General features: G+C 37.7%; 3 long non-coding RNA genes across 7 annotated transcripts; 1 reads left to right on the top strand and 2 right to left on the bottom strand.

The window, feature by feature from the left end:
- Positions 1 to 2473: 2473 nt before the first annotated feature.
- Positions 2474 to 7189, bottom strand: LOC135298696 (uncharacterized). 3 transcript variants are annotated; one of them, XR_010360744.1, is made up of 4 exons: positions 6694 to 7189; positions 4312 to 4897; positions 3960 to 4027; positions 2474 to 3237 (listed from the first exon to the last, which is right to left on the bottom strand). It is a non-coding gene; the product is annotated as an uncharacterized LOC135298696 (long non-coding RNA). The 3 variants fall into 3 exon arrangements; XR_010360743.1 differs by having other exon boundaries at positions 3960 to 4897; XR_010360745.1 differs by having other exon boundaries at positions 3960 to 4810.
- Positions 7190 to 8268: 1079 nt separating this feature from the next.
- LOC135298700 (uncharacterized) lies at positions 8269 to 46197 on the bottom strand. Of its 3 annotated transcripts, none has more exons than XR_010360750.1 (3): positions 46150 to 46197; positions 41371 to 41423; positions 8269 to 8625 (listed from the first exon to the last, which is right to left on the bottom strand). It is a non-coding gene; the product is annotated as an uncharacterized LOC135298700 (long non-coding RNA). The 3 variants fall into 3 exon arrangements; XR_010360749.1 differs by lacking the exon at positions 8269 to 8625 and adding an exon at positions 14945 to 16153 and having other exon boundaries at positions 46150 to 46195; XR_010360751.1 differs by lacking the exon at positions 8269 to 8625 and adding an exon at positions 14945 to 16153 and having other exon boundaries at positions 46053 to 46166.
- On the top strand, positions 33360 to 42285 carry LOC135298695 (uncharacterized). The gene is made up of 3 exons (XR_010360742.1): positions 33360 to 33697; positions 40577 to 40672; positions 41984 to 42285. It is a non-coding gene; the product is annotated as an uncharacterized LOC135298695 (long non-coding RNA).
- Positions 46198 to 61652: the final 15455 nt, after the last annotated feature.

Here is a 61652-nt window from a genome sequence, read left to right as displayed (position 1 = left end):
CAGACCAGTTGGGTCTGAGTGCAAATGTTTAACCTGGTGCTTTGCTGTTTCTGATTCTACTTTTTTTGACAATGTTCACTCTGTTGAACTGCAGAGATTTTCTGTGTCTAAACTAGATCACAGGGTCAGAGAATCCCAGAACAGTTTGCAATGGAAAGGACCTAAATTATTGTCTAGTTCCAACACCCCACCATGGGCAGGGAAACCTTCCACTTAGACCAGGTTGCTCAAAGCCCCATCCAGCCTGGCCTTTAACACTTCTGTGAATGGGACATCCATTACAGCTTCTCTCAGTAACCTGTTCCAGTGCCAAAATGAAGGATCTCTGAACCCCATTACATGAGTACTCCATTACGTGCTCGAACTCCATGGGATAGACATACAGTTTGGAAGTGCCTTCCCTCTAATTTTCTTTAACAGAGCAGGCTAAAAGCCTTCATTGTATTAAAACAAACAGGAGCAAATTATGAGTGGCAATATACCCAAAGCCACTATAGAACAAAGGCACTTTTGGAAACCAAGTCTTTAAGAGTATCTAAGTGGAAGACTCCTGCTGCTAGCTCTCTGAACTAATGCTTTGGAAAGGAATGACAGAGAACACAGGTAATTTTTGCAAGCTTCAAAGCTCCCTGGCTTTGTTGAGAGGTAACAAAATCACCTGAATTTCCTGCATCATTCTGGCCTCTCTGCCCCCTAGTTTGGAGCCAAACATATGGTGATTGGTTGTGGGCTACATCCTCCAAGCCGGCAGGACAGGAATGCTGTCTGCCAGGTCATCTGCCCCACTATTTCCGCTGCTTTCAAGGAGCACCTATGATATTGCCCTTGTGCTGATATTTGAGTAGGCCCAGACTTTTTTTATAGCTCCAACCAGGAAAGCCGTTAGAGCATTCCAAACAGCTATGAACCAGAGCCAACTGCAGGCCAATTAGGAGTGAAATAAGAGTCACCACATCTGCCAGGTCAAGCTGGGTGCAAATCGGCTTTGGAGCTGCTGAAATCGAAGAGGAATTTCACCATGTTGAGCTTCTCATGAGAAAACAGCTCTCTTTTCTGTGTCCTCCTCCTGACGTCTGTGTGAGTCAGCCCAAGTGGTATGTGATTTACAGTACTGAGGAAAAAATAACAAGAATCCCAAGGAGATAAAGTTGCTTATTATAGAGCCCTTGTACCGCTAAGCTGTGTTTTCTCCCCAGGGCAAAATATTAACAAGTGGTAGTGGTCAGCGTGAATAGCAATTTAAAAGTGTTATTCTCTTATCTGAATAAAGACGTTGGAAAACTGACTTCATCAAAAATCCATTCCCTTTCACGTATTTTACTACTACATTATTGATAGTGTTTCTTTTTTAGAATATCATTTGCACATAAATATAATCCTTCCCTTTCTTCTTAATTAGTCTGTGCCAGCTCAGGGACTTCTCTGAGTTCTGGATCGGATCTGTGTAAAGAGTTGGGCATGGAGCTTGTTGTTTTTTATCAGAAGAATTCAGAATGTGTACTTCGACTTGATATATGTGTGGGTTGGATTTGCTCTGCTCTCTTTGTCAGCATGTCAGTGACTTAGAGCTTACTATCTTGGACTTGTACTGGTGAAGGCTCATTTAAATACAGTTGTTGCTCTAAGCAAACATTGAGAGATCATTTGATAGGTACTGCTAAGGGGCAGTCACCAACCAGCCACATGTCATGCATTTGATGTACTATCTAGTAAGTCAGTGATGAGGTGCCCAGTAGCCCTGTAACTCCTCTGTTAATCACTCACTCTGGGTAACGTGGGCTTACTTAGCTGCACCTTTTTTCTGAGAGTTACCATTCCTCAAGGCTGAGGAAAACTGAGAATCAGTGCATCAAAGCCATAAAATCAGATTGCCTTGTTCCCCTTTTGTGTGGCCTGTTTTGCTTCCCATGTGTCCTACATTTCTGCTAATGTAAAGCTGGAAGCCAGATGCAAAATGGGATGCTATTTTTGCTGCTCCCCTGGGATAGTAATAATAGAAATAGTAATAATAATTATATAGAGTAAATGGCAAGGACTTTTGCCCTTGCTGTTGTGGGAGTAGGACTCAGCTGTGTTCCATACTGAGTATCCATGTAGGATCTTCTATTCCTTTCTCAGCTTCTGAGGACTTTTGTTTCCACTCTAATACCACGCCAGGTACTGATAGGATTTTATAAAACATATAGTTCTGTTAAAATCTTCTAAGCAGTTTTCCAAAGTGAATTTCTCTTTCCCTGAACAATTCCAGAGAAGCAAAATGAAGCCATTTGATGGATGTAACAGCCAGTAGGGTCAGGAATGACAAGACTATGTAGAGCTCAAATTTAACTCTAGATGTATGTTAAGATCTGATAACTAAGATTCTTAGAAATGCTTCTGCCCAAATTAAGGTGCAAATGAGACCATATTCCAGTGACAATAGTATGGGTTTTATTTGATAGTAAATATGAGAGAAAGAGAGAGAGAAGGAAAGAATTAGAAAATAGGTGGGGGGGACATAAAATAACAGGGACACAATAAGGAAAATGTCACCACTCCATGGATCCCAACGATGCTCCCTTGATCCTCTCCAGCTGGTCTTCTTTGTGGTGAAGGTCCCCCCAAAAAGCACACAATCTGATGGGTTAATACATGCTCAGGCCAGGTAGGAAAACCCAGGTACCTCCCTGAGTGGGGGGAGTTTGCCATTGTCCCTTAGAACAGACTCTGGGTTTGAGGCATCACCTGCAGTCCTGTGGTTCCAGGCTTCAGGAATGACTCCGGGGCACTCTGGGGGCCTTTGCAGGATTAAGGCACCCCCTCAGCTCCACTCATGGGAAAGTCCCACTGGGAATTCCACAGCCAAGTTGTGTAAGGGGGGATGGGTTCCCTGCCCCTGAGCAGAGGTTCCAACACACCCAAACTTCCTCCCCCCACTTGCTTGGAGTCAAATCTGGGCAAACCTGCTCCCAGCAAAGGGGTCTGTGGGCTACGGCCTCCCCCACCCCAAAGCAAGCCAGAGATGATTCTTAGCACGGCGGCTGGTTTGGTTCACATTCTTTTCCTTGTTGAATTGTTTGCTTCAGCTGATTGGAGAATGGGTTTACTTTTTATCTAACCTCAGCAGTTCAACTTTCAGTCCAAAGTCCCAGTCATGTATCTTCAGGGAGGCTTCTTTGGTTGTAGCTTCTTTATACAGTTTTTGTTATTATAAGCAAAACTTCATATCAATGTTTGAGACATGAACTACTTCAGTCTCTGCGAATATAAAAGACCAGAATGTCAAAAGTCTCATTGGAAGATGTAGAGACAAGTGCCTGCAAAGGTGAATTAGTCCAAATATTTTTGTCATGATAATAACAAAAATTCCATTTAATATATTTCTTCTAAACATATGTAATGCAATACACATTTTTCTGGTCAAAAATACAACCTTCATATAATTAATATAAGTACAGTCATATAAGGCTCTTTCTTTGAAGAAAAACAACCTGAGTTAAAAGCATTCTTCTTAAACATGCTATTTCTGGAGCTGACCACAATTTTATATGAGAAGTTTGGAAGTCTATGCTTCATAGAAACAGAGTGAGCTTCCATTAGTCGGATACAAGATGGCTGAAGGCACCATAACTTCAGATTTAACAGAATCTTGTTCACAAACAAACACACCTATATTAGATTCTTCTCTTTACAAAGATGGTGTTTTTCTCCTGGAAATTACAGCAATTATGTTGGTAGAGTTGAAACCAGCTTCCAAGCAACTCCTAAAAATTAGTATCAAAGCTGTTTTATCTGAAGTGACCATTTTATGGATATGAGATTCCTAAAAACGAGGGTGTAGCAGATTACCCTTCTATTATAACTGGGGGAGGGGAAGTGTGGGATGTGGGATGCGGTAGGGCAGGGTAGATTTGACCCAGAATTGTCCAGAATTTTTCAAGAAAAAGAGATCTATGATTTTTGAAGTAATTTGAACTTACATCCAGATGACTTTGGTAGGAAGTCTCCTGCAGATTTTTCTGATTTTTGTCTAAAGATGTGCTTCAGCCTAAAAAATTTGAAGGCCACATTACTTTCTTTTGTTGGTGCTGGTACACCTGTGAAGCTACCTTCAGACTGATTTTCTGTCTCCAGTAGTGGCTCATTGAACCCACCACAGCCAAATACAGATCACAGTAATAGTGGGAAAATTTTTATTTGAGAGGATGATATCAAAGGAGGTCAGTGAAGAAAATAGCCATAAAAGTAGACATAAATAAAGGGGTTTTTTTAATATGTATATTGTTTAATAGGTGGAAGGATCTGATTATGGATATAATACCATATACAAACCTTCTGCAGAGCTTCTAAAATAAGTCACTGTGGGCTACATCAAGAACAGATCTGTGAACACTACAAATGACCCAAGAAGTTAGGAAAAGGTTGCAGTGAGACACAGGCTGTATCCTGTTTCTACTTTCTTCCTCCTCTACCAATAGCAGGATTTTCCTCTAATTTGGCAGTGCTGTCCCATCCATGATATCCCATGTATAGTCACAGCCCACCTGCCTTTCTTCCTCTTTCCTTTAGTCACTATTACAAGGGGAAAATGACCACTTTATATTGTTATCCCTCCTTTTTTTGCCACAGTTTGTGGTAAGGACAGGATCAGGATAGAAGAGGAATTCTGAATTAATTTACTTATCTTTCATGAGTCTCAACAGACAATGGATGCAGTACTGTCTCCCAGTCAATATTTCTCCTATGGCACAGCAACTTGTGTAAGCAAAACTCCTTGTAAGTTGCTCTTGAGATGAGTTTTGAAGGGAAGAATGTGCAATTCTAGGCAATTCTAGAAAGAAATTATTTTCAGACAGGATTTTCTTCTGCAGACAATAAACTCTTTCTTTGCCCATGTAATTGATTCAAGGTGGCCAATCTGGACAAACACGGGAGGGGGAGGAATTAGAAGTAGTTGTTGGAGTGTGTGTAATTTAAATATTGAAAATTAAAATCTGAACATAAGCTTGAAAATACAGGTTTCACAGGCAGAATGATGATGTTCTTTGAAGAACAACATTGAAAATTATTTAGGCTTCAAGTACATGCTTCAGCATCTTCATTATGTCTATCCTTCCATTCTAGCTTCATGCAATGTTATGCTCTTCCGGAAGAAAAGAAGAATGTTACATGTGGGCCCAATTATCTTAACTACAGGGTGACTATACTCATAAATGTGGCCCATTTTCATTTAGTTAAATGAGTTATTTAAAAAACAAACAAAAAGAACCATGGTGTCTGTACCCTGCTTCACCATTTGTTCCTGTTTACTCTCATCAGTGGAGCTCAATTCACGAGATCCACCACAATCAGAGGTCAGTAATATTTGATCAGAGAAGAGAGCTTTGCAGAAATAAAAGGTACAATAGAAGACTGTGCTGGATAAAGCAATAAAATATTCATCCTGGAACTAAATTACTTAAAAAATTATTTTATTTCTTTTAAATTTTTAAAAACTAATACTAAAAATGAGGACAAATGTACTGAGAAGAATGCTTTTTTTTTTTTTTCAGATAAGGGTAACAGAAAATGATCCAACATTTTGGACCTGAGTGACCTTTATCAAAGTCAAATGCTTCCAGCTACAGTGAGTTATCAAGGCAAAAGCTGTATGCTCTGTACTGTCCTTGATAAAGGTCACGTGAGACTAAATGTCAAACCATTTTCATCTCTTTACCTTAAGTAAAAACACTATTTTATCTACTAAGCTGTCTTGATTCATTTAGTGTTTTAAGGAATTATTTGGGTCCAGCATGCCCAGGGGAGATTTTTGTTAGTTTATAACAAATGAGATGCTGAATTTGGAACAGGCAGCACCCTGGAGCACCTGTTTGGTGCATTAAAGAGTAAAGTCAGGCTGGTTGTCTGTCCCTGTTCAGGACTCACCTTGCTCTTTTAGAAGTCAGGTGAGAACAAAGAAGAAAACTTCAATAGAAAGTCAGGCACTCATGAACTACAAAGAGTAGCATGACATTAATATACAGCCATTGTTTTTTTGGGCCGTTGTCTAGAAATATTTTTCACCAGAGGCCAGTTTTCTCTTATATATGATCATCCTCCTGTGCAGGTACAATTCCTCTTGCCAGGTGTGGCCTCTTCTATCAGATGCCCTCACTACAGGCTTTTCGCACCTGAAGAACAGACTGTGCTCAATTTTCCAGACACTGTTTTATCAATAGCTAAGTTGGAGATGTCAGGGGTCAGTGAACATATTTGTAGCTCCTTCTGTGAGATAATATTTTTCTAAAGAATTTTTGGTTGTTTAAAAAGAAGTAAAGTGCATTATTTTCAGTGGCTCTGGACAGGGCAGCTCAGTACCTGAGGGGTAACTACAAGGGAGCTGGACAGGCACTTTTCACAAGGGCAGGTAATCACAGAATCACAGAATGTTCTGAGTTAGAAGGGACCCAGAAGGATCATAGAAAAGATGATATCCTGAATAGCTGGCAAGCTAGGCTATAACAGGTCATGACTGGCAGGATTTGTTTCCTTGGACTGTCACTTCTTACCTGGGAATAGTGGCTGACCCTCACCCAGAAGGTGCAGTTGTAGAGAGCATTGAGGTCCCCCTGTGTCTCATTTTCTCCAGGCTAAACACTCCCAGGTCCCTTATTCTCAGATCTGTGTGTAAGACCCTTCTCCAGCTCCACTACCCTTCCTGGACACGCTCCTCACCTCAGGCTATCAGTGATGTGTACAGCAGGGTCCATGGTGCTTGACTGTTGGCTTGAATCCCAAAGTACTGCATTATTTAAGCTGAAAGAAGGCAGGTTTATATTAAAAATTAGGAAGAAAATCTTCTCTGTGGGAGTGGTGAAGTACTGAAACAGCTTGTCCACACAAATGGTGGCTGTCTCATCCCTGGATGTGCTCGAGGCCAGGTTGGATGGGGCTCCGATCTGAGCAATCTGATCTAGCGGAAGGTGCCCCTGCTCCTGGCAGGGGGTTGGAACCCAAACAATTCCATGATTCTATGATGAAGATGAAGAGGTAATAACCTCAGAAACTTCATGGGGTGAACAGTGGATATGGAACCTTTTTAACATGAGTGCTGCAGCAATTGGAGATTTTCAGCGTAGTAGTTATGAAAAGCTGAGAAAAGATTTTGGAGTAACTCTCTGGTTATTGTGGTCCTTGGACCACAATAGGACCCTGAGAAGCACCTGAGAACAACCTGAGGCCATGGTTTCCTGCAGCAGATAAAACATTCAGCTTCTGATGAATGATAGCGCAGGAAAACTGCAACTGCAGAAAGAGCAGCAAAGGATAAGTTCTTGCCTCGTTCTTCTTTGTAAACTTCCTGTAGCATTTTGCAGCCATTGTGGCTTTGATTTGCTCTGGCCAGGCAAGCTCCTCATAACACTTATATTTGTGCCAAAGGAAGACTAGTCTTTCCTGATGGCATGTCCAATCAGCCATCCTTTCCTCCCTTTCCCTCTTTTCTCACTGATAACCTGACTAACTTTGTTCTCAACAGAGATTCTGTTCAAGCTTGATTTGGGATATAAATTTAACATAGTAATTATTTTGATCAAATTAGTATACTTAATCTGGATTTACAAAATGCCAGGGTGTCTGTTTTATGTACTTAATTTCATCCAAGCCTGTATTTATGCCCACTTTCCACTTGACTTTGGGAATGTACTTTGCAGTTATCTTATTCTGATATGTGAAGTGAGTCCTCAGTTAAAATATATAACATAACTGTGGAATAGCCACAAATAAAATCTCTAGGTGGGGGTAAACTGTTCCTGAAAGGAGCACAGCAAGGCATTAAAAGAAAAACCAGAATGAATGTTCAGTGTTGTTAGGAACTTGCTTTGAGAAATCACTTATTCTTTTAATCACGATTCGCACATTTTTCCATTTTGTTTGCAATCTCTCTCTTTCTATGGTTCTTGATTTTTGCTGAACTCAAAAATAAAAATTAGTACCTACATGACCATTCAGTTATAAAATATTTAATGCTGAAGCCAGAATTATCGAATTATTAGACTTGGTTGTGACTAGTCTAATTCAGTTCTGATTTGATCAGTGCTACAGGCTGGTTTTAGCTCCAGTCAGATTAGCATTGGACTAGTGCAAGTTGCACTTACAAATAATGTCCTGAAAGATCAGTTGTGCTAGTTGAAACCAAATCAGTGAGAAACTCCAAGTCAGAACTACAATTTAATAGGAAAATTAAAATAAATGTGATAGTACAAAACCACTGACAGAATCAGAGTACAACCTGACACCCTGTGGGTCAGAGTGTTGGCAGCAGTCCCATTAAATGGTGGCTGCAGCCCTCCTGCAGTGACAGATTTGGTTCCGTTGGAGTAGTGATCATGTGTAGTTTTCCTCTGAAGGTCCAGTGGTGGTGTAGATGGGCCTGGTCTTCCTCTGGGCATCCAGTAGAGAAGAAAGTTGTTCCTCTAGGAATCCAGTGGGTAAAGGCTGCCTGTGGTGTTCCAGTTCTCAGATTATCTCCAGGTAGGAATGCTTAGCTCCTCCCCTTGGGCATGACATCTCCCAATGGGGTGATGTAATTTTATCAGTCAGGCAGCGGCACTCAATGGCCCATTAACAGAAGATATTTCCCTGAGGGAGGATTGGTCATGGCCCCACCTGGTTTTAACAGATGGTTATAGAATAAATACTTTTGGTTACATCTCACATTGTAACCTAAGACAACAGTATATAGATTTATTCTAGAGAATAAATATAATTCCTGCTAAAAAAAAAAAAAAAAGCAAAGAAGATAGGATTGCAGTGCAGAGTGCAAGTCACTCAATTTCATCCATTCTGCTGCTAAATAAAACAAGTATAGTTAATAGTACACTCATGATTTTAAACTTAGTTTGCATTGACCTACCTTTGAAATAATGGCACATAGAATAAAGTCACATGTCTGCTAAATCTCATGACTGTACAATAAAGTGGAAGAAATAAAGTTTACAACAGAACCTGTAGTAGCATAGTCTGGTATGTTGAGACAAGACAATTATAAAGACAAGGAAATGGAGTGCTATTTAAACAATATTTATGATTTCAGAATATTTTGCTGTTTCTTTTGGTGGAGCTATTGATATGTTTACATCTAATTTGCTTATATCAACTAAAATAAGAGGTCTGGACTCATTTGTACGATCAAAGCAGATTGCACAAGCTAGATGATGGGGGGCTTTTTGATATGAAAAATATCATACTACAAGCTTCCTTTTCCCTCTTGGAACAGGATGTGACCTCCTCCTTTCACTCTCCATTAAAGACAACCTGCCTGAGCAAAGCAGTGAGCCTGGAAAGTTTCTGGGGTAGGAATCTTGTCTGGGGAGATTGTCTAACCCCGATGCCTGGGCTAGCTGAACCACTGTGAAAACACATGTTGGGCTTGGTGAATGTGAAAGGGGACTTTTGTTACATAAAACAGATCCAGAGCAGGATTTTGCATGATATCAAAGGAAGTTACTATATGACAAGTAGCTCACTCAGGAAAAAAAAAATAAAAAAGAAAAAAAAGGTTATACAAAAGACCTTTGTGTATCTCCCAGGGCACCCCTGTGTCAGGATGCTTCTACAACTAAAAGTTCTGCTGTAACCCAAGATAAAGAACATTGATTCTCCTTTAACTATGTGGTTGCAGATGATTTAAAAGTAATTAAAAATTGCCTAATATTTTACCATTTGATTGCACTAGTTCTGGCTGGTTGTCTAAAGTTCACAGGAATGTCTCAAATCCAAATGTTCAACTCAATCTCCTGGGTTGTCTGTTCCATATTTCAACAATAAAGCAACAGTTACAGAATTGCAAATAACACAATCAGATTTCACTCTATCCTTCCTACTTTGGAAATAGATCACTAATGTAGAGATATATTTTCAGTTTACTGCTTGCAGATATGATATAAAAGATATCTCTTCACTGTCATCAATAAGCATATTCACAAAAAATTACATTAAATCATAATAAGAAAGATAGTGTTTTTCCAGGTCTGCATTTTAAGGCAAAGTGGCAGAATTAGTTGCATTTCTGGCATCTATGGATGAGTTTTTTGGAAGATCTAAGTGATGAACAGATTGATTTTTTTACCAGAGACAGTAAGTTTTTGTTACTGGTAAGTAAGCATATTCAAGTAGCGTTAAAATGCTTTTGGAAATTCCACCTATCCTCCATTATAGTCTAGTGTGACTTAAATCATATATTCATTGTCTGTGTCCTATTTTCACCATGAGCTAATTTAGTTACTGTTTTTTGCACACCTATGCAAGTTTGAATGTTTTTATTTCCATAAGTATGAACAATAGCTTTAAAACTGTCTCTTATTATCTTTGTCCTATTAAAAAATACGACTTTTCGCCGAAATCACTTGGATATTTAATGAATCATTTCCCTTCCCTCACTTCTCCCTATTTAAAGAATGCCATCTATTTGCTGAATCCATTTTGGATCTAACTATTTCAATTTTTTCAGAAATGATTTTATTTTGAGCCTCAGGTCTTCACATAAATAAAATTAAATTATGAAATACTTCTAATGTTAAACACAAGATGGGACAAGCCATATTCTTACTGTCTTCAAGTATAACAGAATGGTTCATTAGAATCTATAACTTAGGTCACAAATTAATTTCTGAAGGTAATGCCTTATTCAGCAAAACTTTCACAATGTCTGACTGGTGTTTTTATGCTGCAATCCAAAGTGCACTCAGCCCCCTGGAGAGGATCCCAAATCCATCAGCAGGGTTTGGATAATGACCAAAGAATAATGTGTGGTTAGGTAGGCTGCTCTGTCAGAATGGAACAAGGCTATAGTCTCTACAGCAGGATGAATTGGCAGTCAGGTCAATAAAGAATTCTTTAATAATATTACTTTTGGCTGAGTCTCCGTGACCTCCCCTTTTTTTCCTTTTCTATAGTACTCATTTTGGCAGAGGTCAGTAAATTCTTGCTTCCCAGAAATTTTCTTAAAGTGACGCATTTGAAAAAAAAAGTTTTGAAAGAATGAGGTGCCCCAGAAGGGATTTAGATCCTTCATTTTTCTTCAGACATATTTTCAAACTCTGAGACAATTAAATATGGATGGAGGAAGAAAGTGAATAGCAGTGTCAATAACATGGAAAAGTATCTTCAGATAATATGTGATCCTGTTCTAAAGGACGCCTGATATGATTTCCATCTTAAAGGTAATTTATTTCAATGTGATTTAGTTTATTTCTCTTCATCTATTAAAAATATTTAGAAAGGAGTATTGATCAAGAAGGAAAAAATATCAGATTTTGTAATTTAAAACAACTCCAGTTGTTAAAATACCTACAGGTGTAGGTATAAAAAAAGAAAAAATTATCTTCTGATGCAGTATAATATATAGGAAAAGTGATAGTTTACAGCAAAAAAGATTGGTGAAAGTATATATCGTATGAGATTTTTAATGTGTAGAAAACTCACTTGTGTACGTAATCCAGTGAAATATAGTAGATAAAGAAATTAAGACTTCAAAAATAGTGGAATTTTTTTTCTGTTGAAAAAATGTAAAATAATCTTCTTGAAATGTTGACAGTATAATTTTTCAAGGGAACAGCACATAGGTGGACTCTACACCTGGGTTCAGATTAGGTATTTTTAAGCATTTGCTGCTCACATCAATAGCTTCTTCTAGACTTGTTAATGTCACTCACATAGGAACACCTAACATGGCCTTAAGTGCTTGGCTATTGCAAGGTAAAAACATTCATTCACATTTAAATTTTGGGAGGTCTCTCTCCTTTTTTAAACTTCACAGAATCTTTAGACTTCTAAGATTAAGGCTGTTACTCTCAGGTTTTGTGTTGCTGAAATGACTCCCGAGGTAAAGAGTCTTTTTTCCCAGCCCCATGACCGAAGAAGAAGCCAAGATGCATCAGTTCTGCTTTTCAAGGTTGTTTATTTTTTCTTATCAATAACATTCTTTTTCTGACCTGCAGAGGTCTGTCCAGTAGGTCGGTTTGTGGCACACTGACTGCCCTTGGGGCAGTGTTATCTTTTTATACTAAAAACTACGTGTAACTTATTGACAATAATTTTCCAATACCTATCACCTATGTTAGACAGTCTGTCTCTACTCTAAACCAGTCTAAAAGTGTCATCATCACAGCAGAAGATGGAGGCTAGGAAAGAGAAGGAGGAAGGACAGGGCATGCCCAAATCCCTCCATCTTGCCTCCTGAACCCCGAATTAACTATCATTCTACTTAAACTCTTGTGGCTTGTACATCTTCATACAAAGCTGGTAATTTTTTCCATGGGTTAAAATCACAGGCACAGGTGTCTTTGACTTTGATGTGCCAAGGTCTCTGAGCCCCCTGCCAGGGTCTCAAGTCCTCCAGGGCAATCAGAGGAACATCCTGGGTTCCAACATGTTACAAGCTGGTTCTCATTAATGACTAATCAAATGTCTGCTCCTGAATGTGTTACCTGCTGTTGGTATAAGGCACAGCAGTAATAGTCCTGTTGGTTTATTCAGACAGTATCTGAACTGGAAAAATGTACTAAAAAAAAATCTGACATTAAAAAAAATCATTATTAATTGGCTACTTCTAATATTGGGCTGTGGGACAGACATTGATTTTTTTAAAAAATGTACTGGTTATTTAAATGTATAGTCCATTTATGACTAGACCTGGAATACTAATGAGCTTTAAAAATGTATTGTTCTGCCATACATTTCAAATTGAGTGTCCCATTTTAAATAGTCCCTAAAGAGCCACTCATTTTAATGTGTGCAAGAAAGTAATTAAACATTCAAAGCAATAGATAAATCAGGTTTAAGGTAATTGCATCAGATTTAAATTGTTTAGAATGCCAAGAAACACAAACTGTATCCTAGAAGTGTCAATTCAACCAATCAATTTTTCTGAGTTACAGGTGCATGTGGAAATATATATCTTAAGATTACAGGCAATGCAGAAGATTTTGTTTGGGTTCACAAATATTATTTTTCTTAAGCACTCTAATAAACTGGCAAATACCTCTTTTTTTGTTGTTGTTGTTTTTACTGTGTGTCTAGTACTATCTAGTTGTTGCTTCACAGCTTAGCAATAATTGCATTCAAAGGTGTCAAAATATTGCTCTACAGAATCAAAATTTCTTGATAAACATTGCTTTGTGATTTATCTGGATGATTCTCCTAACAAAATGTGGAAATATAAATATTTTATTTTGTTTTATAGCCTTAAATTAGAATCAATAGATACTAAATCAGGGGAAAATAGGCAGTAGTAGGTGCTTGTAAATAAAAACTGTGTGATTGTCTAGTATAGCACTATGGACTGTAAAATTTAATTAGAAATTCATCTTCAGAAGCAATTATGTGTTTCTGTAATTGCAAGCTAATTTGTCCTAAGAATTGTCTTTCACATTGATATAGGGGTAATACTATCAGAACAGAGTACCACACTGTTCTTTTCTGAGATATTTTTTATTCCTAATGTTACTTGCATTAGGGTCCAGTAAATAGCAATTTTGTTCTTGTACTAATAGAATGCCATATAATAACTATCTCTCTATGATGTTACTTTCACAGGGAATTTCCTGAGGACAATTACTTATTGCTGAGTGCAGTACCCATGAATAAGAAAGATATGAGTTTTTACTTAGCATTCATTAGTAGAGTCACCACCCAAATTGTGCTAAAGCTATAATCTTTGTTAGATGGTAAGACACCTTATTGACAAAAAGCTCTTGTTTCAATGACTTCTTCAACATGCTCCATCCCTGGAAGTGTTCAAAGGCAGGTTGGAAGGTGCTTTGAGCCACCTTCTTTACTGAAAGTGTCCCTGCATGGGGATTAGAATTAGATGGTCATTGAGGTCCCTTCCAACACAAATCATTCAGTGATTCCATGATTTGTCACAAAAAACATAAGGCATTGCAGTCAGGGGAACAGCAGTATTTCTTACATGACATAGACATTCCTGATTTTTGTTAAAATGTCTTTCTCTCTATGTGACCAATATCTAACCTCTTATAGTGTGTGTTGGTTTTCAAAACCCAAATCCAGTTCTGAGTTGAGTGTTTCTGGTTAGTTCCTGTTGTATTGTTGGTACCTTTAAAATACTGCCATGTTTGATATTCCACAAGATCAGACAATAATACACTATTTAATGAGTCGCCAAAGTAGGGGTAGACTTGAAAAAGACCAAATTTGGATGTATGGGCTAGTAGATCCAAGGGGGCTCTGCTCTTGGCTTGGCTAGGGATATGCTGTCACTGAAAGCCTGGAAAGGTCATCCATCTCCTCTGAGAAAACTAAAAGTAGAAAAAAAGACTCATGATTTGAGGCCTACCTGAAGCTGTGCCTAGTAAAGATCACAGCTTTGTGTTTCTGAGTGCTGGACCAGGGGATTAGAAAGAATTTGTTTGCTTTGCAGGAATAGTGAGTGATGGATGAGGAAAAAATGAGAAGGTGTCTAATATTTGTCATTTGGGAAAAAACCAAACCCACAACCCTCCCAAGAACAGAACTTAGCTTGATTTTGTTTGGTGGGGTTTTTTTTTTTTTTTGGTTTTTTTTTGGTTTTTTTTGTGGGGTTTTTTTCCCGGTTGTTTTTTGTTTTGTTTTGTTTTGTTTTGCTTTGTTTGGGTTTATTTTTTTTTGTTTGTTTGCTTTGTTCTTTTGTTGTTCTTGTTTCAATACTCTGCTGAGAGTACTTTATTCAGAATCATGCTGTTAGAACATCAGTACTTATTTTTGTACTTAGCCTATAATTCCTTTTGCCCTAGCTACTTATTTTCTCCATGGTATTAACTATCTTTTGGCATACAAGTGCTAAGTGTTGAATACTATTTGTCTCAACCTTACTCAGAAAAAGTGGAACTTGATCTGAAGAGTGAAGAGGGTTTTGAAACTGAGTCCTTTGGACTCAATCTCTTAAGGGATTTTGAATCCCAGCAAGCCTTCCTGAAATAAAACTTCCACTAATTTCAGCAGGAGTTTTCATTTCATGTGTGCCTTATGCAATTCAAATCTGGCAAATTAACTGTGGCCATGTACTATTATCTGGAATTATAGGAAGAACTCAAATATAATATATTCTTTTACACAATTTTATCAAATGTTCAATCTTGTTAAAGAAGCAAGAGAATTATTGGACTTTTTGGTATGCAATTTAAATTCCTGGAGTGATTCCTGCATTTCTAAATCACCTTCCAAAGAGAGACAGAAATATTTTGAAGTGAGAAAGAGTGCAGCACGTAAGGCTTCAACTTGATGTGCAACTTCAGTTCTGGTTGCCCTGAGGACTTAAGGGTTAACACAATTTGAACAAATCATGTGTTATCTATATTTTTTTTACATTTGGGGCACAGAGCCTATTGTATGGTTCAAGGAAATCAATTCACAGCTTTTAGTAAAGTGTCAATGGACCTAACAGGACTATGAGTAAATTAATGCATATAAGGGGACTTCCTCTCTGTCTCACAGTTAATTGCTTACCAGGGCTTCTTGCTAGAGCTGGTATCAAGCCTTATTAATGTACCTGGTTTAAGCATTGTACATTTGCAGCAAAGTTTTTTAGAGTTTTTTAATTTTCTGGCAAGAGGCTTTCTAATTAAGGGTATGAGAAAGTGATGACCATATGGATTGCAAGTTGAAAACTCATCTGTTTTTCCTTTACCAGAACTCTAGCACAACTCTGTCAACTAGCTCTGTGGAAACACAAGTACAAACCAGGGCACTTCTCAAGTAACATTCCTCAGTTCAGCTTTTCTCCAGTTTCCCTGTGCCCAGCCTGTACTTTGACAGATAACTAACTGTGACAAGCACACTCCCGCCCTGTGGAAGTGCAGGTCTGAGAGTTTGTGAAGGATTATGCTTCACAATCTAAATGCTCAAGTCATTGAGGGAGGAAAAGTGACTTTTGTTATAATTTCAGTTTTCTTTGCATTAATTCCTATGGGCTGGCAATGCTCACGCCATGTTGTGCTGAGAAGAGTCTCTCACCACCTGCATGCTGCTCATGAGCTGCTCAACACTTCCCATCTCAGAGCACCTTCAGACTTCATTTTCACACTTCTCCCAGAGTTTGGCTTGTTCTGTGACTAAGTGTCCCTTGACAGTAAGGTAGAACTTGCATTGATTCTTCTCTGGAGGGGTTTGAGGCTATAATATAAGAGGGTGAGAGCTGCAAGACAGGCAGAAAATAAAGAAATACTGTTGGCTTTTGAGAAAAAACAAAGTGTGTAAGAGCAAAACTACAAGTAGGGACTCAAAGTGCCCTACTGTCTGTATACCTAAGTGAAATGGTGCAGGGTTTACCTCAACTTCCAGAAAAAAATCTGACATTTGACTATAAGCTGCACAAGTTTACACAGGGGTGCAGAATAATTCTGAGCAAGTGAGCTCTAGAATCACAGAGCAGAATGAAGCTGGTATCCTGTTAATGAGCAAGCTGAGAAAAGTAGGTATGTCAGCACAGCAAGATGGTTGTCTTGGCCCTGTTATGACTCCAGCTTTTCTACCTGTGACATACAATTTGCTCCTTAGGCTAGAGCTGAGTCACCATACTGATGTATTGGAAACCTTGCCTGGCTGTGACAGACTCACAGAAAAACATGTTTTGTCTTTGTCCTAGGTCAATACATTTCCATAAGCAGGTTTAGCAGGCATCTGGCATCCAGAGAAGTACTGTTCTTTGAAAGTGGTCCACTGTCCATAGACCAAGTTATGTGCCAGGGGATGTTAGTTTGATTCTAAATTATCTGTTTAATTAATAATTTAACTAATAATAGACATAAATATCAGGACCTTCTTCATCACTGAAATACTTTACAGATCAGGCCTTTTCTTATCCCTGGAGTAGAAATAATCTATTCCGTTTGCAATTCTTCTGAGATTTCTTTCTCAGGAAATTTTTGCATCAGGTTTCTTTGAGGAAGCCTTGTTGAAAGACCTAACTAAGAATGCATTTCCCTTTACAATATTTCAAATCTCTGAAAAGGCCTTTCAGACTCTGAAGAACTGTTTCAATTGTAAGTCTGTATATGCTTCTCTTCAATGAGGAATTCACATTTCAAACATATTTCTGAGAGGAAATAGGGTCTGTCTTATCCCAGGAGGTCAATGGACGGAAGTATCTATCTAGACCAAATTGCTTCTAAAGATTACTTGATGACAGAGAAGGAATTCCTTTTTATTGAAAGGCTCTGAATATCTTCACAACTGTCTCTTCAGTAACCAGTGAGAACTGATGACTCTTTGAGACATCTGACATGCTGGGAAAATGTCAGCATCTGAAATAAAATATGGTACTTAGCCCTCAGCACTATTCCTTCAGAAGCAGAATACTGTATTTCCATTTCTTTAGCATGGAAGAATTTGACATTTGCTATATGAGTCTGAAGACCCTTGCTCACTTCTATATGAATGTCTAAGGAGTGCACAAATTCAAGAATGGCCCAGCATGGAAAAGAATTCAGGACAGAAATTGTCAGGATGGATTGAGGTCTTCCTTAATGCAATACTTCCCAATGATACATATCTTATTTGCTGCTGATAATCACGGAAAAGCAAGAAACAAAGAAAAGAAAAGAAATTTCAGAAAGGAACTGCTTTTACAAAGACAGGACAATACTTCTCCAAGGCTGGACACCTCATATAATGAATGTTACCTACTTTCAAGGATATTTTCTTAATAATATTTGAAGCGGAGGAATTGGGTTTTTTAGTTTTCTTGTCAGGGACTTTTAAACTTCTTTTGTGCTCTCAGAGGCTTTGACTTTCTTAAACTTGAATGACTTTCCATTTAGTTTTACACTTTTATTTCTTTTTCTCTTATGAATCTCTTCATTTTTTGCCCCCTTTGCTTCTCAACTTTAGCTGCAATTCTGATTTCTTTCTTTCTTTTTCTTCTCTCTTCTTAATTGCTGCTTTTGTAAAGCTGAAGTGAAAAAGGGGCTTAAATATTCTTTCCACAGCAATAGCAGACAGCAACTGCAAAATCTCTGAACACTACCAAGGGCTTATGGAAAGAAGTTGTGATTTTTTTTCCCCTTTTCTTTACTTTTAACCGTTCTTTAAACAATCTGAGAGCGCATAGTTTGTTCCTGGGCAAAATGTCTTGAATTGCATTTGGTAAGTGCTGTTATAAGGCACTGATAGGACTATGTAATACAATAACACAGAAACAATTAGTGGATCTCAATGAATAGCACTGGAAAAAAAAAGCCAATTATATGAATATTATAAGTTTATTTGTAAAACTTCCATAGTTCTAAAGTGTTTTAACTAGGTATCTTATATTTACAGTGCTTAAAGTAATATGGCAATAGTAGCAGAGAGCTCAAAGGTGCTAATGTTAATATTTTAAGGTTGTCTTTGTGTTTTTTGGTTTTTTTTAATTAGAAGTAAAAAATAGGCAAATTTATATTACACTGTTCCTGTAGGATGATTAACTCTTTCTGCCTCTGAGTGCTCAGACTTCCAAGCAGGCATTCCTGTTCTTGCAGGACTGACCATTAAATTAATATTTCTTTAGGCTAGTTCAGCTTATGTTGGACTCTTATGAGAAGTAACATACTTAGCTTGAGGAGAAAGTGAAAGAAAGAAGCTTGTTTAGATAAACTTTGCTATTTCACACCAAATTTACCCTTTTTGTGCTTCCCTTCCTTACACTCCTTTACATGGTTTTACATATATTGACACATTTAGGCTGAGAAGAAATGTTCAGGCGTGTTGGGAAGAATCTGTATGTTCAAATGCATTTGTTCTGTCTTTTCCAGTACACATTTTCTCTAGCTGAGAATTGTTCCATTTCATTTGAAGTAATGATGCAAAACTCCCAACATTCCTGACATTGCATGAAGCAGTTTCATGAGGAACCCAGGGGAATGTCAGAATTCTGTGGAAGAATAATTAAAACCTTATGGAATAGTATAGCATAGCTATGCTGTCTATCCAGAGAGGACAAAAGCAGCTATTCAGAGAAAAGGAAAAAAGATGAAGCTGCACATTTTTACTCCAAATCTTCATGCCATGACCTTGATTCAGCAGTGCAATAATTCAGCAATAAATTGAGAATTATGACAGATTTTCTGGGACAGATTAAAACCTGAAAACCAAACAGATGCTACCATGTTAAAGGACGTAAAGCATATCAGGAATTAGTGGAGAGAAAATGTCATTTTAATCCATTGATGAAATTTTAACCCGCAAATTAAGTATGAAATAAGATGACTAAATTATGTGTCTTTACTGTGGAGCATGGGACATTAGTATTTGGAAGCCTGTTAAATTTTTTTATGGAAGTTTGGTCAGTGGTGGGTTATCTGAACCCCTAAAAATGAATGTATAAAATTGAATACGAGTAGAGACAAGCAGAGGAAAAAAGAAAGGCATCAGGAAGTTCAGACAAATTTGGATAATCTTTTTAAAGGCATCAGAATTGTGGAGCCTTGTCTGAATCAAATAGTTAGTCTGTCTATCTTTTTGCTTATTCCTTTACCCCTTGATTTGGGAGTTATGACTACATAGAGCTTCCATGCTGGCACATATCAGTATTTAATCTTTCGTTTCAAACAATGTAGGAATTATTTTATATCCTTTCCATTTGTTCCTTTATTAGTATCTTGAAAGCCGAGGGACTGACCTCCCAGAATTTCCTGCTCAGAAAGACTTCAGTTCTAAATGTTTAGGCAATATCTAAAATTAGTTGTTTATAAACACATTTTTAGAACCTAGCTGCATATTCAGATGGATGTAACGGATATTTAGAGTTGCCTGTGTAGCCAGATCTGGAATATAACTTGTTTATTACAGTGTTATTTATTAAGAAAGGTCTTGATGGGCCAAATAAAAAGGGAATGGTAAGTTTGACAAAGTTCTGTTTAGTCAAAGATCTAAATAAATTCCTGAAAGTTTTCTCTTGCTCTCAGTTACTTGATGCCTTTTGGTCATGTACAGATGTCACATGTGGGACTGTTACAAGATGAAAGAGCAAACTTTCTGCAGACTTCCAAGCCACTTCCACACCTTACTACAGCCCAGTTTATCCAAATAATAGGTAATAAACCAAATACTTCAAGACCTTCTGCCACCATTTTGCAGAATGGGACTTCATCCTGCAGGACTAGTGTCTGAAGCTCATCTGGGAACAGAGAAATGGGTGCAGTCTGTGTGTTGTCATTGCTTTGAAGATTAACAAATTCAGAATTAAGTTTGTTTGTTACTTAGGCCTATCTTGAATCACAGAGCTACTATGCCTTAAAATCCACCATCTAGCCTGAGCTGCAAATCTCCACATAGTTTTCAATATCACCAAGAAGGAAAGATAATGCCTTTTTATTTAAAGATATTTTAATTGAGACAGAAAAAAAGAGAAATTTAAAAAAGGTAATTGAAATTTTAAAACTGGTTCAAAGACAAACTTTCTGAACGTCAGTTTTGGGATCCTGTATTGGGCATCTTCTACCCATACAGAAAATGAACTACAAAGATTTTTTATACTACACTTTTGGTATGATGTAGTTTCTTTGTAATTATAAATACAAAGCAACTTGCTGGTGAGCCTGCCAGAAATCAGACTTGCTTTTTTCAGAGAAGAAAATATTTTGATTTTCCCTTCATGTGAAAAACGTCAGTAGAGCTACATTGTTAGAGTTCTTCCCTCCATAAAGACAAATTTGAATCTGGTTTGAACGGGGAAAAAAAATAAACAACCAGACTTTCAATTGTTGTAATCTGTATGATTTTTAATATTACAACATCATCACAACAGCTACAAGAAAAATCCAGCTACATTATGAGGAAAAATGTCAGTATAGTTTGCTTTGGTATACAGATATTAAAAGCACTATTCTGTGTCTTTTCTCCAGGAATGACTTTCTCATTCAAGACAAATCTATCTGGACATTAAGAACATTCATATTGTCATAAGGAACTGCCTTAACCTCCCTCTTCCACTCCACTTTTTGGTTGTATGTGCTGTCACTTTTCTCAGTTTTTGTGCTTTATTTCAGTGGTTGCATCTTAACAATTTTTTTCTTTCCATCTGTTTAAAGAACTGATGTGCAGTTTTATCAGACAAATTACAAAGCTGCACGATACTTAATATTATGTTTGGGTTTTTTTCCCATTTAGAAATTAGATGATCTGAAACAGCCTCACCTGCAGGATTTTATTCCTATCTTATGTGGACATCCTAATATTCAACAGACAGTTGCTACCAAGGCTTCCAGCATAAGTTATTTTATACAGCTTGGCAAAAACATAGCTGAGCATCAAAGCGATATTAACATTTCAGTTTGCCAAAAGTGGCAGATTGGATTAAAATCTGGCAAAGAAGACTCACAATAATGGCCTCTTAAAGAAAGGTGACAGACTTTTTATGCTTTGTCTCATGTGCAGTCTAAACACATGCTGGAAGACCTAGCTAAAGCTCTAAAGATGCAAATACACCTTATGGCAATATTCAGCTAACAAAAAGGCAGGGATAGAGTTGCATGCAAATCTCAAGGCATTCCTTTAGTCCAGATACAGGGGCTGAAATAACAATTAGTAAGGATTTTTGCCTCTTTCTTGGCTCACAAGTGGCTTTCATTCACATTGTGGGGTTGGGCAATGTCTTCATGCTTACTGAATAAATTCTGTGAATAATTTGCAGTGTCTTGCTTGCTCACAAGCATTTCAGCAGTCATGAGGGTTTGCTGTGTACACAGTTTCCTTTGGAGGTGCAGGTCATAGAGCATGCCTGCTCCTTTGCTGGAGCTGAGTGAAGGTTTGGGAAAAAAAAAAAGTTTTGATGATGAATTTAATAATTTTTTTTTTCCATTTGAAGACATTTGTATTTCCCTACAGAACATGGTTCTGCTGATGTTTTTTTCTGATCAGTTCTAATGCTAAATTTCTGAAAAAATAATTAGCTAAGGGAAAATGCAAACCATATGTCTGTATCTTTCTCTATAAAATGACATGCATATACAAATATCCAGGAAGTCCTGTGGATCATTGGGGTCCTATTTATAATAAATTAGACATGTTTTGGATCTCACCACTCTTGGAAGGCAGAGTATTTGTCTAATCCACTAGTCCAGACTATTAATGGAAAATATTTTTTTCCAATGTGCATGCCAAAAACCACACTTAGTGGAGCTGTAGAGAGGAAACTTGAGAGTGGGTGATGCATGCTATTTCCTATCTTGAGTCTGCCTGTCTGCTCTTGCATGTCCAATAAATCTGAACAGCAAAACCCTGGTGCTGTAATAAACTCCTCAGATTGGTCTTGCAGGGTCTCGGGATTTCCTCTGGTCTGGTCTGGTTGGGAAGATCCCGAGGTGTGTCTCTGTTAAAAGTCTCTTTTCCCCAACCTGGCAGCTGAAGAAGGAGTCGAGAAGTCTTCGGTTCACGTTCTCAAGGTTGTTTATTATTTCTTTATCTCAAACATTTTCTGTCTGGCCTGCCAAGGTCTGTTCTGCAGGTCGGTCTGAGGCACACTCCCCACCTCTTGGGCTGGTGCTGTCTTTTATACAAAAACTACCTATACTATGTTTACAATAATGTTCCAATACCCATCACCTATGTTAGACAGTGGCTTTCTACTCTAAACCAGTCTGTGAATGCCAGCATCATCCTGAACATGGATGTCAGGGAGAAGAAAGAAGAAGGACAGGGCACGTCCAAATCCCCCCTTCTTGGAACCCCTGACCCCCATGTACAGAATTCCAGACCCCCTGTACCATGCTCCACAATTTTTCCCTTCACGTTGTGATTCCTACTACTATGCTACTTAAACTTTTGTGACTTGCAATTCTTCATATAAGGTTGGTAATTTGCTCCATGAGTTGAGATCGAATTCCCAAGTGTCTTTGGCTTTCTGCCAGGGTCACTGAGCCCCTGTCAGGGCTTTGAGCCATCCAGGGCATCCAGAGGGATGTCCTGGGTTCCGAGAGCAGGGGAATGAGGTAACTTGAGCAGGACTTCTGCAGTTCAAAAATAAGTAAATGCATCTTCTTGGTAATGGGAATCAGTTTCCTGGGTCAAAGTGGGCAGTACTGGGAGCCTAGGACACAGGCATTTTAGTTCATTGCTTCCTGGGACTGATGCAATTTGTAACCTCCCCTTTTAAGCCCACTGCCAACTTCTTGCCCCATTTCAGTTTTTCAATCTCAAAATGGGTGGATTTCCTTGAGAAATGTGAATGGGGGGGGTTACACATCATTAGCCAGGCTTCAAGGTGGTTTGGCTGCCATGGCTGGTGCAATTCTCAGTGTCATTCAAGGCACATTCACTGATGAGTGAATTTGCATAATAATTTCTAATGGCTGGCTTTGATCAAAAGCCCATCAGCCTGTGGGCAAGATGCTGAGAAATATGACTGGAGCAGATGAGATTCAAGTGAGGATGTGGTGGGTATTAACAGCCATATGTGGAAAAGGTGTTAGCTATGTGACCTCTACAAGGAAAAATCCACATCCCTGGAAATCTAGGTTGGTGCTAAGGAGGACACTAAACCTTCCTTGTGCTTTCTCCCTACTGTGTTTTTTGTTCCAGTGGATTGGCATTTCCTAGTGTGGTTCCCTAGGAAACAACGCCCATGGGTGAGAGCCTTGCAGGCTGCTCACCACAGTGGTCTTGGGCTACCAAGAAAAGCCACAAACTCTCTGTGGCACAGCTGATCTTCAGTCAGTGGCACTGCCATTTCCAGAAAGAGTCTTGCACAGGCAAAGCCTAGATAACCTCGGCCTAGGAGAGAGAAGCTGAAGAGAGCATGGCTGAGAGAGCATGGCTGGCAGTGGGGACTGAGCTGCAGCTGATGGAATTTTAAAGCATTAAGGAAAAACAAATCAGATTTTCAAATATGCTTGTATTTGGCAAGGTGATAAGAGTCCTGTCTGTCATTTATTGAAATAGCAGTACTGGGGCATTTTTAAAGACATTTTTTATTGAAGTACCTAATCCTTTCAAAAGTATGTTTGTGAGCATTTTTTAGGTCATATAATAGCTAATAATGAAAATATTTGAAAGAAGAAGCACATTTTTCTTGCAGTGCTTTCCCTTTATTAAAGTGACACCACTTTCAGATCACTATGAACAAAAGAAAACATGGAAAGATGAAAGAAACTACAGCAACCAGCTTTGCTTGGGAAGAGGATAATTTTTTTCACAAGGCAAAACAAATCCCTGGATGCAATAGTTTTCCATGTGAATGAAAATCTGGTCCAGGCAAAGCTGTTTAAATTTATTAATATCTGAGAACTATGTTGATATGTTTTTAAGTAGCTTATTCCATGTAAATTGAGGGATTTTTTACTCACTCAGCAGTATCTGGGAATGAACTGATGAAAATGTTCTCACATCTGTCTGGACTTGTTGATGATGGTTTCCCAAAGTCATAGAGACACAACACCCCTTTGCAGTTCTTTCAGGCTTCTGCTTTCTTGTTCCAAGTTTAAACTGAGTTCAAACAAGAGACTGAAACATTTCCAGCTGATAGAGATGACTCTCTAACAGCTAACCCATGATGGGCTCAATGTGCCATTCCTCTTTGAGCTGCAGGAGGAAGAACTGACAATATTTTTTTCAGGTTATGTTTATTAAAAAGCAAGTACTCAGGGACCTCCACAGTGTGGGGAAGAGAATTCAGACAGGACACTGAGAGCACTAGCTTTGTGATTTATTGCATATATGAGATCCCTAAGAAAAAGGTTATGGTGAGTTATGGTAAAGGAATGGTTTTATTCTTTGTAACTGACAAATAACTCTCCTTTATCCTTTGCAAGAGAGACTAGATTCATTATTTTGTCAAGATTTTTCCTCATTAATGTAGGAATTGCTTAGGAGAAAAGTCTTTACAAAAAGTCTTTTCCATGTATCTGAAGCAATGAAGAACCATACTTTCCAGGAAAATAAATCCATGAGATGTAGACAGGAGCTTTATCTTTGTCTATTTATTACATAGCATTCAATGCAATTGCATGAGTTTAAGAAGCAACTTTTGGTTTTGCAAAAAACATTTGAATTTTTGCTCTAACATCAAGAGCCTAACCTGCTGCAGGTCCCTGATGAGGTGCAGACCTGGTAGTTGTGAAAACCATATGCTAGCTTGCAGAGAGATGCTTTGCAGTTTATTATATTTAGACATTGGCTGGTTTCAGGGACCCTAAAGTACTTTATTTCTACATAGGATTCACACCTAGCAAATATCCAGATATTTCAAGATCATAGATTGTTCTGCTGTCTATTCATTTGGCAAGACAAGGGCTGTGGTGATGCACACTCTCCACTTCCTTCATCCCATCCTCCTTACATGGCGTTTCTCCTCTCCCTTCCCCTTCCTGCCCTGTGCTCCAGGGCTGGGATGTAGGAGGAAATGGTTTTCAATGATCTTGAGTAAAATCAGACCTGGGAGCCATTCAGTCACCTATGCAAAGCCACACAGTGCTTAACAGGGTTATTTCTCAGTCTGTAACCACAGTAAACCCAATGATTTGAGTGTAGGCGTCTGTGAGACTTGGACTTGCATAATAGGCCAGGTCATGAGCTAAATGAATTTTGCAGATTAAACTGGTGTGTGCTCTTGAGTCAAATTATATGTAATGGGAGTTTGGTGGGCATTTCAGAGCTCTCAGGAGCAGCAGCTTTCCTGGAAAATGAATGCCTTTCTGTGTGCTGTTTAAAGAGACTGCTGGAGAATGAGGGTTACCATAGTAATACAGAAAAATTTTAAACAGTTAATACTTCATGCATGGCTGAATAGAGTGGGCTGAGTAGCAGAATCTGCAATCATCATCTTTAGCACAAATAGGCTCATTTTAAATGCATTTATAAAATGTTTTCTTATGTCACACTGGATACTCCGCAGAACCTCAAAGTGCTGTGCAGTGCAACACATCATTTGGAGCAGCAGCACTCAGGGACAGGCACATTTAAGTGGAGTGATGACAGCTGAGTACCACAACACAAGATGACTCAAACCTTGGGAAAGGACCAAGTGTGACAGTAAGAAAACTGCCAGGTGATGTTGTGTCCATTTGAAAGAGATAAGGACCTTGATTTTGACAGTCCCTTCTGCAGCCAGACTCCACTGTAAACTGCATATTATGGAAGGCTGAAAAAAACCTTTTGAGAAAACCTGCCACTTTCCCTAATGCACCAACGATGTCATTCTCATTTTTTGATTTTTTTCCCCTTGATTCATGCTATACCAGTCTTCTGCTTTCAGAAGCTATAAAACAGCAGGGAGATGGTTCTCCCTTCTCTGGCACACCTGTCCAGGAATTAACTCACCAGGCTAACTGTGTAGTTGATAAGTTTATGAGCTCTTATGTGTTTTAGGAATGTTGCTTCGGTGTCTGTTTCCATTATCGAGCTGCTTAAAATCAAGGAGTGTCTTTTACAGCTCACTTTTAGATTGACTACTTTGAGCAGTTCTGTACTATCTTCAAGCTTTTGCTACTCATTATCTGAATTTTCTGACAGTTTATGACTCTGTTGAACACTTCAGGTCTCAGAACAGGTCCATGACTTGTGACAGAAAAAATATTTCATCACTTCTGAAAAATGAATATTTAACTTGTTCCTTTTCTTTTAATAATGATTAATTCACAAGAAAATTCTTTTACTTTTCCTTTCACATGGAGTAACATTAATGTGGGATCTTGTCTAGAGGGTTCGAAAGACAAAACTTTCAAAAATTTCTCTCAGTACCAAATCCAGCATTGCCTCACAGGGAACCTGGACATTTTCTATACTACATTTTTCCAGCTTGGGGAAATAAAGCTGCTTAGTTGCTGAAGATAATATTCTCCCTCCATGACTAAGAACTGTCACAAGTAATCTATAGGCAGATTTCTCCTATAAGCACATCCAAAACAGTCCCAGTCCTTAGGCCCAGCTTTTCTTGGTGCCATGCTTAGCTGTGGAGACATTATTCCAGGCACAGCAGATATTGGAAGCTCAAAAGCCTCACAACAAACTCATTGTTCTAAAGTAAGTTTGTTATGAAACCATGTTGTCATCAATGCTGACAGAGGCTATTTATTTTTTTCTGAATACTGTGCAAAGTAATGAACCCAGCTATGGAATTGCAAAGTTCTGTTATACAGTCACCCAAGGGGCTTCTCCTTGTCCTTGCTGTGCATACAGAAATGTGCAGTCCAGCAAGTAACTTGTATATGACTGCATAGTGTATTTTTCCTCTAAACACTGTGCTGTCAAAACGTATCTGGCCTGTCACATAAAGGACCCATGTGTCAAGATAAGCTAAATACCTTTGAATAGGTTCGTGATGACTAAAAATTCCATCCTTTTTGAGCCTCCATCTTTTTTTTAAAAATTTATTTGATTGTTTTTGGTAGCGCATGATGTCTTACAGGCACTGCCCAGGACTTTAAGCACAGGCAGGCTCATGGTCAGCTGTATGCTTTCACTCTCTGTGGTTCTGTGGCTGTGTGGCTGTGTTCACTTTTAAGCTGACATGCTCATACACCTGGGTCTGATTGTTTTCAAGAGGAACCCAGCTATTTTTATAAACCACAGCTTTTGCAAAATCATTCGTAAGCTATGGTACTCTTTTCCATATGAATAATCACAATAGATTTGCTCTGTATTCTTTTGGGTGTCATCTCTGTTTAATGTCACCGTCTTTAAAGGATTTCTAGTTTTTCAGTTGTGATTTTCCTTTGAGATAGTTTCATGACTGACACATTACAGAAGTTGCATGTGTGAGCATCTCTGTCTTGATGATCCCCCAAATAGTGGTAACACAGAGAGTGAGGAGGAAGGAAACAAGCTGTCAGCAGACGTGAAACCTTATATCTCTCAGTTTTATCTTTGGATTGTCAGGAGAAAGGTACTACAAAATTACTACAATGGGTTATACATAGATGAAAGAGATGGATGAAAAAGGAAATACACTTCTGTCTCTGCTTCGGATCTGAACCAATAGTCTCAAGGGATTAATTAGCAATTAATGATTGCTCCTCATCTTTAGCATTCTCAATTCCTGTCAGCTGTATTTTCTTAAGTAATTAAAGAGTTCTTCCAGGCCCTCTAATTCTCAGAGATTTAGTATAATTGGTAATATTGTCTCAGATGCTTAGGCAGCCAAAGTGCTTTGACTTTTGAAAAGATAGAAATTGTTTGGGATATGCACTCACTACAGTATTACCAGACTATTTTTTTTTTTTTTTTTCTTCCCACATTCCCACCAATACACCAAGGTACATGTCAACAACAATAACAGTATTTTCCGGTCTGACTAGCTTGCCTTGGTTCTGCTCCTATTTATGCTTTCTCCCACTGGAATACCGAGAAATGTTGAAAAAGCAAGTGTTAACAATCCTATAGTCAGTTCCCACAAATGCTCCCCTCCCTGCTCTGTACCCACAAGGATAGCTTGAGGACTAACCAGAGAGCAGCTGAGCTTTGCAACATGCAGGAGATGTCCTCAGAAATTCAGTGACATACCCTGCAGAGTGCAACAGCAAGAACACAGAACCATGAAGATGGCTTTAAAAAGTGTCTGCAAACCTCTCCTGCTAAGCCAACCCAGATCCTTGGGCCCCAGGGGCAATTATTCCAATTTATGCTGTTGTGTGAGCATGTCACACATCTCTTTCGAAAATGGACCTTAAGTTTCTAAGTGATGTCAGAGTAATAGTAGCTTTATGAACTCAGCCTGCTTGCTTTTGTCCAAATCTGGAAGAATCCCTGCAGATGGATGAATGATGAAACACTATTTCAGGCAGGGAAAGCAACAATACCATTGTATTGCTTCCAATGTATGAGTTCTATTTGGAAATTGTTATAAAATAAGGTAGATAGGAACAGTTTTTTTCTTATGTAATTTCTTATAAATCTCTTATTTCTGAAAAGGTGCACAGCAAATGCTGCTACTTTCAACCATACTGTATTAGCACATTAACCGGAAATTACATGTATTTTATATATCTGTGGTTGTTGTATCCCCTGAATTAAGGGAGGTAATAGAATTTTCCCTCCTGATTTATGAATCTTCCTGTGAGAACTCAAATAGCAGAGTTCCCTTCTAATAAAAAAAATTCTCCACATTTCTAAGGAAATTGATACCAGAAAAACCTCACTAAGAATTCAAATATTCTCTCTCCCCCAATGCCCTACCACAATGGACAAAAAACAGGGAGAAAAGAGAGAAGAATGAAATAACATGAAATGCCTCTAAGTCAAAGAGGGATTGGTTAGGGACAGGTATTTCCCATTTATTTATTTGGTTATTTAATCCAGTGAGCACTACCACATACATTTGGCAGTGAAAATTCTTTCTGTGGTTGCTTCGGGGGACAATTTAGGTGCCTTTTTTCTCCTGCACAAACATAAGAGCTACATCCACTTAAAGCTTCACACAGCACAGGCTGGTAGGAGTACAGAAAGAATATGGGTTAATAACCTTTGTGTTTTGATCATCTCTAATGAAGTAATTATTAATTCACCAGAAAACAATACTTACAAGAATGTGGCACATGTTATAATACCTACAAAGGAATTTATTTTCTCAGTCAAAATATACAAATCTTGTTAAAAATGTAAGCACTTTTTTGATCTTTGAACTCCCATGTTGGGGATACTATTTCTCAGATGATATTTTAACGCTGTGGCATTTGCTGTAGAGCAAAATTGTAACTTTGGTATAGATTTCCCCTTTTGTTATTATGTGGGCGCGAAAGTAAACTTCCTGAATTTGAGGAGGGGAAGGAGATACCTCACAGCTCATTTTCTTTCTTAAAATAATGTCTCTGAGTAACTGAATATCCTCATCTGTTTTCTGTTAGGCTCTTCAAGTTACTGAGGAAGGAGCTTTGGGAGCTGGAGTGGGATGTGAAGTGCAGGAATTCGTGCAGTTTCCCTATTATTTATATAATCAAAAAGCCAGGATCACTGAAATGAGCTAAAAAGATTGTCACTCAGACCACATGCTACTTGCAAATTGGCACTGAGCCCCAAAGAAAAACTGTGGTGAAGCAAAACAGAATCATGTCTCTTTTTTAATGCTACCTGAACAAAGTATATCTTACCAATTTTCCCTTTTCTTTCTTTTCTTCTGGTTCAATTTTCCATCTAAAGAATATGACAATATATCTGAATTTCTTGTCATGCCCAGCTTACAGTTCTTGAAATTTATTTTTCATGTATTTGAAAACACATATCTGGCCACAAGTTTCCAGAATAGCGTTCTGCCTTCCCACCAATATGTAAGTTATTATACTACCCTTAGTACACTGGAGAAGCCATAGTAATAAATATATAATTCAGTAGGGATTTTTCTAAGAGGTTTTTCCCGTGTGACCTTTTCTTAAACTCAGTTCCTCTTCTTTTCATCCCTTCTGAAAAATAAACATGGAGTGGTGAGAAAGAATTTGGTGCAAAGTAGTTTAATAGCATTATCGTCCAAGGTACCGGCTATTTTTAAGACCTGTTATTTCATATTTTGCTGTTCTCCATCACTTTCCTCTACAAGTCAGTTCTGGTTGTGTCTGAAAATCACACACTGGAAATCTGATCCATCTGGGAAACAAACAAAAAAGGGAAGGGGAAACTAGAGAAAACTTAACAAATACACCTTGATGTGTTTTCTATTAAGGCCTTTTTTTGGGTCATGTGGATAACAAGGCATCTAAATTCATATTACAGAAAAATGGGATTTGTGTCCTTGTATGAATATTTACATCCCTTCTTGCCTGAAGGAAACGAGCTGCATCATGGTACAATTGTTCCCAGCCATGATGTGGGATCACTCCCATTTTCCAAGAGGGTTGATAAGGCTCACAGCTCTGTCCTCATTGCCTCCCCTTCTAAGTAATACCCTTGCTGCTCAGAAGTTTCCATTGCATGGAGATTTTTTTGAAGCAAAACAAAAACAAGTGCTGAAGAGTTTGTATTTTCCACGCTGTATTGGTTTTGCTGAGCATCAGCACTAATGTCATATGCAATAGTGTATTTCCATTGCTTACATGTGTACAGGGTGTGATTTTGTAATTTGCTGATTTATACTGAAAATCAGTGTTTTTCAATACCATTTTTAGTGTGTAGCCCTTCCTAAAAGACTCGAGATAGACAAGTCACTGTCTCACAATTGGAGCTCCCAATGCCTGAGTTAATGCACATGTTTTTGGGCTTTTTTTTTTTCCCCACAAAATGATCTCTGGGGATTTAGGATTAGTAAGGAAAGTAGGAAGCGGGGAATAAGAGAAAACAAGGGTGGCAATGTGTTCTCTCTGGAGAATGTGTTAAGAGGCAGGACAGTTCTCCAGGTCTGGCATATTGAGGGTTTATATAATTGGGAGAGCAGCTCTCCTCTATAAATTACTGTGATGATAAGGAGAACACATATCCTGCTCCTCTATCCAAGGAAGAATTGTTTTTCTTCCATAATTATCTTTCCAGATACACATTCTCTGGCTACATAATGACTTGGAATGTACTCCAACTAGTCTCTATGTTCAAACATTTCAAATTCTTCATATTTGAATTAAGAGAACAGTACCGAGACAGAAATTATTCTTATTTAGATGTTAAAAATAGATGAAAACCGAAACAAATATGTTCAAACTGCTACATGCAGAAGCCAGAGTAGTCATTTATTTCCCATTTCTGGAATGAGTGATGCTTTCAAGACCAAGCTCTTTGAGAACCACCATTTTGGAGACATTGGAAAAGAGGACAAAGTGTTCTGGAGGCTCATTGCCACAAAGCAAGGCCAAATATGAGGCTTCTTTATTCCAATTCCCTTGCTTCTGTCAAGTCCCTATATTTTATTGTGATTACATTTTTAGAAAGGATAATTTAAATTATGACCCCACATACCTAGTACATCAGAAAGACTCTGGGAAGCAACAAAAAAGAAACTACCACATATTCAGCCCATCTGAGGTTCCCCATACCACCCTTTTATAAGATGCCAATTTTTTCCCCTCTTGGGTATGAATTTTTCAGCCATCTAAGCTTTTCTAGTCCTTCAGCCCTCTGGTATGAAGCAAACCCACAGGATCATGTATGGTGCTTTTAAGTCACAGACAACTTGAGAGGCAGGAATACAGCACAGTGCTGAGGGGTTATTATGATATTGTCCTGTTGGGTTATACCACTAGTTTCTGCTTTTACTTTCCAAATCATTCTCAGGATATATTATTGCAAAATACTATTTTGTAATAATACAAACTTGAAGCCACAAAAGCATGCTGAGGCCAGGTCCTCAGATCCTTCACTGAGAAAAGTTCACAAAGTTGGCTTCTTTTGCTCCAAAGTGTCTCCAAGTTAAATTGAGTTGCTGTTCTCTTGGATTTGCAGAGGTATGCTTTTTTCCCCCCTTTTTTTTCTTTTCCCCTTTTTCCTTTTTTTTTTTTTTGGTTTTGGTTTTGTTTTTTTGTTTTTGTTTTCCTTAAGAGATCAGGCATTCAGAAGTAAATGCTCTCCTTCTGGTTCTGTGAAGAGCTTTTTCATTTCAGTGGTCATACCATTGTAATAAGTGAAACCAAGAGACCATCTGGTCCCCTGTTTGATCTCTGGTAATGGCCAGTACCAGATGCTCCTGGGGACAGAACCACAATCCACAGCCGAATAACCAGACAACAAGAGAAGGGGTTTTTTAGCTTCTGTCAATTAGTGGCTCATTAATGCCTTATAAAGTGAACATTTTTTATTTCTCCTACTTTTTGTTATCCAATAATATTAGTCTTTAAATTATTCAGCATTATTTTGGTCTTGGATTCTAGAAATACTGGTGGTAGAAATATATTTCTTATCGTGTGTTACCTTTTTCAAGGATTTATTTCACTTTTGTATTTGACAATAATCACAGGATTCTATGTTTTATGATATAAAGGCAATACCCATTGCAGATAAATTAACAGAAATAAATTAATTATTTGTTCCAGTGACCATCCTGTACTTCAGCTTGGACTTTATGTTTCACCCTAGTTCAGTCAGAATTTAGTTTTTTGCTCATTAGAGCAGAGACTGGAAAAAATCTTAACAAACACTAAAGCTGAATTTACAAGAAACTACTTTTTGAGTGGGCCTTGCTTTGATGCAGATCAGACATAATATTGAATCCTAACTTGTAATTCATAATTATTGAGTCTAATTAGTAGCTCAGATCCCAAAGACTTTGTTGATCTCATTTGTGTCTAACTGCATGTTTCCACAGCCTTTGCCACAGCAAAGTGCCACCTTCATTAGTACCTCTTGGACATGTTGCTGTACCAACTGCTTAATAACAATTTCTTGTTTGCAGAGTTTTGCATTAAGCACAAGCTGGGTTGATTTCAGGCTGCTCTTTCCAACTGATGTGTTACAATATGTTGTTGTTGGCAAGGCAGTGGGGTGTTCTCAGTCAGCAATGGTTTGTATATTTTATGTTGTTATTTTTAGTTTTTAATCATATCATTTGTTTTCCCTTTCATGCCAGAATGGTGAACATTTTTAGCTTGTAAGATGAAATTTGATGCACTGATTGTCTCAGCTCTAAAAGACTGAACAAGAACTTAAGAGCTGAGTCTCTATATTGCATCCAGGCGATGGAGAGTCAGAGCTGTGCAGCCCAACAAACACAAGGGGTATTCCATGCCTTATGACATCATGCTTAGCAATAAAAGCTGGGAGAAAGAAGGAAAGGGGGTATCTGGAGTTATGGAATCTGTCTTCCCAAGCATCCTTTATGGGTAATGAATTTGGCTGAGCACCTGCCTCCTGCTGAAACGTAATGAGTTAATCCCTCATTTTGCTTTGATTTTATGTATAGATTTTGTCCTCTCTCCTGAACTCTCTTTATCTGAACCCAGGATTTTCTTCCCCTTTGCCTATCCCATTCCTCTCCCCCATCCCACCACAGGGGAGCAAATGAGTAATTTTGTGGGGCTTAGCTTACTACTGGAGTTGTTCCCCAACAAATATTTAAAAACTCAAGTATCCGTCCCAAACAGATATTGACCTCTTGGACTACCTTTCAAAAACTGCTCAGACTACCAAATTCCACAGCTCTTTCAGACCATTTTTCAGAGGTTTAGAGCTGTTTTTTTCTATCTTTGCCACGTTTTATAATTTTCTCTTTTCATTTTGATATTCACCAAAAGATCTAAGAGTAAAAATGATGGTTTTGTTTTTTTGTTAAAATATTATCAAATAAAGAAAGGTTCACAAATCAGATATGCTTTATAGCCAGAAAAGCATGGCAAAGAATTAATTAATCATGCAGTAGAACATGATTTCACTTCAAAGTGCACAGAACCAGCACACTTATGACAGATTTACTCTGCAGCTACTTCAGGGAACACAATATAAGAAACAATCTGATGCACAAATCAAGCAATAGTGCAAAAGGCATTGAATTACCTACAACATTGTGAGGTGTCATTCTGTCCAGTCTGTAGGAAACTTATTGATATCAAACAGCTACAAAGTCTCTGCTGCTTCATGGCAGAGTCACGATTGATTTGGCTTCATATAGAACCCTGTGTGTACACAGATGAAAAATTCACGCACGCTGTAGAAAATCACCATCAGTCTTTTGGACAGGCTTAATGTGCAATCTGCTATATTGGTATGGAGGCAAATTTGGCAGGTTTGAGAGGCTTGTGGTGTACAAGTGTAGATGCAGACTGGTTCCTGGATAATTAAACATGCAAATGCTGCCTCAGCTCAGCTAGAAGGTGGTGTCTAGGTGCAGTCCTTTCCAGCCCTGTGTAACATGAGAATTTCAGAGTATGTCATCTGTTAGAAGTCATCCAGATTACACAGAAGTGCTAAAGAAATTAGTCGTTTTCGTTTTACTAAAGACAAAGTTACCATGGTTTTCAGCTCAGCTTTGTGAAAATATATCAGCAATTTTTACAAATCACTGCAAGTAGTAGAGGGGAGGGGAAGAAATGAGTAAAAAATAATCTTTCCAGTGTGAATATTTACTGTGGCATAAAAAGACATTGATTCTCACTGTGATTAACTTCAAGGAATCCTTTGACAGTAAAAAAGCCAATGACAAATTGGCATAGGAAAGGGATGAATGAAAGGAATAGGTTTTCAATATACACATAACCTAAAGCATGGCCTCAAGTCACCAGATGGCTCAAGGGATTAGCAATGCTGTATAGTCTTTTCACCTTCTCCTGTTCCCTCCCCTTCAAGCAACAGGTTCAAATGTTCAAGTAAGCAGCATAAGCATCCAGACAGAGACAATTTAAATGATCTTTATCTACAACAGGCAGTGCAGTAAAAGTGGTCACTGCCTAGTTGTGTTACCTCTGTGAGAATAATTATATGCTGGTGATGTGTGAGTGTTTCTTTGTTTCATTGGAGTTAAATTGAAATCTTTCCTTTGTAATGTTTCTGTTTATTTTCAGGCTCTCTGAAAAACTCATTATATTTGTGGTCATTTGAAAATTTTGAAAAAAAGCACCATCTAGAAAAAAAGCAGTGTAGTTTAAAACCTATTACTAATCACACAATTGTTTGCTTCAATTAGGAAAGACCAGACGTGAACTAAAAATATGCAAAGACACAGAAGTGATATGATTCTGATTCTTAATTTTTAGTACACAGTGTTCTGTCAGAGATGTTTTGATGGATTTTGCTTCCGGTCCTATTGTTTTCTTAGTTTAACACATGCATATATCATAGAAGTATGATCATGACTGTTAGTAAATAAAAATGCTGTAGGAAACCTTAGTAAACTATACACTGCTTTAGACAGCTTTCTATTTAAGACATCATATGAGAAATTGTGGAGTAAAAGCTGTTGAGGAGTTACCTTTTCCTCTACATTTGTAGTGCTTGCTGAGTAGAGAAATAAAGTACTTTAATCAATGAGATCTAGAGGCTATGTTTCAATAGCATGAAAATCAATAACCAAAATAATTGAGCATATTCTACATTTAAGTTAACAGTAATGAGTGAAATGAAAAACAAGAGCAAAACAAAAACCAACTAACAATGCAGAAAAAGGTAAGGCAAAAAGCTAATGAAGTTTGTGTATAAATTACCCGTGAATATAGTGCTATTTATTCTTGTGTGATGCTCCTTTAATTTAAAAAATATGCATCTAACTTGAATTTTATGCTGTTCATACTCTTCTAGTAGTAAATTACTTTCTTTTCTTCAATAGAAGTAACAGTTTACCTTCTGCAAGATAAACAGAAGAAGTAGATTTTGTACTGCAAATTTTATAAACCTCTACTTTTCTCTTTTTGCTCAGTTACTTGCCTTCTGATGCCTATTTTTGCAGCTAGCTGCAGTACAGTGTATGATTTATACTTCAGATTATAAAACATTTAGTTTCTTAAATGTTCAGGCAAGTTCTTTTTGTTATATCAAAGTTTATTTTGCAAATCTGGACCTTTCAAGATGATATATTTTCTTGTACTATATAGGAGCATGGAGAACAAGGAAGAGGACTTCTCTGTCCTTTGCTCCTTTATATTCAGGCTGTCCCATTTATATTAAACAAAACCAGGGGAGACAAGGATGCTCCACTTGAACAACAGTCCCTGATTCTGCTAGGACCTTTCAATAAATAATTGCATTGTGCATAAAGAAATCATTAGACTAAAATTCTTCATGGAAGAGAAGTTCAAAACAATGTGACAGCCATTGCTGAGCTAGTTCAATACTGAATAAGCAAATTTTTTTAAGCTCAGATTCTCTTTACTTATATGGTCTTCCCATTATCGGGATAACTAATGAACCTAGAAGAAAAGCACCAGGAAAAGAAATAACATAATGTAAGCTGATCTTGAATACAGTTTGGCTTCTGGAAGCAGGAGTGTCAGACTGAGCTGAATGTTCAACAAGGTCTGCACAGCAAATATCAAGCACTACACAAGTTCACAGCAATTCACCTGAGAATAGGGGTTCACATCTCAATAATCCTCTCTTGAGACTCTTTTTCAGGTTTTTCACATTTTGTCTTTAGCTCATTTTCTGCTATTTAATACTTTATAAGTAGCAGACTATCTTGGTTTTAATTTTAGAACTTTGCTTTGTAATCTTCCTTGGAACTTGCTGGATTTTTTCCCTATTATATATTCAGTATGGTATCATGATACCATCATGCCATTTACAGCATGAATTTCAATACACTTGCAAACTTAACAGTTTTACAGTGCAATTACTGTGATGTATTTGGCAGACATATGAGCCTGCATTTCTTATTTGGGAAAACTTCTAGAAGTTCATGAGTTAATCAGCAGAGATCAATCATGCTGACACTGAATGCATAAAGTTTGCTTTGTGTTTATGCATTACTTCATAGAACTTGATCACACGCTGGTACACTGAGAGTGGTGAGCTTGTAGCATCTCCTGCTTTCCCTGGTTATCTTGGGCTTCTTCTGACACTCTGAAATACATGCATCAACCTATATCAGCTAAAGTTTCAATTCAAATAAAAAGGGGGGTTGGTCTGTTGGTCCTCAATCATTTTAGCCTAGGATGTTGGTTTCTGTGAAGTATCTTCTATATAAATTAATGCTCAGTTTGAAAGTTGCAGAACTGGTATCTAAACAGAAATTTACTGTAGTCACAGATTTCTACAGGAACTGTTTATTGACATGCAGAATGTACAGCTATGTAGTCTAACCATGGACCACAAAATGTAAGACATAAATGATTTTTGGGCAAATACACTTTTTAGTCATTCTCTGAGTGCTGTCAGTATTGTTTAAAAATATTTGAGGCTCAGAATTTGTTTTAGAGGAAAAACTCCTTAAAAATGTAACTGAAAGACTATAAAGTTTGGCTCCCCAAGTTCAGTGCTGTCGGTATTGTGCTAGACTTATTTTGAAACTGGGGAGTTTTGGACAATTTTGCAGTTGTTCTCAGATTACAATAAAATACAAACCAGACTCCAGAAATGTGCACATGTTATTGTTAGCCTGTGTCAGCTCTGGCCTCATAAAATAAATTCGAAACTGCAACTTTCCAGCAGAAAAGCTCTCAGATCACTCACTGTTCAGGGCCATGAGAGCTAAAATGGAGGTGGGAGGAACACTCTTTTCAGAGGTGGGCACAGGCCATGTAAACAGATGTGGCTGGGCTGAATGGGGAGCCTGAATGGCGGCATTGTTCCCTGCCTTCCCGGGCTCCCTCCTCCCTCCCTCCCAGCAGGGACCCGGCACAAGTCCCACTCCCAAGATGAGAGCTTAAACTCTGCCTGTTACAGCTCAAGGGAGCCGGAGTGCGCTGAAGTTTTAAGTCTATCAAATACCACACTCGCTCACTTCCCCAGAGTCATTCCAGAAGCATTCCTGAGCAGTTTATAGGAGGGTTTTTTCCCCCCAACAATATGGCAGATTTAATTTTAAACAGACACTTTCAAAGTTTATCCAGTGAGACTTTTACATTTCATAATTCATTATAGTTTATTTTTGAAAGTTGTCTGTGGCATGTGATGAACATATAAACAGTATCTTTAATATATACATATATATATGATGGTGTTCAATAGCTTTACATTTAAGTACATTCCAAGAAGGAAGACTCAGGAGATACTGCAAACATATTTTATGCAGTTACATATATTAAAGTAAATTTTCTAAACTAAACTTCTGAGCTGATTGTAGGGACACAATTCAACAGAGTTGATAAAAGTTCATTTTTTAACCCCCATGCCACTGCTGAGTTTCTATATGCATGTTCTTGGATTTATTTCACTGGGAGCTGGTATTGTGGAATACTTGTAAAGGTCATATATATGAGCATTTGGAAGCTTGCCCAAGTTGCTTTAAGTAACCCCAGGGACAGAGAGTTGTGTGATTTCTGAGGCCTTTGTAGGGAAGAGGCAGAAACAGTAACTTAATTCTAGTTTAAGGGTTTAACTAGACTTTGTTTCACGAAGATAAAACAGCACAGTTGTCCCCAGTTATGTTCAAAAACTGAAGCTATTAATGAAATAAATGAAGCTTATAAACTGAAGTTATTAATAAAATATTTAAGTTCAGTAACTTGTTATGTATTAAATACATACTGTTGCATTCTTCTGCACAGAAGTGGTGTTTTTTCCTCCCCCCTTGCAGTGATAAAAGTTTGTAATTTGTGTATTTCAGATTTGTAAATTCTATCATTGTGCCAACGATGTGCGTGAAGGTCATGAATGCATTTTATAGGCATTCATTCATTTCTGTGAAATGAAGCATGCCAAACATCACCAGAACAGAAAATGAGAAAGTGAAACAGAAGAAATAGGGTAAAGGAATGTATGTTTTGTAAGTGCCAGTTTGCATTTCTTTCATAGTCAAAAATTAGGTGTAATTCCTCTGTAACAGCTAAAAGGGCACATATAGTCATAGGTCTAGTTAATTTTCTGACCCCAGAGTAATTTTTTTTGTATTAGCAGCAGCTTGAGGAAGCAAAATGAACCCAACAGCATGCTTTAAACAGTATTTCAGGGTCACCCTGCCAGCATTCAATTTGCAGTTCTGCTGTAAATCTGCCACCATAGGCAATGTACAGGAGTGCACGCAATCCCTTTTTTGGCGGGGATAGGACTTGCTTGTTTGTTTTTTTGGCACACTATTAAAGTCTAGTTTGTTGTGGCTATTTTTTCTTGCAGTACTATGATTTTGTCTCAAAAATAGTGATAGGGAGTAAATAAGGTGGCCTGACTTAATTTCTTGTTCTGCCACACACGCTGACTTTGTGTCTCATGTCGTTAATAGATCTAATAGGATTTTGGCATGAAACCAAAGAAGGGGAGGGAGGAAGGGATGAGCTGCAGAGAGTGCTGGTGCCTTTCTCAACCCAAAAGTGGTGTCAGGCCTATCAGACTCCTCTTTAGTCCTCCCTGACAGAGCTAGAGGCATTTCTCTATACATGAAGGTGTCTCATGCATTCATGAGGCTTTTTGACACCACAGCCTCTTTTGTTATGAGATAGATCAGAGCTCTGCCCTTCTCCCAGCTGCCATATGGTGCAGTGGAAAGGGGCTTTCAAAGGGAGAGCAGGACCGAGGAGCTGAGGCAGGGAGAAGAAAGCGATCGAACAGCAGCAGATGAGATTGATTTATTTTCACAGTGAAGGAAGGAGGCAAGCTACTGCGACTGGTGGAGAGAGAGAGAGGGGAGGGGGGTGCCTTGGAATAGAAAACTGTCTCCAGAGGATGTGAACAGGCTGTTGGGATGACAGCCATGTTGTGCTTGTTCTCCAGGCAGAGAGCTTGAAAATAAGCGTACGCATTTTTGTTATCTTGGTAATGCTGGCTGAGAAAAGCTGAGAAAGTCTTACAGCCCCTGTGCCTCAGCACAGGATCTCAGCTGCCTCAGCCTGGCTCAGATTTTACATTTCTCTGAGAGTGAAATCTCTCTGCCCTACCATGTGTGCGTAACTGTCAAGCTTTGGTCTGACAATGTTAGAAGATTCCAAAAAATATTTGTCTTCACCATGGTGTTTGGAAAAGGACTGTTTAAAGGAAAACATCAGATGGTAAATTCTTCTCTCTGTTCAGTGAGTGCAAATACACTAAAATCAACTGAGTTTTTCAGACTTATAAGTCATTACCTTGTTTTACCAAGGTGACTTCCTCAATTAAAGAAGAATAATTAACTGACTCAAATGTACTATGTGTTATTTTTCCTGTCTTTTACTTCATTCAGCTTCAAAAGGAAGTCTGTTTCACACCTGCCTGCAGCCGCTTTGACTTCCAGATTTAGTGACCAAATATTTCAGCTTTAAAAAGAAAAAAATTATAGGTGTGTATCTTAATCAAAATAATTTCTTATTGTGATTTCTTAAATTATGTGGCAAATTTGACTTTGATCTTGATGTCAGTATAGATAAGAAAAATACATATAAGGACACACTTCTCAAAATTTAGGAAAAATTCTGATAAAACTGATTGGAATTGCAGTTTTTATTCCCAGAAGAATTATTAAATCTGTGTAATTAATTTAATATCCCTGTGGGACTGAAATAAAATATGCAGAATGCACAGGAAGGGAATCAACTACATTACTTGGAAATTTTGAGATGTTTTGTTCTAAATGCATTTAAGGTAATTTTGTGTCTCCTGAACTGCTTCATGAGAGTTATAGAAATTACAATTCAAGGGACGTGAGACGACTGGGAAAATCAAAGATTGAGACCATTTTCACAGGAAGAGAGGATACATGGACAGAAGAGGCAATGAGAGGGATGTGGAACAAGTTTAAAAAATCATGCTTGGCATAGTAGCTAGGGAACCATTACTCACTATTGCTCAAGTAAATGACTGGAAGACACCCAACACCAATTTAAAATAAAATTTTTGAAATAAATCAAGTAAACTCTTTCATCTCACTATGCATGATTAAATTGAAGTTTTCATTTCTACTGTAAATTCTGAAGGTCAAAAGTATAGATGGGTTTAAACAGATTCATTTGAAGAAGAATAAAGTTGATATTACAGTACCTTAGATGCAAAGTGTAGCTCAGGAAGTCCTTGAAATGTTGCATTTTGGGGAACTGCAACAACATGTCAGAAGAGGCAATCAATTTCTAATTTTCTTGTATCATTTTACCTCTTCTACTTACCACTGTAAATGCTCAAATGTATATGAAATTAACATTTTATCTGGTCCAGTATAATTTTTCTTTTGTTCTTATAAAATATTTATCAATTCCAGTAAGCTGGGCTCTCTTGCTATTCTGTTTATCTTGTTGGGTGCTATTCATATGTTTAATTCTGTAGTTCACTTTTGAGATTTACCTGGAGGGAAGATATTGAAGCATTTGGGAAGTATATAAGACAAGGAAAGCTCTCTCAAAGGGGAATACTCCAGTCCACATCCCATGAGACAATAAGGGAAGCTCAAGTGGTTCCTGAAAGTGACTCTAAACAAAATACTACTTTTCTAAAAAATGAACTACTTGACTTAGATTTAACATAACATTATGTTTAAAACAGAAAAATTTGTTTTTAATTAAAAAAAATACAGATTATTTTACAGATAATATCTTATACAAAGGTTGATGTTTCCATTTCCCAAACTGTGCTGCTTAAGTTCATTTATTGACTATTGCAGATGGCAACAGATCTGTTGGGACAGATCACACAGGTGCACTCAAACTTGGTGCAGAGAAACAAGATTGTCCTTCCACACTATTCCCTGGTCAGAGGAGGTGGAGAAATGCCAGTCTGAATTGCATTGGCTTGGATTGAGCAATGCCTTTGAGTGAGAGTCAGGAAAACTTGTTTTAAGTTAATGATGGTGCTACACACAGCCCTCATGGAGAACATGTGCAAGAGATCACATTCTCCTTTTATGCACATGTCAGCCCTTGAGAAAAGTAGACTGAGATGAATAAAAGCACTTCACCAAGATTATTTCTGAGAATTTCTAAATGATTCATCCAAGTTTCATGTCTTTCATAATTTAAATTATCTATATAATTGTGCTTTTCCTTCTGGAAATAAAAACATATGCAAATGAATGAAGGAAAGGAAAATAATATTTTTATGAGCAAGTGGTGACCACAAAAGAATTTTTGTGTTATTTGTTATTGCAGTTTTTTCTGTCAAATGAAAAGACACTGCCATTGCTAATCATCTTAAAATATACTGCTCCTTTTTGAAAACTGAAAAGCAGCATTTGAGCTAAATTCCAACACTGCATGGTAAATCAGTGTTAGTCACAAACACATTTATTCAATATTCATCTTCTCTACCTAATTTTACAGTAGGAAGAGAAAGATAATTTCATACAAAAGAACAGAGAGGTAAGTAATTTTTTTTCTTCTTGTATCACTATTATTGTCATTGTTTTGAATCATATTTTCACTTAAGAAATGAAGAAATGCTCTGCTGTTGAGACTAGTAGCCTAGCTTCCAGGAATGATATAGGGAAAGACATGTGAGCCTTTGTACTTCCAGAAGTCCAGTCCCCTCAGAACCTGGACTTCCAGAAGTGTGGTACTATCTGGTTTAGGACTAAGCAGGCATGTACCTCCTATTCAATCTATTTGATGATCTTTTGACCATGAGTTTTTCTAATCCTTAATCTGCTAATACCTCTGGACAGGAAACTGAAAATGTAAATAACTGATGTGAAAGAGTGCATTCTTATAGTGTTTAAATCAATGTTTTACAATGCAAAGAAAATTGTTTATTAAAGTACACTATTAAAGTACACAATTTAATATGTTGTATGGGATCAAAGAATTTGTCCAGATAGCTCTTGGTTTCTACCTAAGATTTAAACCAACTAGCATAATTTGTGATATTAAAATAGATAGATTTACAATTGTTTTAAGACATAACATATATAGCTATGAGTTTAATTGTCTCAAGAATGCCAAGTACAATAAAACAAACCAAAAATGAAATGTTCATAAGTTTAACTGAAGACAGTTGAAGTACTCAACACCTTGCTTATTCTAAGTAAACTGCTTATGCACTATCATATGGTCATGACACACAAGTGAAGTGAAATGTTCTTAACAAGGTCAAGCAAATTATTGAAAAGTTTGATTTTCATAAGGACTCGGTCTCAAGTATTGATTAGAAGAATGAATATAAATTGCAATTCCTTTAGGAAGATGTCTTTGTTCCTAAAATTAGTGTATATGCATTATATTTCATCTACTGGGCAAACTTCCTTATTCTTAAAGGCAGAGAAGGAGCTAGAAGGTACTTCAAGAGTAGGTAAAGCATGTTAATTCATGAACTGTTTCAGCAGCCTCATAATATTCCCAGTGTGCCTTGCTTGTGAAACTGTATTGCAAACCGACAGCAATTGTATTGCATGGGGGTAGTACTGTCCAGTTTTTAGAAAAAATGATGCTAAAGCATCAAAGAGATCTTGCTTCAGGTACCACAGCTACAGAGAATCCTAAGGCCGTGTGATCCGGATTAATATTTACCCATAAGGATATGACATTTATCTTGATTTTCACTGAATCCAGAGTTTAAAAAACCATTTGACAGGACATTAGACAAGAATTGCTCTACTCAGACATCTCAGTGCAGGATTCTGAGTAGCACAGAAGTGTCAAACCGCGTTTGATTTCAGTTGCTGTTACTCATGTATGGTTTTGACAATGAAGGCATTATTATATCAGCTTTATCCAAGTACCCTAATTAGGCATCTCTTCACTTTACAAAAATGATGTCCTGTCAGCAACAGCAATGACATCAAGAAGTATGGGATATCTGTAGAAAGAGATGTATATTTTATATTTAAACATAATGTGATATACTTAGAGCCTGTGGTACATATGGTTTTGCATTTTTTGAGAGAAGTTAACTGAGAGCACTCATTTAATCTTGAGAGCCTTGCAGCCTCCAGGTAGGTCATTGCTACAGTTTGGAACTGGAATTGCTTTTGAGTCTTGCCTGGTATAAGAGGATTTTGGGAAAAAGGTTTCTCATTGATGATACTCAGAGAAAACAACTGCTCAGAAAGGTCTAGGCAGCTTCTATTTTATCAGAGAAACCTTTAAAAGCTGTAGATAACAGTACTGAAAACTTACACTTGGAAATGCATACACAACAAAGTTGCAAGTTCTTTTCTACATTGAATGGAAGATTTTTTTTTAACACTTAGTGTATCACCTATTGCTAGAAGTCCTCATTTTAGCAGCATTAATTCAGCAAGACTGAAGTAAATAGCTCAGACACTGCGTAGTATTTTATTGCGTAGAATTTACACATTACATTAATGCAGTAAATTCCTGGGAGAACAGTGTCCCACAGCTTGACACTAGCTAATCCTCTGCTTTTGAGGGACACATTCTTTTTATTTTGTACCCAAAATTTCCAAAATGAATCCAGCTTACAGGTATGGCAGACAATGCCTAAGATAGCATTTCTGTTTCTACTCAGCCTTTAGAAGCATAATTTCTGTTAAGAAATTATCTGAATGCTGAGTAGAACTCTGCTCTCCAATTAAAACAAATTGTTTTAATTTTAAATATAACCATTTTGATAGCAATGAAATAGATCAGTAGAATACAAGCAGAATGCTTAAAAGAATCTTAAGGATTCTTTAAGTCTATGTGGAAAAGAAAACATTCTTATGTAAAAATTCTAATTCCTGTGTTAAAGGTATTACAAAACTGAGTAATACAGATTATCCTTGGCATTGAAGCAGAAGAAATCAGTAGAAATTATGGTGCTTGAAAATGGTTTAACATTCAATCATTCTTAAAAATAAATTTTCTTTAATTTTTTTAAGATACTATATGGATCCATCCAATTCCTTTCTCTGGAAACTCTTGGGTTCTCAGCAGCTTTGTTGAAAGCAGCCTCTTACATGACTTTACTGACTTAAGTTACAAAATTTTACTATGTACAGCCTTTCATAAGCGTTGTAGTGTTGCAGTTAATTAAAAAACAAAAGACGGTGTATGTGTCCTTACATCTGATAGTGTCCAATGCTTTTGCACCCAATATATATTCAAAGAAAATGTTACTGGTTTTGTCCATGGCATTGCACATACTGAGATATGTGGTATCCTGAACTCTGTGGGCTGGGAAGGGAAAAAAATATGGAAGGACTTAATTCCATCATGCTTAATTCCCAATAAATGTTAATGCATTAAATAATTACTTTGTGTCCAGCTTCATTACTCATTCTGCTTACTGCATCATATTTCATTGATCTTTTATAAGCTGGAGGTGTACTTTGGTTTGCTATCAAGGTTTAAACTTTCTGCCAGATGTTTTCAAGGTTGGGAAAAAACACCCAACCTTGAACATAAGTCTTGTTATATTGTCCTCAAGTTGAGCACAGGTCAGTGGCGTATATTTCTACAGCCTTGAAAGATGCTTTAGGTAATTCCTTAAACAAAACCAAACAGGAGCAGAGGCCATATTTCACAGGTAGCTCTAAAGTCAAACAAGTCTCCATTTCATTACCTGGTACAGTGCAGTAAGTACATTCAGTCTCTGAACAGAAACACATTTCTTCTGGTATTTCAACCCTACAACATATTGAAGAATCCCTGTGGCCAATTAAAGTAAGATGAAAAAATCCTGTCTAATGAGAAGCAGGATATTATCCCATTCATGTCTTTTTAGGTGTCACAAGCCTTCTGATGTTACTGCTAGATCATATAGCTCTTTTGTCACATAATAAGTAAGTAAACACTTACTCCTCTGAATCTCCCCTCTTCCTGTCCCTGCTCCTTCCTCTCTGACCCTCAGAGGACCTGTGTAAAGAGCAAAAGAAAGGGAAAAAAGATGACTTACATGTGCTAGGATTTAGCTTCTGGCAAGAGACATTAGAAGGAATTCATTTCCTGGCACATAATTTACATGTCCAGTCCTCCCTCCCACTCCTTTTCTTTCTCCCACCCTTCCCCCCTGTTCCTCTTCCAAGCTGTCTTCTCTCTCTGCAGTGCTTGCTGCAACTTCCTGCTCTATGTTTGCTTTCTATTTTCATATCCATGGGAAAGGAATCTGCTCTAGCACAGGGCTGCTATCCTGCTCGTGCCTATGCTGGTTGTCACTGCCACTTTTAGCTTAGGCCACAGGTATGTGGACTCCATTAAGTGATGGTGAAACTATCCAGCAAATGACAGCCATTAAATTTTAGCTGAGTCAGCTGGAGAAATTTCCTCTTTGAGGTTTTAAATTTCTGCTTGCAAGCTCCAGACAAAACAAAATAATTTTCAATTTTAAATATTTAATCTAAATCCTGGTTTAAGGTTTTATTTTTGTGGAAAAGAGTTAAGTCCCCCTTGCTCATTAAAGGGCTCCTTGTTGTGTATCTTTGATGCTGCTTTGGGCAGCTCTGCTACTTTGATCCTCTTAGAAACAGGCTCATTACAACATCCACCTCACAGAGTAACACTTCAAAGCTTTGCAAAGGACAAAGGGAGGAATTTAGAAACAGAGCCAAGTGGCTCTCAAGTATCTTGACTAAATTAACTTTGTATTAAGTGTTACTGGTCCAGCTGCAATTTTGAGAGGAGGAAACAAAGCAGTAACGCTATGTGCTTCCTTCACGCATTTTATATCAAATATCAAACTAACAAATATGCTTGAAATTTTCTAGGACTCTGCCACAGCATCTGCTAAACAAAGCAGATACCATAGTTGTTGTATCAAAGTTAGCAGTTCCTCTAAAGATGTTAAAAAAGCAGATTGACCTTGTCAATTGACTTGATTTATATTGTTCAGATTGATAGAGCAAATATTAATCAACAACAATAATGGAGATTACCAGATGAAATAGGCAGTTCTCAAAATCATTATCTCCAGAACCAGCAGAAACCACATTATTCTTCAACAATTTCAGATCTGTCCTTGCTGTAATGATTAGCATTATGGGTCATTCTCCAGCCTAAATTTATTACTTCTTAGATGTTTGACTTAGTACTTCAGTCAGGAAGCTGTTACTGTTACAATATACTATTTTCACTATGTGCTTTCAGCACAAACTGCAGCGCAGGGCTGTTAACACCAACTTCTTAAGCAGCCTTGTCCCAGTAGAAAGTACAATGGCAATTAGAGAGCTCAGCCATACCCTGAGTGTCACAGTCATGCTGCCTAGCAGGAGTGGGCAAATTAGCCTAGCCCTGGTGGGTGACTGTGAGCTTAGACTCCCATCTTATATTGCCATAATCGCTGCTGTGAGAAGGATTTTTACTTTTGAAATATCAGGTGACACTGGTTTGGGTGGTAATGATTCCTAACATAAACCTTTTGCATAACATGCTGCAAGGTAAGTGCACATGCCATTCATTGAAGACTTTCAAAACCTCTATGCTGGTCTCTCTCAAAGACAGCAGAAAGACTTTCAGTTGAAAGTTATTACTTTATTATTTATTCTATTTATTCTGCATTTTGAATCCTTTACCAGGAGGTTTTTCTCAACAAATCAGAGTACCATTTTCTGAGATCCCACTAAAATAATCTAATCCTGTCAATACTTTTCTATGCCTGAGACATTATTTAGAAAATTCTTCTTTAACTAACAGGTGTTTTGCAGTACTGGCTGTTACAATGCAAGCCGTGCTTCTTCTTTGAAAGTGTAGTAAGAGTGTAACAAACAGAAAAAAATCACCAGGAAGCCTGCACCTCTCAGGTTGCAGGATGGAGGATGCAGATGGCTGCCATTTATCAGTGTTAAAGCATGTTCATTATATACTTTATTGCTCCAGAAGAACTGTCACAGTACCTTGCTCACACATATTTCTACTCAATCTTCCTAGCAATCTTTAAAATGTGGTTATGTGCCTCCCTGGACCATTAATTTCCTTCTTGCAAAGACTTATCAGTGAATATAAAAAAATAACTATGATTTTTCTAGGAGAAAAAAAGAGATAGTGCTTTATAAACTTTCTATAATATACACAATGTATTTGAAAACAAAGAAAATCAGATTTTATACACAATTGGTCTGCCCCCATGCAGTCCTTTGTGAGGTATTAACTCAGTGCTAATATAATTTCAAGGTCCTTGCCTTGATTCACAAGACTCCCAGAAGTCTTCTTGGAAAACAGAGAAAGAAAACAGAGACTTGAATGTATAGCATGGATGAATTTTAGGTAGAACATTTGAGGACCAGCAATGAAGCTGGTAATTGATTTATACACTCCACTTAATGAGGAATGTACTTCCCAGCCAGTCTAGCCCATATCAGCCTGCCCAAATGAATGATATGGTGGTCACCTGCTTCAATTTTGTGAATGGTTTGTTCTCTGCTGTTAAAGTGTTAAATTGTTGATCAAATATCACTTTCATTTCCCTGTCAGTATGTCCTGGAGCTGGAGAATTTTCCTGGAGAGATACAGTGGGCTAGAGAATTGCTGCTGTTTTGGAAGGTGGAAAGTTACATGCTTTCCTGGACATGGAGCCTCAGCACAATAATTTATTCTTCTTCTCTACTTTTCCCTTTAACGTAAGCCACATTCAAGTCGGCCTAATTTCTGATTGATCAAAGCCTTCCACCCAGAAGGCCACTTAATTTTTGCACTTGAGTGACAAGTCTGGAGAATCTACTTGGCACAGGCAGAACCCATGCTTGAGATTAGGAGTGTAAGAGTGCAGACACCTGCAGTGTGACTTGTGTCTTCATATGTGTGTAATTTACCATCCTGCATGCTGGGTAAACAAGAAAGCCTACATTTGTCCATGTCAGGTTTGCTTTGAACATTGATACTTGCTCTGTCTGGAACATCAGGCATCTGTATAAAGAGACTAATGTTTTGCAATATAGCAGAAATGTGTACTGCATGCTGTATGAACTCTGGGATCAAATCTTCCCTTCAGGAAGTGGTCTTTAGGTAGAGTAGCACGTCACTGTTTCAAGTGAACCTGAACTCTGATGCAGTTTCCCAAAGTAAAGATCAACTTTTAATGCAGTTTCCTAAAATTCCCACTTTTATTCTCTCACTAGCCACAGAGCTTTTGGGCACAGTCAGCAAATCCCAAAAGCAATATTTTCTCCACCAGCATATCAGTGACAGAGCCAAAGAGTGACAAATAGAGTCCTTTTACAAATGCAGTTATTCCTCACTATTTCATTCACATTTCTGTTGGCATGGGGTTGCTGTCAACATTGTGATTTTGAAATAGCAGGGTACTAACACGGTGGTTGTTTCTTTTATGTAGAGAGGTATTTATTTCCCTAACTGTGCTAAACAAAGCAGGAGATCTTGGGATTTTCTAAAATATTCTTCCACTTGTGACCCAACCTTTGTGATTTCTGTCTCTAAACTTATGGTGTATCTATCACCAAGAAACTCAGAAGTATTTGAACAGAATACTTGCTGACTGACAATTTGCCTTGACGAAAGAAACTTCTGTAACTAAGCTCCTGGAAAAAGCTCTTTTGAGGCAATTGGAGGTTTACTGTCCTGATGTTGTGCATACCCTCCTGAGGGTAGTTCTTTCAAAGTCATATCCTGCTCTGAATTTCTCACCATTTTAAACACAGTTGATCTTTAGGCAATAAAATATTGGTTTCTATTCACATTTGAGTTCTTCTCAGTTCTTTCCCCTGAAGTCAATCCTAATCCATAATTCAGTTTCTTTTTAATATCTGCTTCAGGCATATCTTTATGGAGAAATAGACTGAATTTTACACAGTTGTTAGCATACCCAATGGAACACCCTTGCCAGTATATGAGGAAACGCAGATTTTACTGATCATTTTAGTTGGCTCATAATGTTTAATAGCTCTCTGCCATGCTCAAACAAATAAAATTTTCCTTGGAAACACTAGGGCTGGTATTTCACTATCTATTGCATTCTCCTACTTCTCCATTTCACTGTTGACTGAAGAAGATCCTAATAGAACAAATCATGCTGTGTTTTAAAACCTGCTTACTAGAAGTCCCAGTTTAGTTCTTGCACAATTTATTCTATTCTATTTTCAGTTCTGTATCAGCCTCTGTAACAGATACAAAACCAACGAGTCGTGGCTTATATTGCATTATTCACAAACCCCTTGATTTGGTCTGAAACTAGATCACAGATGAGTTTTTAAAAACTATTCTCTTTGCAGCTGCTGTCCTTTGGACAACTTTCCTTCCCCTTTAGTCCCTCTTCTAAAGATGTAACTGCTTTATTTGTGAAGCACCCCTACCAGCACTATGAGTACATCCAATTCATCATGCAGTGTCCTGGAATGTCATCCTTCTACAATTTATAAATATAGTTCTATTTTTAAAGCAACTTAATACTTCCTTATAAGGCAAAATCAAATCCTGATACACTTCTCAAAATTGTGACAAGTCTCTGGGAGACTGTTGCCTAACTGCACTTTTCTGTTCATACTAAGTTTCTCTCTCAAAATCTTAGGTTATCAGCTTATGCAATTTTCAAAAGCTAAAAGGAATATGTAGTGATAGGAATATATTAATGAACTTTGGCTTCTTTCTCATGGGAATCTTGTTTATCCATTTGTTTACTTTCTGAGTTTTAGAAAAAAAAAACCCACTTGCTTTTATCAGGGAAGCTAAGAAATCAGAGGATACTGTAAAAGACAAATAAAGATTAAAAGATAGTTCTTATTTTCCTTTTTTTTTTTAAATTTGATAAAATGCCATTTTAGAGGCCTCTAAATAAATAGATACTCTAAGCAACCTAACATTTCTTGCATTGTGTGCAGGTTAGTTTTTAGACGACTGAGATGGTAATTTCATCTCAACTGTTCCATTCCAAAATATCTTGAGAGCTAACACCATACAACAGTATCTAGGTTCTTTCGACTATAGACATCTGTAGCAGTAGTAGATACATTCATTTCCCATCCATACATTCACAATTTTCAATAGCAGAAAAGCTTTTTTTCTTTTCTTAATTGCACATGTTTAACAGAAAAAGGCTCTATTTTAAACACAACTTGTCATTTTGGGGAAAAAAAACAACCCATATCTCAACACTTAGTAGTTTAAAAAGGAGCACACTGAAATATCTGTTTTTACTGACAACAGTTGAAATCAATTCTTTGGCAGGATGACATGTTCCACTTCCAAATGAATTCTGAAATCTCTGTATGGATTTTTCTAAGGTATTTTCTGAAATTATGATTCATATTTCTTAATTTATGGATCATATGAAGATCTCAGGCAAATGAATGCAGACAGATCCATAATTTCAAAATTATACCTGCACCAGGGGGTTATAAGATTATGTACCCAGACTGAATGCATTATATTTAGATGGCTATTTTCTAAATAGAAGAACAGGTAAGCACCTTAAGGCTGATAACAGTGGTGTGCATAAATATAGAACATCTAATAATTATAAATTCGGGGGTTTTTTCCTACTAATTCATAATGTTCTCCAATGTTTATGCATTTTGGGTGAGCTGTTAATCTGCTAAGGTATGTGAAATGGGATCTCTTACATCATCTGGGATTAACATGCCATTTACATGGTTGTTAAATAATGGATGAGATAGTGGAGGCTGAGGACTGGGTACCCTCAGTGGCTGGTCCTGATGCTGCTTGTGAGACCTCTGGGTTCCTCTGACTGCTGTAGGGTCAGTCTAGTGCACCAGGCACTAGACAAAACGTTTGCCAGCTTCTTTCTGCAAGATGAAAAATGAGATGGTAGGGTCCAGTGATTCAAAGAGATTAATGTGACCAAACTGAGACACTAAACTGACCAGGCATAATTCACAAACTAGTGTTACTCCAGGTAACATGAAAAAGTGCTCTAGCCCAGGGACATCTAGTTTTGATGTACTGGCATCTGAATGAGAAAAGTAGAATTAAGAGTCACATAATTTGTTTCCCACTCCAACCTCCCTTAAGATATTGGATAGGGTTCACAGGAGAGCACAGAGGTTTAATGCCGAGGCTGATGAAAATCGACCCATTTCAGTTTACATGGAACTGGCAAAATGGATTTTAGAGAAATTGTGGCAGAAAAGCCACGTTTCAATGGATGAATTGATCTAAAATTGAATCTTTTGATGACAGCAGATGGGAAACAGAGCAAAGCTTTCTTAATATGGTGGAACAAATAAGGACATTTCCAAACCAAATAAATAAAAATATGAAAGCATAACAAAGAGTACCTTTATAAAAGTGGGTAACAAAGGGCTATGGACTCAGCCACTACAACAAACCTTTCTTGTTCTGTCTTTTTGCAATCACCAGCACTGTTATGAGCCATAACCCAACAGCAGCTCACTGAATGACTAATCTACACACTGACTGCAAGTACAGTGGTGGAATGAGACACAAAGCATTTTTATCAATTCAGTGAAAGTATGAGGTAAATACACCTCATACTTTGAGGTACTGATATATCTCTTTTTCCATTATATGGAAACTAAATTGGTCTCACCAGTATTAAAAGTGTGATTTAGAGTTGCCTCTGTGTTGCATGGATTCTACAAGCTTCAATCTCAAAACTATACAATTATTAATGCTGAAGGCTGGTCACAAGCTTATGTGCTCTGCCTACAATTTCTGGACTGAAGCTGTTGCTGAAGGAACAGATATACCTTTTTCTATCTATATAAATCTGATGCAAAGTAATTATATAGGGGTTTATGTCAGATTAACTAAATGGGTTCACAATTTAAATCAATGCAAGATGTTAGAAGTGGTCCTAGGTTCCAGATACGAAGGTTTCTTATAGTGCTTAGTCATGGGTATGAAAGAACATTTTAATTCTAAATGTTCTATTTTTCCATCTTAACATCTGTATTACCAGACCCATGCTGGAGGTCTGTGTCTCCACCATCACCCCTCTTCCTCAGCTTGCAGATAAATGTAAGTGTCTAGGTATGGAAGGCCACTAAACTTAACAACTGTTGTGAATTAAATGTGGCAAAACTGCTCAAAAATGCTGTCTGTAATTTGCTAAGTCTCCCTTATACAAGGATTATAATATTTTTTAACTGCTTTGAAGTGGTACCCTGCTACTTCTATACTCTTTGTTTTCTTTTTTAAATTTTTTTTTTAATTTCTCCCCCCTCCCCTTTCCTCCTGAAAAGCAGGATTTACATTAGAGTTTCTGTCTGGAATTACTTGTCCTTTGGAAAAAAATGGTGTTTTCTTTCTCTTCTTAGCAGGTACAGCTGCAAACACTGAACTGAAGTGCTTTCCAGACAAGATCACAGCACATGGATGGTATGAGCTGGCCAGTTGCAGGTAGAATCAGCTGGTAATACCTGATGTGGTTTATAAGAGACAGGTGTGAACTAATTTGCAGGCTAACAACTTCTCTGTATATATAAATGCCTCACAGATATTTTCTTTCTTTCAGAGCTGTATTTCTGCCTACCTGCATTTGTAAGATACCATGTAAATCTCCATTCCTCTCCAGTTTGAACATGGGACCTGCCCTGCACTAACCATGGCCAGAGAGCTCCCAGGCATCTCACAGCCAGGCTGAACTCTGGCTCTTTCAGAGCCCAGTCAGACAGCACTCACATGGGCCTGCAAAATTCTATATAGGATTTGACCTTCATTATGTCAAAGGGGCCTTTGAATATCCATTTCTTTTTGGAAATAAGGGCTCTGAAACTTCCCAGTGTTGGCTATGTGGTAACATTTTGCTCCCACTAGTCTCACCTATAAAGTTAAAGGTCAGGATTGAGTGGATGAGTTGATTGTAGCACAACACAATGTCTAGTGGCCTATTTTTACCCTTAGAAGGAGCTAGAACCATTTATCCACATTTTATATTAATTTATGCCTATTTGCTAAGTAATTATTTTCATCTTCCTATACCCTGACACCTTAATCTTGCAGACATCTTACAACTGTTAAGGAGAAATAGCTCCCTGTCTTTACCATGCTTGCTTTCTATCTCTTAACACTGAGGCATCAGATGATAGTTCACTTTGCAAGACTTCAAAATGTTGTGTTGTACTCCTTTTAGAAGAATACATTTATATTAACAAAGCTCAAACCAGCAGCAATAATGACAGCCTTACAAACATGATTACTAGCTGAGACACAAGTAGTCACTCTCATGAATACATCACCCAGGTATTATTTTCAGCTCCCGACCTGAAAGCAATTTCCATATTCTACAGACAAAAACATGACACCTATCTCTAGAAGAAGCAGAACCAATCTAGTATCTGTGGAAATGCAATGCATCTTCCAAATTGTGCTATTTCAGGGATATCTATAAACTCTCTGTCTGCAGGGTATTTCATTAATTCCAGTTCCTATAAAGTCCATCATCTACTTAAGACAGGGAAAAGCTTTTAACAAGCAAGATCTCTAGCTCTCAAGAGACAAGATGTTCTGAGAAAATAAACAATTCAACTTTGTTAAGACAGTGCTCAAGACCTAGTTCCTGAAGGGAAAAACAAAGCCAACTCAAACCAGTAAGGTCTTTTAATTTGTTTTTAGTATATCTTTAAAAAATCCTAATAAGAAAATCCAGGTGACTAAATAAAACATAAGCTATTATATGCTAGTAATGTGACAGAATGAATTAGTGGTGGTCATGGTGGCTCAGGTGGCAGCAAGGGGTGGATAAGGGACTTCCATTACAAACCCACAGGCACGGCCGATCCTGGTGCCCTCTTTGGATAGTAAAGGGAGCTGTGGCAGGAACCTCAGAAGCAGCAAGCTGGAATGGCAGGGAGCAGTAAAATCCCAGAGTGGTCAATGAGCTGGTCCCTGCAGGCTGAGGGTGCATGGCTACAGTACAGCAAAACACTTCAGAGCAGTAGCAGAGACAGGGCAGGGGCCTGAACACAGCGGGGAAAGGTTCCCTCAGAGTCCCAGGGTTTCCCCTGCGGTACCCAAGCAGATGGTGAAGGTCCTTTTATTTTTAGTGAGGTAGGGTGTTAGTAAGGTCCCAGTTTGATGGCTACTCTCACGGGCAAAGGCCCACCCACAGCAGGAGAAACCGGACAGGGCTGGGCTCTGGCAGCAGCAGCAAGCTCCCATCTCCTGGCTCTTTGCCCTGCCCAAGAGAATGCCCCTCAGCTACCACAGTAAAGCCAGATGCACTCCTCTGTGGTTCCTTCGTTTGTCTCTCTTAAATACTGGTCGTTATTGTTTCTCAGCAAGAAAATGGGAGAAAATTCCCTAATAGAAGGAAAAAACCCTGAAAAAATCTAACCTCCAACCCATGCCAAGTCTGCATCTTTGTAATACCAGCACCTATGGCAAATAGTAAATCTGTCCAAACTTAGGCTCTGAACCAGTGATACCTTGATCTCCTCTGATCTCACAGCCTGCTAAAAGTAAGCCAGACCAGTTGAAATTGCTTTAGATGGCTGCTTCTCAGGTTTGGTTAGAAAGGGTAATATACTAATTCTTTCTTTTTCAGAGCTCCATGGGAAGAGCTTTCCTTGTGATGACTGTTCTATAATTTTTTTTTTCTGAATCTCATAAATTTATTTCACTGTCTCTTCTCTGTCAGTGCTACAATGTTGACAAATTTTGCATGGCACACTGCTTTTACTTATTTTGTCCATAGTATAATCAGGCTGTCTGGAAACACACACTGTAATTAGAAGTTTTATCACCTAGAAAAATTAGTTGTCTGATTACAATTTGGAAATCCCTTCTAAATTTAGCATCTTTGTTCTCTTATTCTAACAACTGTTCTAACAACTATGCAATGTTACATTTGTCTGCAAATTGAGGAGGAGGGGTGATGGTGCAGACATGGACCTCCAGCATGGGCTCCAGCAGGGAAATACAGGTGTGAGTTAAGATGCAAAAATAGAACATTTAGAATAAAATGCTGAATAGCAAAAGGCATAAAAGTTATTCTGCTGTCTGATGGTTTGAGGTGAGGGGATTTTGTGTGTGCAACTGTCCTAGTTCAAAGCAATAGTGTATTTCATGTGCCTGTGTCTGTCTTATTCCCCACTGAGTTTCTCACTGTTCTTGAGAAACAAAACAATTAAAAATTATCTTTGATAATTAACCAGATCTGTTGTTCCAAACACAGTTTCTGGATACCCTGAGTTAGCCTACTTTCATTTCTTCCTCAACAATGATACTTTTTTACATCAAATGTTCCTACTATAATACTTATTTTTTCTCTTTGTGTGTGCATGTATGTTTGTTTCTTCCAGGTTATCTGGATTTTGAGTCACAAAAGTGTCCTGAAACAATGGGAAGTACACCAGATGTAGTAGAAGCTCTTCTAGACCACAGCAAGAAGTTCTTTAAGTACTGAAATTCATTGCAGAAATCCAGCACTTACTGCAAAGCTGGTCAGCATATCACAGTGACTATTGCAAGTCAATGCAGAGCTCATCACTGGTGAAAGCCATCTAACTTTATGTTTGCTTGTACAAATTCAGATCACTTTAGTGGCTCTGTAATATATGTAAAACAAGTCTTTGGTCAGGATGAAATGCTGGCTAAATTGCTAGTGTGATAGTGTGGCTGACTTCAAAACAAATACCCATTGATTATTTCATTCATTTAGCAAGAGATTACCCCAAACCTGGCCTAGAACACAATGATTTGTGACCCTCAAATTCGAGGAGAAGCTCTATCATAGGTTAGAACTAATTCAAAGCCTCCATAGGATTCTCTTTTGCTATTACCTATGTACTACACCCATGCATTATTATGGCAGTTTTTCTTCCCTCTGGCCACAATGCATGTCAGTGAAGGAAAAAATTATATCCTGAAGCCATACTGCCTTCAGCAATTTCACATAGCCCTAAATTATGTGTAAATATCTAATTTCTTAATGATGTTAATGTGTATAGGACTGTAGTATTCAGAGTTTTATGAATAAATATCAGCTCTAAATTACTCATCCTGTCTGAGCAGTAATCACTCAGACTCTCAAGCAAGCAGAAAATAAATTCTTGTGTTATTTTCTCCTCAATTTACTTGAATTTCTAAAGCCTTTCAAACTTCACATACTTTTAATGGTCTGTCTGCTTCAGCATTGTCATAAAACTTTTCACACTTCACCTTTGCATTCTTCAGGATGTGGCCTTTAGCTGTCTCTGGAAGTACTAAGCCAAGAATTAATGCTCTCTCTCCAACAATATTAAGTTTTCCCATCACCATCATCCTACTTGTGTTCTGTAGTGGTCCTATTAATGTCCTTCTTGATAGTTTGCTTATCTTCATACATTCAGTTTACAATCTCCTTTCTATATTATATCCTTTTATAACAAGGATCCCTAAATGTATAAATTTTTCAAGCTTTCCTTGATCCCTTGTTTCTTGCCTATACTTCATTTTTTCAAAAACATAGTATCTGATCAGGTGATTATAAAATATATATTAAAAAAACCCAAACAAAACAAAAAACAATACCAAAAAACTATACAAAAGTATTCCTGAAGAAAATATACTGTGTAAAAAATAACTACTCAAAACTTCTTCCATATGCCACTTAACCCTTTTTCCTCTCTCCAGAAGCATCCTTTAATACTACTTTTACATTATCCTGAAATAAAAGCTTGAAAAGTTGCTGTAACATAGGAAAGTGTCAGCTCTAATAGCACATCTGCTTGGGATACAGTACTCCTTCTTCAGAGGAATGTAATCTAGTCTTTTATTAATAATACAAGGTATCTCCTGAAAGAGATGATGAGGAGACCTGAACTTCTCTGTTTTGAATTCACTTTGTTAAAAAAGGTAAATTCCAGGATTGTGTCTGTCATCCAAATAATCGAAATCTCCATTTCTCTACTTCTCTACAATGTTATCTACAGTTGCCTCCCCTCATGTTACATAAATATTATGGATTTTATTAATTCATCATCCCTACGGCCTGAAGTGATTAAGTTCTAATTTTTGCTGTAATTCACAGCAAAATTTGCATGAAATCTTGAAGAATCTTAGGAGTTTTCAGTTACTGAATGACAGATGAGCTGCCAGGACTAGATTTTTTTTTTTTTTTTAAGGCATTAAGTGTCAAAATATTTAGCTGGGCTAGTATTTCAGTTGTGTTTAAGTGACCAATCATCCATGGCACTGTACCTTCAAAGATTCCTGCAGGAATTATTCAGATTATTGGACATGAAACATCTTTCCAAACTCTTGCCTTTGCAAGATGGAATTTGCTAGAGTTTGCTAAGACATTTCTGAAATTTCCACTAATTTTCTGGTTCAACCAAAGTAATATTATGGATATTATGGACCGATACATCAATATGAAAATTGATTACAGAAGTTTGTAACAAATGCTATCTATCTTTTAAAGTCTTCTTCAGGTTTAGCCACTGCTGTTTATTAGATCTCTCAGACATTTTCCTTGCTCCTTTCTATGATGCCTTTACCCATACACTGACTGAGGTCTATACAGTGCTGATTTACATAGATGCTCCTTTCCTGGCATTGCAATGGAGAGATCAGACTGAAACAGGATTTTGAAAGCTACTTTTTCAGACCTGGGAACTGGATTTTGTTTGGTTTTCTTCATAAATTCCCATTTGTGAAAGCTTTCTGAGAGCTGCAATTTAACTTCCTTCGGTAAGCAAGTGAAATAAAAGCAAAACCTTCCAAATGTTTTGAGAAAAGGAGTAGAACAGAAGCAGATACTTCTATGGTCAAAATATACTGGAAGATCTTAGTCTTTAGACAAGTTCTCATTTAAAGTTTTGTTGAGAGAAACAGGTTCTAGTAAATATCTTAATTTAGGTGAAGCAGCATATTTTGCTAAAAACTATGATTAGTTGAAAACACCCCGGACTGCTTCAGCAGGAACATAGAAATTATGCCATGTCGTTAGGCTGGTTTGCAGTCTGCTGACTGCAGAATGCTTTTATATTGTTTAAGCATCTGCACAAGAAATGTATTCTTGCTTCGAGCTCAAATCATCAGAAAAGCAAAGGAAGAAGCTGCAGCTTCTCATCAGGTCCTTTCTTCCCCAGTTCTGCCAGGTGACAGTCTCTGTTCTGCTGCTTCCAGGAGTTTTTCTCTTTCCTGTGCTGCTGGCTACTAATTGATCTCCCTGCAGCATTTTTCCCAGCTTCTGTTCCACTCTGTTCCTTGCTCTTCAATGTGGACCCTGGGACCCCTTTCTTCTTGTCACTTGAAGCATCCAGACAGCCCAATCCAGGGCGTGCTGCATACTTCTCCTGCTCCCCTCACCCCAGGACTCTTTTCTGTCACGGAGCATATTAGGAGATGCTCCACAGCTCAGGAAAACTCTATTCTCTTCCACATCATCTGTTGTTTTGAGCTCAGTCACTGCTATTCCCCAGGATGGCACCCACCATTTCTTTCCAGCTAGAAAGGAATTTTTCTCTCTCTTCATCTTTTCATATTCTGTTTACAAAAGACACAGCTGAGGGTTGAAAGTGATAATTCAATCCACATGTCCAACCAAGAAAGGTAAACTAAAGCCAGTGTTCCTCGAGCTGTTTCTGAAAATTGCAGCACTTAGGGCTTTGAGTACCCTGCATATAGGAACAGTTTATCCCAGAAGTCTGCAGAAACTTGCTCTTAGATGACCCAGTGGGACCAAGGTATCATTTCTTCCCAAAGCTGAGGAAAAAAAATGTAGCATTTTCAATTGCAATGCCTAATTGTGAACATTAAATATTTTGACAGCTGGAGGAGAAAACACGTCCTGGAAATGTCCAGGATTATTATTCCTAAAGTGATGCAATGGGTAGAAAATCTAGCTACTTTAGTATATAACAAAGTGAAACCTTGCATTTCCTGACAGAACCTTCATTGGAAAAAAAAAAAAGAAAAGTGAAAAAAATCCTTAATATGTGGCGATTTTGTAATTATGTACTCTGATAATTTTTCTGTTAAGCTGATCTGAAGCTGGAAAAGATCCTGACTTTAAAAATCTTTGAATGTAGGTCTTAACCATATAGAAAGCATAGGTTGAAATCTGCATGAAAAAAATACCCACTCTTTTATGCTATTCCAATCTTAAAGAACATCCCTTACACAGACAGACAGATGCACAGACACACAAACATCACTTTGTGCTGGCACTGGCTGTTAACACAAAGAGGTTGGTCTGTACAAGGTCCTGCTTCCTTCACCCCATTCCAACAAAAAAGGCAAATGAACAGAAGCACAAGTTAGCACAAGTTATACAGAAACAATAATGGGAAAAGGGAGTTGTGCATTTGAGATACCTTGAAATGAATTTACTACATTCAGCTAAGTAGAGTAAGTAAAATACAGCCCCACAAGAGAGAAGCTGTTTAAACTTTGAGCATCTGATGCCATCCCTTGACTTACTTAACTGTGCTGCTTTGCTGAGTGGAAAATCTAGTTACTTGAATGTATAAGGAAAATGAAGACTTATATTTCATGACAGAATCTAAATAACATCTTATCTGTCCAAGTGAAAATCATGTCCGTTACACTAGAATGGTTATGTACATCATCCTTCTAGTTTACATTGTTAGTGTGCTTTTACATCAAAGATGTCATTTTATCTTCCATCAGACATCCACGGATTTCTCATGCAGACTCTCTCTTCTCCCGCTCTGCCCTCGCTGCTCTTTGTTTTACTACCAGGTACCATAAAATCGTAGCTATATTTTTTGAGCTGTTTTTCACAGGTTGGAGTAAAATATATTTATAACATGAGTAAATTTTTCATTGTAAAAGGTATTTCTTCATTCGAAAAGTGTCTGAACTTAGAGCAGCAAGTGTATTTTTAGAAGTAAGTTTTCACTATAAAAGCTTTAAATGATTTCTTAAAGCTTTTTAAATGAACTGTGTTGTCTCTGTTGCTTTGTAAATCACTAGCCTGTTATAGGTCAAAAGATTATCCTTTAGAGAAAGGCTTCATTCTTTATGAAGCAAACTGAAGAACCAAAGTTACACAAATAAGATGTCTGCCCTGAGACTTAGGTGGCATCTCTACATCTTTGCTGTCAAACAAAGCAGAGATGCTAATATGAAAATGGGGTTTATTGTTTTACTGAGATGCTCGTGGATAATAGCTTTTTGCTTACTGTGGCAAGTTGAGGCTAGGGCATAATATATAAATTCTCAGTGTTCCTGACTCTTTATCCAAAAAAACGTGAGTTAATGGCACACTACCCACTCCCAGTGGTGAGGTGTATACAAGAAGGAAGAATTTTTCAGACTTAATATAAACCTCAATTTATTAATTTGAAATATCCTTGGCTTTTATGTTTGACCTTGGGATAAGTACATCATTCCAATAACAGGTTTAACATATTATTACCTTTCTTATTCAAGTCTTCAATTGATCATAAGTTTATAGTAAAATTGCCAGTGTCCCTGAAGAAATGTGTGTATGTATACAATGATTTCAAGGAACTTCATTGTGAAATATGACTCCCAAGTGTAAGGTATACAGTGTTATCAGTATGCTTCTATGATATCCCC

This window comes from Passer domesticus, chromosome 4, assembly GCF_036417665.1.
Source record: "Passer domesticus isolate bPasDom1 chromosome 4, bPasDom1.hap1, whole genome shotgun sequence".
NCBI lineage: Eukaryota > Metazoa > Chordata > Aves > Passeriformes > Passeridae > Passer > Passer domesticus.
This window is presented reverse-complemented; position numbering and strand designations above follow the sequence as displayed.